The following is a 72,089-nucleotide window of genomic DNA, read 5'->3' on the forward strand; positions in this document are numbered from 1 at the left end:
ATGTTTTCAGGATATCCTATGGTAAGAACACCTGTGGAATGTCTGAGGCACCAACAATAATTACATCACCTGTGCAACACTGAGGAAATCCTGAAAACCTGACCTGTTAGCGGTCCCTGAGGACTAGAGTTGGGGAACTCTGTTCTAGATGACAGGCGCTGCGGGTCATTTTAGGGAGCGGCACACATCCAATACATAAACCAGCTTCTGTGATATGTTACAGGCATCCAACACTTATTATATGTGCCAGCTATTCAGTCGCTGCTTATGTTTATTGACTCCAGTGTTGGGTCATTTATAGGGCCGTTGATAAATGTACCAAGTCTTAGTAAGGGTTTGGTATGTACTCATGTATTTGTCAAACACAGACACATTTTTAATATGCTATTTTTTATTTCCATACAATAAAAAACATAAAACATTACAGGGTTGTACTAAGATAGTTACCCGCTATTTACAGGATAGGGGATAACTTTCTGATTGGTGGAGGTCCTACTTCTGAGATTCCTAACCAATCCCGAGCACAGAAGTCTTGAAGATTGACACATGAATGGAGCAGAGGTTGTGCATGTGCATTCATTTCAATGGGAGTTGTGGAAATTGAGAAGCCCTGACACTTCCATTAAAGTTAGGCTGCATCATACATGCAGGACCTCAACTTCATTCATATGGGGACCATCGGGACTCCAGCTCTTCCGATCGGCAGTGGTCACAATGGTCAGACCTTCACCAATCATAAAGTTATACCCTGTCCTGGGGGTAAGGGGGATAACTTTATATCTTGGCACAACCCCTTTAAAACTAGTGGCATATTTTACTAGTAAAACGAATATAAGTAGTTATTTACAGACATAAAAGGCAGATGAAAAGGAGGCTTCTTTCACACGGCGTTGTGTCACTCACCCTCCAATGTTCCTTTCTGTCTCGGGCTATCATCTGAAATCATCAAAAAGGTTATTTGGACCGAATCATTGACTTAGACAGAATCCATATGTTAATCGGTCCTCCAAAAATAACAATCCATGTCAAACGGAGCCCGAAGTTTGCAACCTTGATCTCCAACTTACTAAGATCAGAGCTTCTTCCTGCATATGGTTTTCAGTGAATCAGCTGGAAGTCCAAGACTGAAAGGTGCAACAGAGGAGGAAGAACAAGATGTGAAATCGGCCTGGGGCAGAAACTGACCAGAAACTGAACAAAAACTAAGAACCTTCCACTGAAATGTCTTCATGGAAAGTGTAACAGTTTCTCCTGACTTCCATATGAGAGGAGCAACTGAGAACAAGTGAAAACAAGCAATTCTTCCAGTTCGGCCACAATCCCCTTTTTATACATCTTCAGTTTTGCATTTTTTAGACTTGACTTTATTTTGCTTCCGTTTTTGTTTAGGCTTTTCCTTTGCAGGGGGCGAATACAGGAATTCAGAGTTTGTATGACTGTCTCCACGTCTCAGTTTTCTGCAAATACATTCATGGATTTAGTCATCGACCTACTTTGCATGGAGTTTTCTTTTAAGAACAGCAATTTTTTCCATAAGTCAATAATAAGATAAGAGGCTTCCTAACAGATGACATGGAAATGCTTCTTATACCACTTATCGGACTCCTCGCCTCCTTTTGCAATAATTCGGGTGCCGTTCTACAGAATGATTCATCGTTGGCATGAGCAAACAATGACAGCCCGTTTATACAGGCAGATAACGGTTCGCTCACAAATCATTCACATGAGAACGACTGAACGATTGGTATTTAACCCGAACGATTAGCTAATGAGCCAACAATGGTTTTCCTGCTTGCATGAAATGGAGACGCGAACAAAGTATCGTTGACCGTTTCTCCAATGAAGGATTATTGTTCAAAATTCGAAGGATCGAGTGATTTTTCGAACAATAATCGTTCCATGTAAACCTTTACACGGAATTAACTGATAAAATCAACACACAGATTAGGTTAAAGCTGCTGTCCATAGAAGTCTATGAAATGGAGGGGAAGAGGAGCAAAGTGTTGCTGGAGGCAGAAATACCAGACGCTGCGGGCGTATACGGCCAGCTGCACACAAATTAGTCGGATTCTGGATGTGTGATCCTGCGCCGGGATCCGACCTTGTGCCCAGCCGGTGACCCCGCATACCGGGCATTTCCCCTTCCTTCTGTACTGCGGATGGTCTGGGCGGCTCTCCGGACATGCGCAGTACAGATTTACCCATGCTGTCGCTAGGCGATGATGCGGGTCCCACGACCTTTCCGCAATGAGTGGAATCTGCTCAAAAATGGAGTACGCTGTGATTTTTTTCCTCCGTCGAAAAATTGCAATTGACTTCCACTCGTGTGCAGGAAAAAAATGCTTTCCCATTGTATGCTGAGGCGAAACCCAGGGGCGGACACCCGCTTCGGATTCCGCAATGCAAATATACCCATATGCAGGCGGCCTTACTGTTTTATCCCACTCCAGTGCTAGATTCACATCTACACTGCTCTGTTCCGCTGCTGCTTCTGTGTATGGCTGCCTGCAGACAACCGGGTCGGATCCCGCTGTGAGAATTCTCACAGCGGGATCCAACCTGCGCCCCTGCAGTGACCAGTGCGGCTCACCTGCTTCCACGTCTGCTCTGCGATGTGCAAGCTGCCGCCCAGCCAGAGCATGCGCAGAGCGGAGCCGCCGCGTCGGTAGTGACATTTATGTGCGGGCCTCTGCCAGACCTGCACAGAAATAGAACATGCCGTGATTTGTTTTCTGCCCGTTTTCACGCAGACAAGTCACAGCTGTGTGCCTAGGATTGCGTTTTGTAATGCAATCCTATGCAGGCGGGCAGGGGCAGAAATTCTGCGGAATTTCCACCCGTGTGCAGGGGGCAATATGTGAACTAGCTCAGGGAAAACTAATTAGAGATGGAGCATGCAGAAGACAGGTCATAAAGATCAGATACTGTTATTTCTCATGTACATGTGACAGCTTATTCTGAAAAGTCATCTAAAAGTCTGGTTACAACCTAAAACTTACTTTCCCAGACTAGGCTCCTTGTAGCTAACAGCATTACGTCTTCTCTTAGTGTAACGGCTAGATCCTTCTTCAGAGTCAGACTTTGGAGACCGATTAGCGGAGCCAAAACTTCTGTTTGTCAGATCCTGTAAAGGTTTAATAGCTGTAGAAAACAGATCATCAGCTTTGTACATGTTCGCAGACTCAGGCCTAAGAGTCCATACAAATGCAGTTATAACCTTATAGTTTGGGTTTTTCAATATTTCACGCAGCATCTAGAACTCAACACTTTCTTCATAGTGAAAACGAGATTCCACTAAGACAGCAGGCCATTCGAACACATTCCATCATCTACTGTAGTTTACCCCACAAAACCCTTCACCCATGCACAGGATAGGCAAGACGATCTGAGCAGGGATATCATGGTGGCCCGGTGTGGTGTCTCTGCCTGTGGTACTCTCTGTACCCGTGCTGGAGGGCGGATTCTCCGCGCGTGCAATCCGCGCCCATAGGGAATCATTGGGCACCCGCAGGTAATTAAATACCTGTAGATGTCATTTCCCCCCGGCGCGGATCGCACGCGCGGAAAACCAGTCTTTAAACTACAAGGAACTTTTGGCAGTCTGGAAGGCTCTGCAATGGTCAGGAGGTACTACCCAGAACCAACACTTGAAAATTCTGTCAGACAATGTCACAGCAGTAGCCCATATTTGCCATCAGGGGGTAACGAGATACTCGTCCTTACAGAACATCTTTTAAAGGATCTTTCACTGGGCAAAACGACATGTCTTATCAATTGCAGTGACCCACTTGAGGGGAGCTCTAAATCAGAAGCTGGACTTTCTCAGGAGACAATACTTAGATCCAGAGGAATGGTCACTATCTCAAGATGCCTTCAGAGCTTTGATAGTCATGTGGGGAACCCCGCAGACGGACCGTTTCGCATTAAAGAAAAACCGCAAGGTGGAAAGGTTCTTCTCCCTCAACCCAGGGGATCACCCGACGGCGATAGACTCTCTAAAGCAAAACGGGAGCAGAGGGTTAGTCTATGCATTCCCTTCGATTCCACAAATTCCAGAGGACCTTCAAAAATTCCACCTTCTAGCCAAGGAGAAATTGGTTCAGCCTACTGAAAAACCTAAGTGTGCAGGATCCAGTCCTACTACCAGCGGGGCCAGACCTTCTAACACAGGGGCCTCCTAAACCATCCAGACATAGCGAGCCTCAATCTATTAGCATAGATATTGAGAAATCCATGCTAAGAAAGAGGCTTCTCTGAGGATACTCTTATCCAGCAGAAAAGTATCAACCAATAAGATATATCACAAGGTCTGGAAACCCTAGAAAGCGCGTGCGCCCAATGTGTTAAACAAGACCGCCTTAATGCTCCAAGATGTACATTTACGTCATGGAGGCTTAGGGTTTGTATGGAGTGGGTTCAGGGGCTTGACCCCTCTCCATACAATGTGGGTGCCGACTGTTTCTTACAGCAGACACCCACCCACAACAGGTCTAATTAGTACCGCCACTGATCGCAGCCGTTAACCCTTTAAATGCCGTCATCAATTCTGACAGTGGTATTTAAGTGTTTGGGGGTCGCCCGAACAGCCCCACCGCGAGGAGATCGCAGGGTGCCATTTGGTTGCCAATGGCAGCCAGGGGCCTTCTGTAAGGCTTTATAGATTGCATGTCAGATTGCGGTGTAATTTAATGTAATTTTAGGATTTTTTACAAGTGGCGAGGAAAAAGCGAAAATGGAGGAAAAATAAAACCCCTTTTAAGGGGTTAATAATACAGATCCTCAGCAGAGTCCTATAAAAAATTGGAGCCAAATTCCAGTAAATTGTGTGTGCATAATAGGCAATATATAGGTCTAAGCTGTGCGATGGCTGTCCGTAATCTGGGGACAAAGTAGGGAATTTCTCTCAACGTTTAACCCTTTCCAATCTAATTTGTATCCAGATTTTCCCAGGGGGCTTACTCTTTTTCTGCCATTACACAACGGCGCTATATGCTGGCTAAAGCCAGTACTGCATGAGGTGACACGTTGGATAGGCTCCGACAGCAGAGAGGCTGGCAATATATAGTAAGAGAACCCCCGACGGATGTCTTCCAAAACCGGAGCTGTACAGCCTTAAATCATAAATATTTTTATGTCAGACAGTGGATGGGAAAGGGTTAAATGCTGTTATCGAAGGAGTTATGATATTGAAAATGTAGACTGTCAAACAGTCTGTTAAAATTAGGGCAGGTTCCCTTTAAGACAGAAGCCTCCCAGATTTTTTTTAGAAGGCTTTCTGCCTTCCGTTCCATGGGATGTTTTAGATGGGTGGCATCCTCAAAGGGCAAGGTCGCACTTAGCCATCTTGGCTACTGGGACGTTCCCCCTAGGCCCTTCTGCCCAATCTTCCTCATAGAAAGGACAGAGTCTTGATTCCTTTGGAAGTAAACGACCCCTTATCTGGTTTGTTCCTTTCTGATCAGCTTTTGCACATTACCGGGGACTGGGAAGGTATGCTTACGCCTTTCCCCTAAGCTCCCAAAGACTTCAGCCTGGATGGTGCATGCTTTTCTGGGTTCCGCCATATTGAGGGTGGCCTTGACTGCTTTCATAATCTCAGAAATATCCAATCCAACATATACAGACAGGAGCGGCACTCAGGAACCGAATTCCACTTTTTTTTTTTTTTCAAATCAGTTTTATTGGAGGTTTTTACAGAATTCCACTTTTTTAAAGTTTAAAAAGGAGAATCCATCAGGTTTATCGTAACTCCGTAAAAATGCGACGTTTCGACATAAGTGGTCTTTGTCAAGCATGCTTCTGTCTGTGTATGTTAGATCAGATCTTGGAGACCGGGGAGTTGGCAGTCGCTCCTGGTTGCTGGCACCAGCTGCTATATTACGTCCTCCAGTAGGTTGGGATACACACTGAGCCGCTGAATTCTTTACTGTGTACGAGAATCTCAGAAATATCATTCAGATTAAAGAGATATTTTTTATAGCTGTTTTCGTCAGAGAAATCCGCCCGCTCCTTGATGTTCGAAAATAAAACACCTTTTCACAGTTGGATGAGCTACTTGGTCTCTTCTGCTGTTTAAAAAAAAAAAAAAGCCCGTAGCTGGTGGTGCGTCCTGAAATGCTAGAACCGAGCAGACTTGTTCCCCAACTAGCAGCCCTGTTTCTGCCTAATTTGCACAAGGATTTAGTGAATGTGGATGGCAAAATTTCTTTTGTTTTTAGCTTTGGTTTTCCTGATCCATCTACCTTCTTGTCCCCCTGGCAACAACAAGGAAAGGACGTATAAATGCATAAACTTTACAGAAACGCATGCTTTTTGGAAATGGCACCCAACGGGCTACTTACGACTACTTAAGAGGTCGTGTTTGAATTGCACTGTAGACTTAATGGACGCTGATCCTGTGCATAGCAGGATCTTGCTTTAGTTTCCACCATCTGTCTTCTCTCGGATTCCTTTACATTTTTTTTTAATCTGCCGCTCTTTGCCGCTTAGCCACGTCCCTCTGACGCTGATGTGATTGCCTCATTGGGCCGGTCACCTGGTCCCACAGGCTCTGGCCCCCCCAGCACTGTCGCCTAGGGAAGCGTCGGAGTGCCGCACCCGCTTCTATGCGGGCCTACATGCACCATGGATCGGCATAGTCTATAGGAGGAGAAGAGGAAAAAACTGCTGCCCTCACGTAAAAAAGTCCCCCTGGACCGTGGTAAGGAGGAACACGGCCTGGGTAAACCATCCCTACGGTATCCCAAGAAACGATCCTCAGTAAGGGAGAGCAGCTCCTGCAGACTCCGATCCCTGGTAAGTAATTTCTTAATGCCAGGAGTTCCCAGCACCTCTCTGGCTACCTGCCTCCTGGCAGGACAGGAAGAGCACTGAGGAATGTGGGAGAGGACGGGGGACGGGGTGCTTTAAACCTCGGTGTTTCCTGTCCTTTCAGGAGGCGGCGATCTCAGGTGGTGCCGTCATGGAGACGATAGGGAAAAAGTAATTATACTCAGATAACACTCACGAGTTAAAGATGCAACAACTGAACAAAAATTGATGTATAACGCACAGTTGCAGTTAAATCGCTCAACTACACTCACCCGTGTGAATAATGCCTTAGATAGCCTAGGGTCCAACAATGGCTTCCAGGACTCCTGCCATGTAAAGCAGCCTATTAAGCCTTGCCAGAGGTGGGGCTTAAAGCAAACCTCTAGTTTCAGGACAAAAATCCATCCCACAACCACAGGGCAGAGGAGGTTGCTTAGTGTAATATTCATCCTGAAGGGGAGAGAATCGGCAGTGACAGGGACTAGATCGACTACATCCCAAAGTTTTACTACTATTTACACTGCCATTAGTTTTAGTGATAAACTGAAACGCTACCAAAACAAAAAGGCAGCAACATGTCAACCAGACAAAAATAGGACAAATTAATCAAAACCCTGCAAGTTCATACAAAAGAAAATGGGTTTAGAAGATTTAGTACCTGCCTCGTGGATTTCCATACTTTGGTCTTCAACCTTACACTGCCAATTACTGCCAGTCCCCGTGTCAAGTGTGTCTTGTTGAAGGCCACCGTCATTTTCATCTAGAACATTATTATGTGAAGCGCAGTCCTCAGATACCGGCAGCTCAGGAGCAGGAACGTCGATTGTTGGTTGACGAGCATCTTCAGGGTTGGTTGCTGATGGGAACTCTGCAAAACTGGAGAACTCCATTGTATTGTCCAGTACGGACTCACTGACCATATCGAGCATAAAGGACTCGTTCTTCTGTCCCGTGAAGTCAGGGAACTTGAGGGCCTTATGCCTCTGATTTGATGTTAGATTCATACAGCTCTCCCGGACCAGTGTAGCCCTTTCATCTCTGAGGTCCCCTTGCTTAATAGACAAAATCTGGGTCTTTCTTTTATCCAACTGAGAAAACAGGTTGGATGCCGCCTTCTTCACTGAACGTCTGGAGGCATGCTTCTTGTAGGCGTTTGCATCGTCCAGGCTGAAGATGGCATTACAATGCTCCTTTTCAGCATCTGATCTATTATCAGTCTTGGGAGAGTCATCTGTCCGAACTAGAGAGTTTACATCTTTTTGTGGCTCTTCAAAGGCGTCATTTCTTACTTCAAACGCCGAGGTCTTCAAGTTAATAGAGACCAAGGGATCTGGGTCAGGTATCACAAAGGTCTCTCTCCTGTAATTAATCCCATCAAGCTTGGATATTAGACTACTTGGCGCTCGATTTGTTACACCTATAACATAGGTCTCCCTTCGTATTTTGGGCTGTTTATTTGGAGTATGAACATTGAGCATAGCAGTTATTTTTTTGCTACCATCCATTTGTTCAGAAGAGTCATTTTGGTCGCTTCTCTCTTCTGTCACTTGTCCCTGATTGATTGAGTTTTTATGTCTTTTAGGTTTCTTTTCTCTGGAACTTTCCATGCGTGACATTTCTCGAATGCCTTTTGATCTTCTCTTAGGTGCTGTACCAGCAATGTTGCCCGCTTCTGTGCAATGGTCTTTCTGTAGATTAAATGCCATTTTGTTTTTTCCACCATTTAATTCTATTGTGTCAATTAGAACGGTTTCCCCTGCACCACAGGACTCTCTCAATGCAGACACTACAAAGTTTGACTGTGCTCCGCTCTCCAAACCATCAAGCCTTTCTTGTACTACAGACCGCGGCAAAATAGATGTTCCACCATCATAAGGTCTGTCACTTATCAGTTTCTCAGTGGACTTCTCTGCAGGATCTCCTTTATCATTGGGGTTGGATGAATCATTCATTTGTTGGTCAACTGATGTTTCAGTTCTCTTTGCGCTTTCACGACCCATCCTCTTCACTTTTCGCAATGTGCCGGTCTCTTTCACAGGTATGCCAGACTTCTTTTTGGAAGCTTGTCTCTTGTTTTTAGGCAATACTGCAATTATTGAAGTAGACTCACTTGAAGTCATCTCCATATCGGCTTCATAGACTGTCCTGTTTTGCGCCACACATCCATCAATGGTATGTTGATCACTTCCTTCATTGAGTTGCAGTAGACTTGTACTTGGTATAGCTTCTTTACATGAAATGTCGCTGATGTTTCTGCTCACATCACTGCTTAGATAAGTGTCCAAATTTTGAGATCGTTTTGGGCAATGTGAGATTGACAACTGCCCATCCTTTTGCAGGACAGAATCAATATAAGATTTTTCCTCGGTGTGTCCCAGCTCAGCAAGCGTGAGATCCGTAGTCATCTCCCACCGCGTACAAGAGCTCTCCCTTCTCACGCCTGTAGAGCTCCTGGACTGGCTAGCTGCAGAGCTCTTAGGCACTGCGTTGGAGTGAGAGCCAGTAGACTTTTTCCTCCTTCTGGTGACAAACCCACCACTTTGTGGAAGTCTGTTTGTAGGGGAGAATACCTCATCTAATGGTAATATGAGGTCACAGGCTTTCACGCTGGAGAAGGAATCCCGGCTTCTGTACTCCCCGCATACTGAAGGATGCTCTGCAAATAAACAGTTTGCTGTTAGAGCCATTGAGCACGTCTAAAGGGCAAGAGGGTTCAACAGTACAGGAAGGTATGTTTTTCTCATTTATTTGCACACTCAAAAGGATTCCCTCATGGGGGAAACTAGTAACCCCCTTATATGGGTTGTTTCGCCCTCTTCTGACTTAACACTGAAAAACATGTCTCAAGTTGACAAAAATACCACTGCATGCCTTCATCCTGTCCCACCTGGACTACTGCAACAGCCATCTGTCATCCACCGATTGCTCTTGAACCCTTCCAATCCACCCTCTGCTTCCTGCTTAATCAACCTCTCGCCTTGTTCTAACTCTGTATCTCCCCTCCATCAATCCAGTCACCAGACACCCACTGCCCCTCAGTTCAAAATCTTATCAATGACATAAAGACCACCTTCAACCTGTCCCCTCCATACATCTCTGACCTAATATCCTGGTACCTCGCACATGTAATCTATATACAACCTGTCCCTCCATACATCTCTGACCCAATATCCTGATATCCTCTCACATGTAATCTATATACAACCTGTCTCCTCTATACATCTCTGACCTAATATCCTGATACACCCCCCCCCACACACACACACACATGTAATCCATGTACATAGAATCATAGCATGGTAGAGTTGGAAGGGACCTCCAGGGTCATCGGGTCCAACCCCCTGCTCAGTGCAGGATCCACTAAATCATCCCAAACAAATATTTGTCCAGCCTTTGTTTGAATACTTCCATTGAAGGAGAACTCACCACCTCCTGTAGCAACTTGTTCCACTCCTTGATCACCCTCACTGTCTAGTATCCAATTTGTGTCCTCTTCCTTTCAGTTTCATCCTATTGCTTCTAGTCTTTCCTTGTGCAGATGAGCATAGGGCTGATCCCTCTGCAGTGCGACAGCCCTTCAGATATTTGTAGAGCGCTCTCAGCCTTTTGTTTCCCCAAGCTACGCAACCTGTCCCTCCGTACATCTCTGACCTAATATCCCGATACCCCCCACATGTAATCTATATACAACCTGTCCCCCCATACACCTCTGACCAAATATCCTGATACCCCCACATGTAATCTATATACAACCTGTCCCCCCATACATCTGACCTAATATCCTGATACCCGGCACATGTTATCTATATACAACCTGTCCCCCCCATACATCTCTGACCTAATATCCTGATACCCCCACATGTAATCTATATACAACCTGTCCCCCCATACATCTGACCTAATATCCTGATACCCCCCACATGTAATCTATATACAACCTGTCCCCCCATACATCTGACCTAATATCCTGATACCCCCCACATGTAATCTATATACAACCTGTCCCTCCATTCATATCTGACTCAATATCCTGATACCCCCACATATAATCTATATACAACCTGTCCCCCCCATACATCTCTGACCGAATATCCTGATACCCCCCACATGTAATCTATATACAACCTGGCCCCCCCCCCCCATACATCTCTGACCCAATATCCTGATACCCCCTACATGTAATCTATATACAACCTGTCCCCCCATACACCTCTGACCAAATATCCTGATACCCCCTACATGTAATCTATATACAACCTGTCCTCCCCCATACATCTCTGACCCAATATCCTGATACCCCCTACATGTAATCTATATACAACCTGTCCCCCCATACACCTCTGACCAAATATCCTGATACCCCCTACATGTAATCTATATACAACCTGTCCTCCCCCATACATCTCTGACCTAATATCCTGATACCCCCCACATGTAATCTATATACAACCTGTCCCCCCATACACCTCTGACCAAATATCCTGATACCCCCACATGTAATCTATATACAACCTGTCCCCCCATACATCTGACCTAATATCCTGATACCCGGCACATGTTATCTATATACAACCTGTCCCCCCATACATCTCTGACCTAATATCCTGATACCCCCACATGTAATCTATATACAACCTGTCCCCCCATACATCTGACCTAATATCCTGATACCCTCCACATGTAATCTATATACAACCTGTCCCCCCATACATCTGACCTAATATCCTGATACCCCCCACATGTAATCTATATACAACCTGTCCCTCCATTCATATCTGACTCAATATCCTGATACCCCCACATATAATCTATATACAACCTGTCCCCCCCATACATCTCTGACCGAATATCCTGATACCCCCCACATGTAATCTATATACAACCTGGCCCCCCCCCATACATCTCTGACCCAATATCCTGATACCCCCTACATGTAATCTATATACAACCTGTCCCCCCCCCCATACACCTCTGACCTAATATCCTGATACCCCCTACATGTAATCTATATACAACCTGTCCTCCCCCATACATCTCTGACCCAATATCCTGATACCCCCCACATGTAATCTATATACAACCTGCCCCCCCCCATACATCTGACCCAATATCCTGATACCCCCCACATGTAATCTATATACAACCTGTCCCCCCCCCCCCATACACCTCTGACCTAATATCCTGATACCCCCAACATGTAATCTATATACAACCTGTCCTCTCCATACATCTCTGACCCAATATCCTGATACCCCCCACATGTAATCTATATACAACCTGTCCCTCCATACATCTCTGACCTAATATCCTGATACTCCCACATGTAATCTATATACAACCTGTCCCCCCATAGATCTGTGATCTAATATGCTGACACCCACCACATGTAATCTATATACAAGCGCCCATCTCCTTGCAGAGTTTCTGGCTAGTTGTTGAAAGACAACGATAATCAGCCAGCGACTATTTTTAGGTGAGCTGAAACAAAGACGAGTGCAGCAATTCTCACTCGTCTCCTAGTTGATGACCGCGATTACACGATACAACCGACATGTTCATTCTATTCAGACAATAGCTGCCCTGTGTATGAGGCTTTAGTCCATGACCGCCAGCTCATACTAAGAGCCTTACAGACACACTTTACATCTGCACACAGATAACAGTTATGGCTGATAGGCGGTACGATTCATGAATAAAGCCATCTCTGTTTGGGCGGTGTGCCAGTCTTTACAAGTATGACAATAACAAGGCTCATTCTTACCTTTGGAAGATAAACTCAAGCGATGGCTTTTCCGTTCCTCCGGCTTGTCACAGAGAACATTGGTAACGGAGGAAGGCGGAACAATAAGCGGAGTCGTTTCTTCATTCACCAGAATGGGTTGTTGACAGTTAGGTTTCTGTTGCCACACAGCGCTGGAAGGAACCCTCAACGCCTGTCCGGTCAGTCTAATGCTTAAAGTAAATAGAAATATTCATACACACAGAATATTTTTACATTTCCAAGCTTCACTATTCAATAATGAAGACCACAAAATAAGTCATGAAGGGTCTGTATCCGAGGAGCTCTTCAGTAACATAGGAGGTCCACAGAACGAAGGATAGACATGTGATGACCATGGAGGACACCATCTTCAGTCCATTACCCGTACTGCCAGAAAAGTGGCCAAGTGTGGCAGCACAACTTTTTCTTTATTTGACACTAACCTGAATGAGAGGTGGAGGATAAGAAGTTTGGATTCTCACAGCAGAAGCCGTTATATAGGCTGCATTATTTATTTTATTTTTTTTTTTAATTCTCACAGATCAGGTAACAAGAAGAAACTCAAGTAGTGTGGAGCGATACGGAACTGAAAAAACTACTGGGAGATAAAGATGGCTTCCCTCATTTTTTGCTATTTTAGCAGCTGTGGAAGGCTTTGAGATTTGTTTGGTGATAGAGATGATGTGGAGCTTGAACTTACATCGAGAAACATGGTCAAAATTTTGAAACTCACCTCAGCTTCTTATAAATGACACCCAAGTGACTAAGATCACCCACTGTATTGCTCTCCATTATTAGTTGGATGGTCGTAGTTTATAAGAGCACAGAGAGATAATTCTGTAATGGAGATCAGCATGATGCTCTGCTCTACTTAATTAGAGAAAAAAAGTCTGAGTCGGACAGCACTCTGGTGGAATACGCAAACCTTCGAGTGCGGCACTCGGAGCACATGACCCGGGCATATTAAAACTCTGAACAGAGAGTGTAATGCTCTGGAGTGCTCAGACGCAAAAAAAGAAACTCAGCCATAGCAAACGCAATATAACAGGACACTGGGACGAGATCCTCAAAAATAAAAGGGAGAAATGTAAAAGCATCCTAAATACTTACTGTGCGTGGTTCATACCTTAAAGGAATGGGGGGAAACTAACAGGGCTCAATAAAGATGTAAAAGGGGCAATAAGTGGCAAAAATAAAGCGTTTAAACTACTAAAACAAGAAGGCAGCAAAGAAGCACTAAACCATACAGGGAAAAACTTATGTAAAATGCAAATAAAAGCAAAAATAGGTTGAGACGGAGAGACTTGTTTCTAAGGAGAGTAAAACTAACTCAAACTATTCTTCAACTATGTAAATAGTAAAAAGTTTAAAACTAAATAGTTGCACTTTTTGAAGGGAAAACTGTTGAGGGCAATTAAAGCAAATCTATTAAAATACTCTTTTCTCCAACGAATTGGATAATGAAATGTCAGATGAAATGCCGAGTGATAAAGTAAACTCTCCATTTAACATCCCCAGTTTTAGGGCACTTTTACACTTAACGATAAGTTTTTTAAAGGTAGTGACTTGTCTGACCGACAGCCAGGCTTCTGCTATAAACACCAGGAATGGAGTTTTTCTATTTCCCCATCCCCCAAGAAAAATGTAATAATGTTAATACTATAAATAAAGAATTTAAACAAACAAAAACAAAACAAAAAAAGACCAATATCTAAAACAACATACCAATTTGTCATGGATACCCGCAACAGTTTAGACACACAGATGATCACTCAAAAGATGGCTTTTGAGCGATCATTTTGCCAAGGCAAATAGTATCATGTGGTGCATCAAAAGAGGTCTAGGGGCGCATGATGAGAACATTGTTCTTACTATTTACAAGTTACTGGTCAGACCACTCATGGAATATTCTGGACAGGTTTTGCAATCAGTACTCAGGAAGGACATAGAGCATGAGCGGGTACAAAGAGGGCAACTAAAGTAATAAACTGAATGGGAGGATTACAATATCCAGAGAGGGGATTAAATATGGGATTATTTAGTTCAGAAAAGGGAAAAAAAAAAAAAAAAAAAAAAAAAAGATTGAGGGGCAACCTAATAACTATGTATAGATATATCCGTGGTCAGTACAGAGATCTCCCCATCATGTGTTATACCCAGGACGAAACAAGAGGGCACTCTAATAACTCTGTATAGATATATCAGGAGTCACTACAGAGATCTCTCCCATCATCTACTGTACCCAGGACTGTAACAAGGGAGCACCCTATTACCCATGTATAGATATACCTAGGACTGTAACAAGGGGTGCTCTAATAACTATGCATAGATATATCAGGGGATAACACAGAGATCTCACCCATCATCTAATATACCCAGGACTGTAACCATGGGGGGCACTCTATTACCTATGTATAGATATATCAGTCGTCAGTACAGAGATCTCTCCCATCATCTATTATACTCAGGACTGTAACAAGGGGGTGCTTTCTACATCTATAGGAAAGAAGGTTTCCACACAACACAGAAGGGGGTTCTTTACTGTAAGAGCAGCGAGTATGGAGCTCTCTGCCTGAGGACGTGGTGATGAAGAACTCGATAGAAGTGTTCAACAGGGGCCTAGAGTGTAATAATATTACATATTACATCACCGATTACTCAGAAGGGTCGGTGATCCAGGGATTATTCAGATTGGAATGGGGAAGGAATTTTTTCCCTACAATGAGGGCAATTTGCTTCTACCTCACTGGGGAGGAGGGGTTCCTTTCCTCTGGATCATAGGCTGAACTGGATGGGCAGGAGGTCTCCAGTCTTACACACTATGTTACAAAGTACTCCAGTTAGTTTGGAAAGTGATCAGTAAATACCGCAGGGGAGGTTTGCTCAAGTGTTGTGTAGATTTCTTGCTATGCGTCAAACTGCTTTATGCAAGTGTCTAGTCTGGATCCCGTTACAGGCGAGCGCTGCAGATGTTTTACAGAATCTGCAGCATCCGGTTGATTTAAAAAAAAAAAATCATCATTCATCTCAATTTGCTATTAAAGCGTCCTTGCGGTCTTGGGGAAAGACAGACGGCTGCATTGCTTCTGTCTACGTGACGTACATTGGGCATTAGTATGCATCATGTCTAAGACAATTCACCGACATTGACTGGCCAGTACTGAACACATGAGCAGCATGTAGGGTCTTCTATTACCAATGCATAACGCCACACAGCGTACATCAGGTAGTCAGAGAAGTGCTGAGGACAGCTTGGCTTCTCCAGGTCTGGAGGGTCGCCTCAAGCAAAAGAAATAGATTAAAATTGCCTTGTGGAAGCCAAGTGTAGATGAGGGTAGTATATAGCTTATTCATTACCTGAAGCCTTGATCCTCATCCAGAGACAGCGCACTCTGCTGGCTGAAGCGGTCACTCGTTCTTTCAATCACCGATAGACGATCTGAGGACTGGAGAGCAAATATGTACAAAATACCATCAAACGAGCAACATTCCCTTTAGGAGTAACCGGTGAAGAGGAACCAGCACTCCCTTCCCCGGCCTCCGTTCATCTTCATGTCAAGTAAAATCCTTCTTGCAGTCTGAATGACAAGAGAAGCCAATTCCAGAGTCATCCTGGGGACACATGGGAGCTGTCAACAGGATGGTTCCAATATACAACTGGTAATCATGTCACCAGATGACATACGTACCAAAAGGTAAAGGCCGCATGTGGTCAGTCTATGGCAGTTAAATAGTTACCGGCATGGAATAAATAAGCACTAGAGAGAATACCTCCATGGGGTTGCTGATGTCGATGGCTGCAGGCAGGTTATTCTTCATGCACACATCAATCGCTTTAAGCATTTCATTCTGAAAACATAAGGCAGCAGGTGTGACTCCCCAGGGTACACTCACATCCCAGGCCGGGCACAGACTACACGCAGCTCAGGATAGATTAAAGGAGAAAGGAGCTACTGGTGGGCGACAATGATTAAGGCTCACGCAGACGCTGTTGCTGCAAATAGTGCTGTCTCATAGCTACTGCCATTACATCTACACTGCTCAGTTTTGAGAGATAGGAAGCAGGATCTTGTCTTCTGTATAGGAGACAATAACAGCTGGTCTCCATCCACCAGCTCAGGGAGAACTGAGAATCTGAGAGAGCATGCAATGGGGAAAATGCTGAAACATGCAGGAAACAAATCATATAATGGTCAGAAATAGTGTTATTCCTCAGGTACCCACAAGCTTAATTTAAAAAGTTATCAGCAAGTTTAGTTACACTTTAAGCCTTTCTGCTTCGAGGCATAAATGAGCACCCTGGGTAAGAAGGTTTCCACAAATGAGCATACATTTATGTACTATGGATGGCACAAGCTCGAAAGCGGAGCCTGTGCCACCTAAAGTGGGTGCCAGTCACTGTTAACACCTTACATGCCACAATCAATGTTGATCACCGTATGTAAAAGGTACAGAGTGAAAAGGGCTCCCTCTATTTAGTCGGCCATCTGACATGTAACTGTGGATGTTTTACGGTTTGTCATAGCAACCAGATGCCAGTCAGTGCTGTCCGGGTCTGTCATTGCCTATGATCATTACCATTCATAGAATCTCAGGTTTAAAGGGGTTGTCTCATGAAAGCATGTGGGGTTATACACTTCTGTATGGCCATATTAATGCACTTTGTAATGTACATCGTGCATTAATTATGAGCCATACAGAAGTTATTCACTTACCTGCTCCGTCGCTTCTTCTGGCGATTTTAGACGCGCTTGCGCTGTGCGGTCTTCTGTCTTCTGAATGGGGCCGCTCGTGCCGGAGAGCGGCTCCTTGTAGCTCCGCCCCGTCACGTGTGCCGATTCCAGCCAATCAGGAGGCTGGAATCGGCAATGGACTGCACAGTGAAGATCCCGGCGGCCATCTTACTAAGGTAGGTAAGAAGAAGGAAGAAGTCGCCGCAGCGCGGGGATTCGGGTAAGTACTACCCGTTTTTTTGCATCGGGTTTGTCTCGCGCCGAACGGGGGGCCTATTGAATAAAAAAAAACAACCCGTTTCGGCGTGAGACAACCCCTTTAAGCTTCCTACAGGGACATTTAAAAAAAAAAAAAAAAAAAAAGACACAGATCTGGCTGAAAATACCGGAAGAAAAAACATTGCATGCAGTGCTTTTTCTTCCATACGAAACCGGGCGAACCCCATTACAGTCAATGGGGTTCGCCCACCTCTGTTTGGTTACATCTCTAGTCGGCCGCAGGGATTCCCCTTTCTGCTCCATGAATTGAGCAGGAGAGTGGAATCCTCAGCACAGATGTGAAAGCATTTCCCTCCTTTGTTAAGAGTGGAGAAAAAAAAAAAAAAGTTAAAATAAACTACATTTGGTATCGTCACATCTGTAACTACTCATAGAACAAATTCAACACATTTGTTTGAGGATGAAAAGTTTTTTTCTTTCTTCTTAAAAAGCAAAACGGCCAAAATGCTTTCATTGCTCACTTCGTTTCGCTTCCCCCTACACAAAATTGCAATAAAAGCGATCAAAAAGCCCATGTGTGCCCCAGGATGGTAGCAATAAAACCTACAGCCGTCACACAAAAACAAGCCCAAACAGAGATTGATACAAAAAAAAAAAAAAAATAGAAAAATACAAAAAAAAGGTATGGCTTTCGAAAGGCATCCTTAGGTCCAAAATAGACTGTTACTAGGGGGCTAAAGAGTACCTAACTTTTCAAGATAAGCTGCCATGTGTACATGGGAAATAAAACTATTCCTGATCATTATGACTTGCATCCTCATTTTCCCCCTCTGCACGGTGTATTTGTGGTCCTCCGTTTGCTCAGGACTGCCGTGTTGCGTTTTATGCGCGGAGAGCTGCAGATTCTACTCTAACACAGAGCCATAACATGGAGTGTGCAACATTACCGAGCAGTGTACATGTGAATAAACAGCAGCCAATAAAGCTGCAGCACCACATCTGTGCGTCTCCCCCTACCCCTCCCTCTCTATACGGTTCAAAAGAGCACAAATCACTCATCAACCCTCCTACACTTCCTGTTTCGGTGTTGTCCCATCTACTGTCACTCATGACAGCAAGGCAATTAACTGCAAAATAGTAGGAAGAGCCCCCTAGTGGCCAGCACGTTTGGGTGAATTTTTCAGCAGAGCAACAATTTTAGGAAAATAACGTAAATAGCAGTTTTGCTGGTTATCACACTGGCTGTCATATAAGCACAAGTTGTTCAAAAGGTTAGTGACCCTTCAAGCACTGGAGGGATCATCAAAAGAATGAAAGAAACAGTAATAGAAAAATGAAAGAAAATGCCTCGCCTCCGCTCCCCTATCATTCCTGTTCCACTAGAGGAGCAAGCAGATGCTGGCAAGTAATGTCACCCCATTCACTTACACTGTGCTGATGGCCAGTTAAAGGCAGTGAAACAGTTTCTCCCACAACTTCTAATTTCCCAGGTGGTGTGTGGGAATCCACCACCACCCAGTGTCCTGGTCTGCATATCTTGTTTTTCCTCATCCGATATCCAGATCTTCTGGAAAGGCGTCTCGGAGATTATAATCCCACTGAAGTCCAGGGGGTTTGAATGAAAGCCAAAATGGGGAAAAGAAAAAGAAAAAGAAAACTCTGCGCTCCGGGAATTGAGGATAATTAAAAAAGACCCGCTGGCCTATTGGTTAAATTAACCGTAATCTATTATGCCATAAATTAGCATGCCGAAACGCGTCACATGCTAACTTATGACAAAATAAATTACGGTTAAATTAACCAATAGGCCAGCGGGTTTTTTTTAATTACCCTCGATTCCTGGAGCGCGGAGTTCTCTTTTTTCCCCCATTCGTCTTTCCACAACTTGCCACTGCAGGGAAGCAGTAGTCTGAAGCCACTGGATACCAGGACTACCGTCAGGAGAACGATGGCTGCTACACAGCACTGCGCGCTTCTGCTCAAGTTCACTTGAATTAAAGGGTTTGTACCAGAATTACAAGTATCTCCTTTCCACAGGGGAGGAGATAAGTTTGGTCTCAGCAATGAGTTAAGTATAGGCGAACTGAGTCCCCCATGCTCCTCACTACAGAGTTACTGCACCCACTGCAGTGCGGACGAGACTGAATAGAGCACCGGCAGCGCTCCATTCACTTTAAATGGGAATGTGGAGATACCCGAGTGGGTGCCTCTCAGCTGTGTCAACCCCATTGAAATGAATGGAATGATGACTGCGCATGCTCGGCCAGCGCTCCATTCACAGTGACAGGACAGCGGCACATGGAAGTCCTGTTCACCAGATCCCCAAGTTATCCCCCATGCTGTGGATAGGGGATAACTTGTAATTGTGGTACAACCACGTTTCTCAGCTCAAATATATAGCAAAAAGCAGCAGTATATGGGCATGGATATAGCAGTTACATTGCACCCTCTTAGTGGGCACAGCAGACTACTCACACATGGCAGACTTGTTGCAAATATTTGACGGTCCCATTTTCTGAATTGGGCTTGTATAAGCCCATGGCCACAACAAACAGCCCCTTTAGAAGTACGGAGAAGAGGTGCCCAACTCCTGCAAATAACCTGCCGTCTGTGAGAACACACTGAATATACATGGCAATATAGGACAACACCGGAGGAAAGTGCTCAGGGGGATAAGATATATACCGGCTTATTACAAGTCGTCCCCAGGTGACCCTCTCAATGACACTCAGGGATACATTTACTATCAATGGAAACCAACGCAGAGAGTTTCATTTAGCCAAACTTTCTGCAAGTAAGAAGGGAGTTCTGAGAGTCTCACATGGGGAAGACCATTTGTAGCGAGCGTGTACTCCGTGCACAAGTCCCAGGTCCCATGGACTACCAGCAATGTACTCCAAGTATCCTAAGCCTTACCACAGTCTTCAGGTTTTGCCGGAGCAGAGCGTTCTTGAACTGCAGCACCCCCACCTCCTTCTGTAGGACCATCTTATCGTTTCCCAATCTCCTCGATTTCTCCTTTTCCACAGTTAAGGCACAAGCCAGCGCTTTATTATTGTACTTCAGAGAAACCTTCAGAATAGACGAGTTATCTGAAAGATAGAAAACACTAATAAAGGAGAGACTTAACCCCTGAAGAACCGCCCCTTTTATTAATATTTGATTTTATCTTCCCGCTTTAAAAAAATAAAAAAAAAACAAAACACAAGTCTTATTTATCCGCTGACGTCTGTCTGGGGGGCGAGTTGTTGTTGTTTGCAGGGCGAGTTATATTTTTCAATAGTGCCATTTACTGTACTGAAAAGGATTTTTTCTAATTTCTAAGTGGAGTGAAATGGGGGAGAAAAAAATGCAGTTCTGCCATCTTTGGGAGGGGGGGGGGGGGAGGAATTGTTTTTACGGTGCATACACGGCAGCATATTATTCTATGGATTAGTACGATAATAACGCTCTAGAAAGTAAAGAACCCTTTTCTGCGTTGGTGATGAAATCTGCTTTTCTCTAGACGTAGCGGATGCCCTCTTGTTACCGTCGCAGTCCTGGGTATAAACAGATCCTGGGAGAGATCCTTGTATTGTCTCCTAATGTATTTATACATAGTTATTTGATCACCCCTTAGCCTTCTTTTTTCTAGAGTAAATAATCCCAATTTGGACAGCCTCTCTGGGTATTCCAGTCCCGTCATTCCATGTATTAGTTTAGTCGCTCTTCTTTGAACCCCCTCCAGTACTGTAACATCTTTCCTGAGCACCGGTGACCAGAATTGTACGCAGTATTCCATGTGAGGCCTGACAAGTGCCTTATATAGTGGGAGGATAATGTTCTTGTCTTTCGCCACTATGCCTCTTTTAAATGCACCCCAAGACTATTCGCTTTTGCAGCAGCTGACTGGCATTGGTTACTCCAGTTTAGTCTACAGTCCACTAATACCCCCAGATCCTTTTCCATATCACTTTTCCCTAGCAGTACCCCATTTAGTGCATATTGGTGACATCCGTTTCTCCTGCCCATGTGCATAACCTTACATTTATCCACATTGAACTTCATTTGCCATTTTTCTGCCCAAGCCCCCGGCTTGTCCAGGTCCGTTTGTAGCCGTACATTGTCCTCCATTGCATTGATTATTTGTATAATTTTGTGTCATCTGCAAATATTGATATTTTGCTGTGCAGCCCCTCTATCAGGTCGTTAATAAATATATTGAACAGAATGGGGCCTAATACTAAACCCTGTGGCACCCCGCTAGCGACTGTGGTCCAATCAGAGTACAAACCATTTATTACCACCCTCTGCTTTCTTTCTCGGAGTCAATTCTTTACCCACTTACACACGTTTTCACCCAATCCAAGCTGTCTCATTTTGTATATTAGCCTATTATGTGGCACGGTGTCAAATGCTTTAGAGAAGTCCTGATATACAAGATCAATAGACTCTCCCAGGTCCAGCCTAAAACTTACTTCATCGTAGAAGCTGATCAGATTGGTCTGACATGATCGACCCCTCGTGAACCCATGCTAATGGAGTTTTACTGTGGTTTTCCTTGGGGTATTCCAGGATGCCGTTCTCAAAAACTACTTTAATATTTTTCCAATTATTGAAGTGAGACTTGCCGGCCTGTAGTTACCAGGCTCTCTTCTTGATTCTCTTCTGTATATTGGAACCGCATTGGCAACATGCAAATCCAGTGGTACAGCCCCGATCTACATAGTGTCGCTAAATATAAGAAATAGCAGTCTATCACGTCACTTCATTCCTTAGAACCCTTGGGTGTATTCCAACTGGGCACGACCATTTGTCGATTTTAATCTGGGCCCTGCACTTCCTCCTGACTTAGGCAGGTGATATTTTGCAGGGGATTCGTTTTATTCGCCTACATCTCACATGACATTTCTTTTTCCTTCACGAGTACACTTGAGAAAAAAAAAAAACGTCGCTGTCGCCGCCGGTTCTATCTTCGTCAACCGCAGTCTCAAGTTGCCCCTTACACATATGTGAAGTTTGTTTGCTCACTTTTGTCAGGAGCTGCTGAACCGCGCTGAAGCTCCTCTCCACTAAGTACGTAGATGGAAAAGCTAACGCATACAACTTAACTTCCTGCCACAGGATAGGATAGGAATTCTTCACTTTCACTCAAAAACATTCATAGCCACAATGTTGGAAAACTGCTTGAGCTTTGCTATCATGTTTCAAGTCGATCAACTGCTTTTGTAATCTGGGATGAAATTCTCCTACGTCTGCTGAAAATGGATTGAGTACCCACATTGGTATTTCCAGGGTACATAGATCATGAAACCTGCTTTGCATGTCTTCTTTGGCTTGTTTGAGGTGTGAGCAAAAAAACATCCAAGTCTGCATCTTGAAGTTTGTCTTTGCATGCAATTTCTTGGAGACTTGGAAACTGAGAACTCTCGTCGGCTCAGGTCATTGGTATGAAGGAAGAGATTATACCTTTAGCCTTAATGAAATTCATTTTATCTCCTTGTAGCTTTGTGTTGACCTTGTTGAGTTTGTCAAATACGTCTGTGCGAGATAGGCAACGTCAAGACGTTGTAGTTCAATTGCATCACAAAGGCTTGGGTCAATCGCCCAAAGAAACTCGACTACTGTGTCAAAACGTTTGTAGAAGCGTTGTAAGCACGTTCCTCTTGACAGCCACCTCACTTCGGTTGTAGGAGAAGACTTTTGAATTCTTCATCATGGTCTTGACAGAGCTTTTGGAAAAGACGTTCGTTCAAAAAGTGCACTTTTATCTTGTTAACCGCATTAGTTACATAGCACAGAGAATCATGCAATCTCTCACATAAAGGTTTAGCAACAAGGTGCTGCCAATGGATCACACAGTGGACTGCCATTATGCCAGGTATAGATTTTAAATGGGCTATTAACCCTTTCCAATCCACTGACATCTAAAGACATTCTAATTGAAGGCTGCGCAGCTCCGATGTTGGAAGACGTCCGGCAGGGTATTCTTACTGTAGATTACTGGGCGCTGTGTTGTCGGGGGGCGTCTCCAGCATGTCCAATACCGCAGTACTGGCTCTAGCCAGCAGATGGCGCCATTGTATAATGGCAAAAAGAGAAAGCCGCCTAGGAAATCCTGAATCCAAAATTGGATTGCAAAGGGTAAATCTGCGATATCAACCAATCACGGATGTACTTCCGTCAGTCGCACAAGCAAGTACATTTGTTAAAGGGTTGTTTTTTTTCTTGGAAAAATTCTTCCACTCTCTTGTATATAGAGGAGCCTTTCATGTCGGTGGTTAAATTTCTGGTAAACAACAGTTCCTCCACTACCTCTTCATTCCAGTTAATAAAATGAACATAAGCTAGCAGCAATGCTTCATTGTCTCTAACCATTGACTTTCATTCCAAATTCTGTGTTCTTTAATACGTCCAAAAGCATTTCTTCCACATTAGCACCCACCTCATCAATTCTTCTTGAAACAGTGTCATTACTCAAAAGCATCAATTTCACCATGGCACACATGGGTAACACAAGTGTGTCCCCAATAGTATGTGATTTGCCACATTGCGCCATTAATAAAGATAGAAAACAAGGAGGCCTTTGTCAGCATTGAGAGCAAATTTTCCAAATAGCTTGCCTACAGTGCTACGGTTCTCAAAATTTGACTTTAAAGCTTGGAAAAATGAAATAGGCTTACCCACTTTGTCTGAATGCATTTTTGCAAAGTGATCACTCAGTTTTGAAGGCTTTATAGCCTCCAAAAATGCCTTTTCATAAACAAGGCACAAGGGAAGCTGTCGGTTTGTAGAAGGGATGAATCCGTATTCAAGTATTCATTTGAATATTGATGGCATTTCTTCTCAGCCTTTTCTATAAAGTATGCTTCAAGAATGCACTGCTTATGTCGCTCTATCATATAATGATGTATGACTTTTATAACTCCCTGACTCCGCTACAGATCAATCATACTGGATAACCCAAAGAACAATCTAACCTGCTGTATTCCATAATGCCACTGATTGGCTGCAAATGTCAATTGTGTGGGTCTCAGAGTTGTAGTTTATATCAATGTTCTGAAAAGACACTTGGCATCCACTAAGACTACAAATCCACACAAGACCCACACAAGTAAAAGTTTGAAGCGGTTCCAGCCAATCAGCAGCATTATGGTATACAGTGGGGTAGGTTGTGTTGTAGGTTATCCAGTGTTATGAAGGGCGATTGATCTGTAGCGGAGACATGGAGCTATACAAGTCATACAATAAATGATATAGGCCGCCTGCACACGGGCAGAAATCCCGCGGTGGGATTTCCGCCGCTCAAAGCCTGCATAGGAGTGCATTACAATACGCACTCCTATGCAGACGGCCGCGGTTTGGCCGCGCGAAATTTCGCGCGGCAAACAAACCGCGGCAGGTCTTATTTTTGTGCGGGGCTCGCAGAGGGCACATGAAAGAGCCGGGGCCGCTGGGCACGGGTGAGTACGCGCTCGTCTCTGCAGGCGCTTGGGTTGGGTCTCGCCGGATCCGACCCGCTCGTCTGCAGGCGGCCATAGGCACGCAGGCTGCAATAAACTTACATGAAAGTGATTCATATGGAAATAATTGTCTCGGTTGCCACCTATTGTTTTTGGACGGATCATCAACGAAAACCGAGGTATCATTACTAATTTTAGAAAAATGTAGTTACTAGATGGGGAAAAGAAAGAAAAAAAAAAAAAAAACAAACCAAAAAACGTTTTCCTACCGCCCCCTTTATGTTCCAATGCCCCCTGCCAACCCCATTTGTTCCACCGTCCCCTTGCGAAGTAAAAACGCGCACGTTGAGAACCACTGCTCTAACCCATCTGTTACCCAGCTAGTTGCCTGCTCCCCCTGCTCCCCCAAGCTACCATATACCCACACATCTACCCCAGCGAGTGCTCAGTGAGCAACAAACTCCTTTCTATGGTGCCAATGAATCTCAGTGTTGTCAGTCGCTCATTTAGATCCAGGATCTGGGCTTCCAGATGTGCAACATGTTCACATCTCACACAACAGTATGCATCCTTGACCGGCCGGTCTGTATGCATACATGGCACAAGATGTACACTGGATGGCACTGTCAGTCATGGAGCACATTCTAGTGGAGGGAGATCTACACATTTACTAACAGAAATAACAAAATCAACTAGATCACACTCGGACCATTCGTACCCCTTACGTGCCAGTATTCTCACTGATCCCAGCTGTTGGAGCCAGAGGTCGGCGGTCAGTCACAGCCAGCTCCCGCTGCTGATGGCATGGGCCAAGCTTCTGAGCCCACAGTATCCATAGAATGTAAACATATATCCATTTGTGGGAACTGCTTCCCGGCCAAGATTTACGCCCGGGGCGGGAAAGAGTTTAACCCCTTAATGACATGGCCTATTTTGGGCTTTAGGACGCAATGATTTTTGGCGGATTTTCTTCTCCATTTATCAAAAGTCATAATTTTTTTTATTTTCCCGTCGATGCGGCCGTATAAGAGCTTGTTTTCTGCGTGGCGAACTGTAGTTTTTAATGGTGCCACTTTTGGGTATATTGACTATATTGCAAAACTTTTTTTTTTTTTTATGATAGCAGGGAGAGAAAACGCATCAATTCTGCCATAGATTTTTTTTTTTTTTTTTTTTACAGCGTTAATCATGCAGCATAAATAAGACAACCAATTTTTTTCCTGCGGGTCGGTACGGTTACAACTATACCAAAATTTTAACTTTTTTTAGGTTTTTCCACTTTTCTGCAATAAAAACCTTTTTTTGGAATTTTTTTTTTCTAAATCGCTGCATTCAAAGTCCTGTAACTTTTTTATTTTTTGATGTACGGAGCTCTGTGAGGGCTTATTATTTGCGAGACAAGCTGTAGATTTTCTTGGTACCATTTTGGGGTACATACGGCTTTTTTGATCACTTTTAGGCCGCCTGCACACGAGCGTTCCGGATTCCACTCGCGGATTTTCACGCGCGTATGGTACCTAAATGTGCTTGCGGATAGGCGCGGATGCGTGAAAAATCACGCGCGGATATACGCGGATGTGTTGCGGAAAAAAACGCGCAGAAAAATCCGGAAGACACCCTTATTGTAAACCCAACCCCTAGAGAACTGCCCATTCACTGGAAAACAGCTTAAAAACCAACACCCAGACTCCGTTTTGTCCCTCTTGCTTGTGCGAGCACCGTTAAATTATTCTGGCAACATGCTTTCACCCGGTGAGCAGATGTCTTTGTGGGCATGGTTGATCCATGTAACTTTTTTCGGACGTACTGCGGTAACGGAGGAGGAAGAGCCCCCCAGGAAAAAAAGGAGGTACTGGGTGCACCCTGGCTGGTGTCTGCTGGCTGCTCTCTGGTAGATGAGGGGACTGAAAGGACAGATCTGCAGTTGAAATTTGCCTGTGAAGCTCTGTGCTGTGTGCTGGGACGCCTCCTACCATGCCTACTTCCTGTAGTCATAGCAACCAGTGACTCCATCCGCAGCTGCACTGCGGATGTACTGCGTGAAAAAACGCACCCATTCACTTGTATTGGAGGCTTCACGCGCAGAATCCGACCCAAATTAGAACAGGTGGCAGATTTTTTCACGCGCGTGAAAAAACGCAATACACATCCGTCCGTCTGGGGACAACTGCGGATCCTCATAGGAGTATATTGGCTGCGGTCTGGGGCGGATTATGTGCCTAAAATCACGCGCTTGAAATTCTGCTCGTGTGCAGGCACCCTTATTGCGTTTTTAGGGAGGCAAAATGCTAAAAATTAGCATTGTGCCTCAGTTTAAGCGTTTTTTTAACGCTTTTTTCCGTGCACACTCAAAAGCATGTGCAACTTATTATACGTGTCGTTATAGACGCGACAATACCAAATATGTGGGGTTTAAATTTTTTTAAACTTTTTTTATGCTAATATGAGTTATACTTTACATTTTTTTTAATTCCTTTTTTTGATTTTTTTTTTTTTTTTTTTTTATTACACAACCTGTGTCCCCCAGGGGGACTTTGACCACAGTACTGCCCATCGCTGTGATAAGGCTTGGCAGGGCTACTGCCCTGCCATATCGCTTATACAGCGATAATAGGCATTGGCAATACAGGACGCCAGAGTTGCCATGGCGACAGGCCGGGCTCTCACGATAACATCGCGGGAGCCGGACGAACACACAGAGGGAGCGCGCTCCCTCTGAACTCTTTCACTGACGCGATCTACATAAATCGCGGCAGGGAAGGGGTTAACAGCGGGAGGGGGGGGGGGCACATCTCCGATACCCCCCCGCTGTTGCAGCAGGACGCCGGCTGTGACTGACAGCCGGCTCCCGCTGCGGGATCATATGTGATCCCGCGCTATCCCCAGGACGTAAGTTTACGCCCTGGAGCGGGAAGCGGTTAAACACTTTCACACACTTATCACCATGTCTGAAAAGAGGCGTGACTTCACAGGAGGAAAGGCCCAAGTGTGACATCGGGGTGTCAAAAACTACACCAGAGAAAAGGAACTAAAGATGCTCCCCAATTCTCATTGAGCCGCTGTGATAGAGCTGTGTCTACGTTCAAACTGCTTGTAGAGCCCAAAGCCTTCCAACTGAGGAACAAGACCACCCCGGACCCCCGAACCCGGCGGCGGGGGAGGGGCTACATCCTATAGAAAATCATTACAAAACACCACATAAATGTGACTCATAAAACAACATTCATGCATCTGCATCGCACTGGGGCTACGGACCACCAGAAACGCCGGCAGCTTGTACCCCCCTCTACATGTGTAGCAACCGCCACAGGATTACCAAGCCTGGATTACCAAGCCTGGATTACCAAGCCTGGATTACCAAGCCTGGATTACCAAACCTGGATTACCAAACCTGGATTACCAAGCCTGGATTACCAAGCCTGGATTACCAAGCCTGGATTACCAAGCCTGGATTACCAAGCCTGGATTACCAAGTCTGCGGTTAATAGAGTGAATAATGGTGCGTTAGCGAACATATGGCGCTGGTGACGGTTCTGGAGCATGTTTGGCATTATTACACATTTGTGCGCCTCAGAGTCCTTCTCTAACATCTACACATATAATAACCACCACCTTTATTTATATAGCGCCAACATATTCCGCAGCACTTATAAGACAAGAGAAACAGATACAAAACCCCGGTTACATAGTAATCAGTTGACTGAGACAGTAGGGGTGCGGGTCCTGCTCCAACAAGCTTACATACTACAGATAGTGGGGTGATACAGGAGGTAGAGGGGCTGCAGATGTGTGCGGTATGGTGAGGTGGAGATGTGCACGGTATGGCGGGGTGGAGATGTGCGCGGTATGGAGAGGTGGAGAGTGAGGGATGCTATACACAGACAATGGTCAGACTTAAGCTACTTGGTGGCTGAATTGGTCTGACGGCAGGAGGTGGATGATTACAGCCAGCAGAGACTGCAGTCAGGGAGCAGGTTATCAGGTGGCATACAGAGGGGTTTGGTTTAGGGGATATGGTATGCCTCCCTGGAGAGGTACATTTTTAGAGCACGCCTGAAGTTGTGTGTGTTAGTGATTGCCCGAGTAGTTTAGGGTAGTGCGATCCAGAGGACTGGTGCTGCTCTGGAGAAGTCTTGGACGCGGGAGTCAGAGGTTCGTGTTAAAGGGGCGCTTAATCTGATTTTGTTAGCGGAGTGGAGAGCCCAGGCTGGGTGGTGCATTGAGATGAGGGAGGCAATATAGGGGGGCGCAGTGCTATGGAGGGCTTTATGGATGAAGGGAGTGAGTTTAAATTGAATTCTGTATTTAACGGGCAGCCAGTGCAGTGACCGGCACAGGGCAGAGGCGTCCGAGTAGCGGCTGGACAGGAAGATGAGCCTGACTGCCGCATTCAGGATGGATTGGAGAGGGTAGAGTCTGGTGCAGGGGAGGCCGATCAGCAACGAGTTGCAATAATAGAGCCGGGAGTGGATGAGGGCAACAGTGAGTGTTTTTAGCGTGTCCACAGTGAGAAAAAGGTGGATTCTTGTGATGTTCTTGAGGTGCAGCTGACATGTTTGGGCCAGAGACGCGACGCAGGGGGTAAAGGGCGAGAGCCCAGAGACGCGACGCAGGGGGTAAAGGGCGAGAGCCCAGAGACGCGACGCAGGGGGTAAAGGGCGAGAGCCCAGAGACGCGACGCAGGGGGTAAAGGGCGAGAGCCCAGAGACGCGACGCAGGGGGTAAAGGGCGAGAGCCCAGAGACGCGACGCAGGGGGTAAAGGGCGAGAGCCCAGAGACGCGACGCAGGGGGTAAAGGGCGAGAGCCCAGAGACGCGACGCAGGGGGTAAAGGGCGAGAGCCCAGAGACGCGACGCAGGGGGTAAAGGGCGAGAGCCCAGAGACGCGACGCAGGGGGTAAAGGGCGAGAGCCCAGAGACGCGACGCAGGGGGTAAAGGGCGAGAGCCCAGAGACGCGACGCAGGGGGTAAAGGGCGAGAGCCCAGAGACGCGACGCAGGGGGTAAAGGGCGAGAGCCCAGAGACGCGACGCAGAGGGTAAAGGGCGAGAGCCCAGAGACGCGACGCAGGGGGTAAAGGGCGAGAGCCCAGAGACGCGACGCAGGGGGTAAAGGGCGAGAGCCCAGAGACGCGACGCAGGGGGTAAAGGGCGAGAGCCCAGAGACGCGACGCAGAGGGTAAAGGGCGAGAGCCCAGAGACGCGACGCAGAGGGTAAAGGGCGAGAGCCCAGAGACGCGACGCAGAGGGTAAAGGGCGAGAGCCCAGAGACGCGACGCAGAGGGTAAAGGGCGAGAGCCCAGAGACGCGACGCAGAGGGTAAAGGGCGAGAGCCCAGAGACGCGACGCAGAGGGTAAAGGGCGAGAGCCCAGAGACGCGACGCAGAGGGTAAAGGGCGAGAGCCCAGAGACGCGACGCAGAGGGTAAAGGGCGAGAGCCCAGAGACGCGACGCAGAGGGTAAAGGGCGAGAGCCCAGAGACGCGACGCAGAGGGTAAAGGGCGAGAGCCCAGAGACGCGACGCAGAGGGTAAAGGGCGAGAGCCCAGAGACGCGACGCAGAGGGTAAAGGGCGAGAGCCCAGAGACGCGACGCAGAGGGTAAAGGGCGAGAGCCCAGAGACGCGACGCAGAGGGTAAAGGGCGAGAGCCCAGAGACGCGACGCAGAGGGTAAAGGGCGAGAGCCCAGAGACGCGACGCAGAGGGTAAAGGGCGAGAGCCCAGAGACGCGACGCAGAGGGTAAAGGGCGAGAGCCCAGAGACGGGACGCAGAGGGTAAAGGGCGAGAGCCCAGAGACGGGACGCAGAGGGTAAAGGGCGAGAGCCCAGAGACGGGACGCAGAGGGTAAAGGGCGAGAGCCCAGAGACGGGACGCAGAGGGTAAAGGGCGAGAGCCCAGAGACGCGACGCAGAGGGTAAAGGGCGAGAGCCCAGAGACGCGACGCAGAGGGTAAAGGGCGAGAGCCCAGAGACGCGACGCAGAGGGTAAAGGGCGAGAGCCCAGAGACGCGACGCAGAGGGTAAAGGGCGAGAGCCCAGAGACGCGACGCAGAGGGTAAAGGGCGAGAGCCCAGAGACGCGACGCAGAGGGTAAAGGGCGAGAGCCCAGAGACGCGACGCAGAGGGTAAAGGGCGAGAGCCCAGAGACGCGACGCAGAGGGTAAAGGGCGAGAGCCCAGAGACGGGACGCAGAGGGTAAAGGGCGAGAGCCCAGAGACGGGACGCAGAGGGTAAAGGGCGAGAGCCCAGAGACGGGACGCAGAGGGTAAAGGGCGAGAGCCCAGAGACGCGACGCAGAGGGTAAAGGGCGAGAGCCCAGAGACGCGACGCAGAGGGTAAAGGGCGAGAGCCCAGAGACGGGACGCAGAGGGTAAAGGGAGAGAGCCAGAGACGGGACGCAGAGGGTAGAGAGCCAGAGACGGGACGCAGAGGGTAAAGGGAGAGAGCCAGAGACGGGACGCAGAGGGTAAAGGGAGAGAGCCAGAGACGGGACGCAGAGGGTAAAGGGCGAGAGCCCAGAGACGGGACGCAGAGGGTAAAGGGCGAGAGCCCAGAGACGGGACGCAGAGGGTAAAGGGCGAGAGCCCAGAGACGGGACGCAGAGGGTAAAGGGCGAGAGCCCAGAGACGCGACGCAGAGGGTAAAGGGCGAGAGCCCAGAGACGCGACGCAGAGGGTAAAGGGCGAGAGCCCAGAGACGCGACGCAGAGGGTAAAGGGCGAGAGCCCAGAGACGCGACGCAGAGGGTAAAGGGCGAGAGCCCAGAGACGCGACGCAGAGGGTAAAGGGCGAGAGCCCAGAGACGCGACGCAGAGGGTAAAGGGCGAGAGCCCAGAGACGCGACGCAGAGGGTAAAGGGCGAGAGCCCAGAGACGCGACGCAGAGGGTAAAGGGCGAGAGCCCAGAGACGCGACGCAGAGGGTAAAGGGCGAGAGCCCAGAGACGCGACGCAGAGGGTAAAGGGCGAGAGCCCAGAGACGGGACGCAGAGGGTAAAGGGAGAGAGCCAGAGACGGGACGCAGAGGGTAGAGAGCCAGAGACGGGACGCAGAGGGTAAAGGGAGAGAGCCAGAGACGGGACGCAGAGGGTAAAGGGAGAGAGCCAGAGACGGGACGCAGAGGGTAAAGGGAGAGAGCCAGAGACGGGACGCAGAGGGTAAAGGGAGAGAGCCAGAGACGGGACGCAGAGGGTAAAGGGAGAGAGCCAGAGACGGGACGCAGAGGGTAAAGGGAGAGAGCCAGAGACGGGACGCAGAGGGTAAAGGGAGAGAGCCAGAGACGGGACGCAGAGGGTAAAGGGAGAGAGCCAGAGACGGGACGCAGAGGGTAAAGGGAGAGAGCCAGAGACGGGACGCAGAGGGTAAAGGGAGAGAGCCAGAGACGGGACGCAGAGGGTAAAGGGAGAGAGCCAGAGACGGGACGCAGAGGGTAAAGGGAGAGAGCCAGAGACGGGACGCAGAGGGTAAAGGGAGAGAGCCAGAGACGGGACGCAGAGGGTAAAGGGAGAGAGCCAGAGACGGGACGCAGAGGGTAAAGGGAGAGAGCCAGAGACGGGACGCAGAGGGTAAAGGGAGAGAGCCAGAGACGGGACGCAGAGGGTAAAGGGAGAGAGCCAGAGACGGGACGCAGAGGGTAAAGGGAGAGAGCCAGAGACGGGACGCAGAGGGTAAAGGGAGAGAGCCAGAGACGGGACGCAGAGGGTAAAGGGAGAGAGCCAGAGACGGGACGCAGAGGGTAAAGGGAGAGAGCCAGAGACGGGACGCAGAGGGTAAAGGGAGAGAGCCAGAGACGGGACGCAGAGGGTAAAGGGAGAGAGCCAGAGACGGGACGCAGAGGGTAAAGGGAGAGAGCCAGAGACGGGACGCAGAGGGTAAAGGGAGAGAGCCAGAGACGGGACGCAGAGGGTAAAGGGAGAGAGCCAGAGACGGGACGCAGAGGGTAAAGGGAGAGAGCCAGAGACGGGACGCAGAGGGTAAAGGGAGAGAGCCAGAGACGGGACGCAGAGGGTAAAGGGAGAGAGCCAGAGACGGGACGCAGAGGGTAAAGGGAGAGAGCCAGAGACGGGACGCAGAGGGTAAAGGGAGAGAGCCAGAGACGGGACGCAGAGGGTAAAGGGAGAGAGCCAGAGACGGGACGCAGAGGGTAAAGGGAGAGAGCCAGAGACGGGACGCAGAGGGTAAAGGGAGAGAGCCAGAGACGGGACGCAGAGGGTAAAGGGAGAGAGCCAGAGACGGGACGCAGAGGGTAAAGGGAGAGAGCCAGAGACGGGACGCAGAGGGTAAAGGGAGAGAGCCAGAGACGGGACGCAGAGGGTAAAGGGAGAGAGCCAGAGACGGGACGCAGAGGGTAAAGGGAGAGAGCCAGAGACGGGACGCAGAGGGTAAAGGGAGAGAGCCAGAGACGGGACGCAGAGGGTAAAGGGAGAGAGCCAGAGACGGGACGCAGAGGGTAAAGGGAGAGAGCCAGAGACGGGACGCAGAGGGTAAAGGGAGAGAGCCAGAGACGGGACGCAGAGGGTAAAGGGAGAGAGCCAGAGACGGGACGCAGAGGGTAAAGGGAGAGAGCCAGAGACGGGACGCAGAGGGTAAAGGGAGAGAGCCAGAGACGGGACGCAGAGGGTAAAGGGAGAGAGCCAGAGACGGGACGCAGAGGGTAAAGGGAGAGAGCCAGAGACGGGACGCAGAGGGTAAAGGGAGAGAGCCAGAGACGGGATGCAGAGGGTAAAGGGAGAGAGCCAGAGACGGGATGTAGACGGTAAAGGGAGAGAGCCAGAGACGGGATGTAGACGGTAAAGGGAGAGAGCCAGAGACGGGATGTAGACGGTAAAGGGAGAGAGCCAGAGACGGGATGTAGACGGTAAAGGGAGAGAGCCCAGAGACGGGATGTAGACGGTAAAGGGAGAGAGCCCAGAGACGGGACGTAGACGGTAAAGGGAGAGAGCCCAGAGACGGGACGCAGAGGGTAAAGGGAGAGAGCCAGAGACGGGATGTAGACGGTAAAGGGAGAGAGCCAGAGACGGGATGTAGACGGTAAAGGGAGAGAGCCAGAGACGGGATGTAGACGGTAAAGGGAGAGAGCCAGAGACGGGATGTAGACGGTAAAGGGAGAGAGCCAGAGACGGGATGTAGACGGTAAAGGGAGAGAGCCAGAGATGGGATGTAGACGGTAAAGGGAGAGAGCCATACTTAAGGTTTTGGTCTTGATCTTCGCAGCCAGAGAGGTTTGCAGCTTTACAGCTTTGAGGGATCCATTGAGTTTCTCTCGCATTCGTTCCTTTACGGACTGCAGAGCGGAACTAGATGAGAAATCCATCATGCAAAGTAATTCTGGAGAATGAAGGAAAAATAGTCAATGGACGTTTCCTGCAAGTTTATCTAGAGAGGACCCCTGACCCGCTAACATAAATCACCGAGTTGACATTTTCTAGTAGCCAATACTTCATTGCATCTGTCCAGTAATTGGGGTGTTGCCCCAGTTATTACAACTCATGATCTATCCTCTGGTTAGGTCATCAGTAGCTGATTGACAGGGATCCACCGCTCAGGAGCCCCCTCGATGAGCTGATCATCCAGCCCGCTGTCAACGTGTCTGGATATAGTCATCAGTGGTCACGGCAGGAAGTGAACTGTCCATCTAACAACTCGCAACCAGGAGCAACAGCTGAGCGCTGGCTCTATGAAAAGGAGAAATAGTAGGCTATAGAGCCAAAGCCTAGAGGCAAAGCCTCGGGAGCTAGAGGAGCACAAAACCCCCCCAAACCCTTACTCCTCCTCCAGACCGGTATTAGTGTATCTTGACGCCACCAGCAAGTGCTGATGAAGTCAAGATTGCCAGGGGGGTGACACCCCCTGTGCGTGATTGGCTGCAGAGGTGGTAGGAGAGCAGGTCCTGGCAGCCCACTATGGATGTTGCCTACAGCGTCCGCCAGCCAGGCACGGTGCCACAGCGGAATGTGTGTTAAGTGCCAGTAGCGGCACCCTCCTCGGTGGAGAAGGGCACAGTGTGCTCGGAAGCAGGGAGCCAGCAGCGGCATAAACAAGAAGCTTTATCGGCGCGTCCACAGAAGGCCGCATGAGGAGCATGAATGGTATACCAGGTCTCCTCACTCACCGTCTAGGTGCTCTCCCTAAGGAGAAAGGATAGCGTTCCTGACCCACAAAAGAAAAAAAAGAAAAAGGCAGAATTGCACTTTTCTGGTTACCCCACCAAAATGTATAAAAAAAGTTATGGCGGTCAGAAGATGGTGGCAGAAAATAATTTTAAAAAATTAACACTGTGCCACATAAAAGGCTGGTATATAGAATGAGAATGTTTGGTCTGGGGGAGAATGTGGGTAAGGGGGTAAGTAACTGGTCAGTGATAGGAAGCAGGGGGGGGTCATAAATGGTACATACTCTGATTGGGTCACGGATACCAGCGGGGTACGGCAGGGGGCGGTGTTGGAGGGGGTCACCGTTACCAGCGGGGTACGGCAGGGGGCGGTGTTGGAGGGGGTCACTGTTACCAGCGGGGTACTGTAGGGGGCGGTGTTGGAGGGGGTCACCGCTACCAGCGGGGTACGGCAGGGGCGGTGTTGGAGGGGGTCACTGTTACCAGCGGGGTACGGCAGGGGGGCGGTGTTGGAGGGGTTACCGTTACCAGCGGGGTACCGCAGGGAGCGGTGTTGGAGGGGTCACCGCTACCAGCGGGGTACCGCGGGGGGGAGGGGGGGGGGGCGGTGTTGGAGGGGTCACCGCTCCCAGCGGGGTACCGCAGGGGGGGCGGTGTTGGAGGGGTCACCGCTCCCAGCGGGGTACCGCCGGGGGGGGGGCGGTGTTGGAGGGGTCACCGCTCCCAGCGGGGTACCGCCGGGGGGGGGGGGCGGTGTTGGAGGGGTCACCGCTCCCAGCGGGGTACCGCAGGGGGGCGGTGTTGGAGGGGGTCACCGCTACCAGCGGGGTACCGCAGGGGGGCGGTGTTGGAGGGGGTCACCGCTACCAGCGGGGTACCGCAGGGGGGCGGTGTTGGAGGGGGTCACCGCTCCCAGCGGGGTACCGCCGGGGGGGAGGTGTTGGAGGGGTCACCGCTACCAGCAGGGTACGGTGTTGGAAAGGTTACTAGTGGGCCACCATAGGGATCACTTCGGGGCCTAATTCTTAATATATTTATTATCTCCCTGGTAGGATTGTGCCCACGGGCAGAGGAGATGCATGCCAGGCCTACATAAGTATCTGCGAGATGTGTGCGCAGCATGTAGCCATTACACACTGACACAGTATACTGGCTGCGTATCGCCAAGCTCTATCTTGGCGTATAATAGGCGTCAGGATGGCACATACTACCGTTTATATTGTGTGCGCAATTCGTATGAGCGGCAACAAGGCCGAGGTCAGGGGGCGCATGGCGAGAACATTCTGCTTCCTGCTACTAGTCAGCGGTCAGACCTCACAGGGGATATTGGGGACAGCTTTGGGCAGCGGTACTCAAGGAGGACATATCAGAGCCTGAGCGGGTACAAAGGGGGCAACTAAAGTAATAACCGGACTGGGCGGAGCTACAGAAACGGAACGCCAGAATTACAGGTTTGTTGTCATCTCGCCTCCCAAAAACTACAATAAGAGCAATGAAGCATTTCCCAAAATGGTGTAAGAAAATCAACGAGCCCAAAGCCTTCCAACTGAGGAACAAGACCACCCCGGACCCCCGAACCCGGCGGCGGGGGAGGGGCTACATCCTATAGAAAATCATTACAAAACACCACATAAATGTGACTCAAAGAACATTCATGCATCTGCATCGCACTGGGGCTACGGACCACCAGAAACGCCAGCAGCTTGTACCCCCATCTGCATGTGTAGCAACCGCCACACTGTACCACCCCCCCCTCTACACGTGTAGCAACCGCCACACTGTACCACCCCCCCTCTACACGTGTAGCAACCGCCACACTGTACCCCCCCATCTACACGTGTAGCAACCGCCACACTGTACCCCCCCCATCTACACGTGTAGCAACCGTCACACTGTACCAACCCCCCCCTCTACATGTGTAGCAACCGTCACACTGTACCAACCCCCCCCCTCTACATGTGTAGCAACCGTCACACTGTACCAACCCCCCCCTCTACATGTGTAGCAACCGTCACACTGTACCAACCCCCCCCTCTACATGTGTAGCAACCGTCACACTGTACCAACCCCCCCTCTACATGTGTAGCAACCGTCACACTGTACCAACCCCCCCCCTCTACATGTGTAGCAACCGTCACACTGTACCAACCCCCCCCTCTACATGTGTAGCAACCGTCACACTGTACCAACCCCCCCCCCTCTACATGTGTAGCAACCGTCACACTGTACCAACCCCCCCCCCTCTACATGTGTAGCAACCGTCACACTGTACCAACCCCCCCCCCTCTACATGTGTAGCAACCGTCACACTGTACCAACCCCCCCCCCCTCTACATGTGTAGCAACCGTCACACTGTACCAACCCCCCCTCTACATGTGCAGCAACCGTCACACTGTACCAACCCCCCCCTCTACATGTGCAGCAACCGTCACACTGTACCAACCCCCCCTCTACATGTGTAGCAACCGTCACACTGTACCAACCCCCCCCTCTACATGTGTAGCAACCGCCACACTGTACCAACCCCCCCCTCTACATGTGTAGCAACCGCCACACTGTACCAACCCCCCCCTCTACATGTGTAGCAACCGCCACACTGTACCAACCCCCCCCTCTACATGTGTAGCAACCGCCACACTGTACCAACCCCCCCTCTACATGTGTAGCAACCGCCACACTGTACCCCCCCCCCTACACCTGTAGTAACGGCTACACTGTCCCCCCCCTACGCCTGTAGTAACGGCTACACTGTCCCCCCCCCTACACCTGTAGTAACGGCTACACTGTCCCCCCCCTACGCCTGTAGTAACGGCTACACTGTCCCCCCCCCTACGCCTGTAGTAACGGCTACACTGTCCCCCCCCTTACGCCTGTAGTAACGGCTACACTGTCCCCCCCCTACACCTGTAGTAACGGCTACACTGTCCCCTACACCTGTAGTAACGGCTACACTGTCCCCTACACCTGTAGTAACGGCTACACTGTCCCCTACACCTGTAGTAACGGCTACACTGTCCCCTACACCTGTAGTAACGGCTACACTGTCCCCTACACCTGTAGTAACGGCTACACTGTCCCCTACACCTGTAGTAACGGCTACACTGTGCCCCCCCCCTACGCCTGTAGTAACGGCTACACTGTCCCCCCCCCTACGCCTGTAGTAACGGCTACACTGTCCCCCCCCCCCCCTACGCCTGTAGTAACCGCTACACCGTCCCCCCCCCTACGCCTGTAGTAACCGCTACACCATCCCCCCCCCTACGCCTGTAGTAACCGCTACACCATCCCCCCCCCTACGCCTGTAGTAACCGCTACACCATCCCCCCCCTACGCCTGTAGTAACCGCTACACTATCCCCCCTCCTACGCCTGTAGTAACCGCTACACCATCCCCCCCCCTACGCCTGTAGTAACCGCTACACCATCCCCCCCTACGCCTGTAGTAACCGCTACACCATCCCCCCCCTACGCCTGTAGTAACCGCTACACCATCCCCCCCCTACGCCTGTAGTAACCGCTACACCATCCCCCCCCTACGCCTGTAGTAACCGCTACACCATCCCCCCCTACGCCTGTAGTAACCGCTACACTATCCCCCCCTCCTACGCCTGTAGTAACCGCTACACCATCCCCCCCCTACGCCTGTAGTAACCGCTACACCATCCCCCCCCCCTACGCCTGTAGTAACCGCTACACCATCCCCCCCCCTACGCCTGTAGTAACCGCTACACCATCCCCCCCCTACGCCTGTAGTAACCGCTACACTATCCCCCCTCCTACGCCTGTAGTAACCGCTACACCATCCCCCCCCCTACGCCTGTAGTAACCGCTACACCATCCCCCCCCTACGCCTGCAGTAACCGCCACACTATCCCCCCTACGCCTGTAGTAACCGCCACACTACCCCCCCCTACGCCTGTAGTAACCGCTACACTATCCCCCTCCCCCTGCGCCTGTAGTAACCGCTACACTATCCCCCCCCCACGCCTGTAGTAACCGCTACACTATCCCCCCCCCACGCCTGTAGTAACCGCTACACTATCCCCCCCCCACGCCTGTAGTAACCGATACACTATCCCCCCCCCACGCCTGTAGTAACCGATACACTATCCCCCCCCCTACACCTGTAGTAACCGATACACTGCCGCCGCCCCCCCCCCACACGCACGAACGCGCGCACGCAGTAACTGCTACACTGTCCCCCCCCTACACCTGTAGTAACCGATACATTGCAGCCGCCCCCCCCCACACACGCACGCACGCAGTAACTGCTACACTGTCCCCCTCCTACACCTGTAGTAACCGCTACACTGTCGTCCCCCCCTACACCTGTAGTAACCGATACATTGCCGCCGCCCCCCCCCCCCACACACACGCGCACGCAGTAACTGCTACACTGTCCGTCCCCCCTACACCTGTAGTAACCGCTACACTGTCCCCTTCTATACCTGTAGTAACCGCTACACTATCCCCCCCCCCTACACCTGTAGTAACCGCTACACTGCCACTGCCCCCCCCCCACACACACATGCAGTAACTGCTACACTGTCCATCCCCCCTACACCTGTAGTAACCGCTACACTATCCCCCCCCCCCTACACCTGTAGTAACCGCTACACTATCCCCCCCCTACACCTGTAGTAACCGATACACTGCCGCCGCGCCCCCCCCCTCCCACGCAGTAACTGCTACACTGTCCGTCCCCCCTACACCTGTAGTAACCGCTACACTATCCCCCCCTACACCTGTAGTAACCGCTACACTGTAACCCACCCGCCTCACACCTCCGGGGAAATCGCAGTTACGGCTCTGGGAACGGAAACCTCCGGCCCTGAGGGGGTTAATAGTGTCGGTGCCGCTAACTGAACTGCCCGGAGTACCGGGGACCTCCAACTAATAACCCCGCAGAGGATGCGGAGACCGCGCCGGAAAGACAACACAAGCCGCCAGCATCCCACTCTCACCTCCGGCGCCACAGCCGTTAGCTCTCCTCTCCACACGCCTACATTCAAATCCCGGTCAGAGCCCGCCTCTGAGAGTCATGTGACCAGGGGATGTCAGCTGACCATCTGACGTCAGCCCTTCTCGTACCCGCCCACTGCTGTACAATGTGGCCCAGTAGTGTCGTCATGAGTAGTCTTCAGATGTGACCATTAGGGGAGGGGGAGGGGTGTCATCGCTCCTTGTAGAGACACCTAGGAGGTGAGAGAGGAGGCTGGGTTGACACGGGGCGGATTCCCGACGGAATTCCCGCGGTTTGGCCGCACTTAAAAAAAACTGTGATAATTCCACGGGAGAGCCACAGCTTCAAACCCCGCGGGTTTTGGGCCGTTCCGCCGCTGGCATTCCGCTGCAGCTTTCTCTCCCCATAGAGAGGAGTGAGGCCGCAGCGGAGAAAAAAAGTTGACATGCTGCGACTGTTAATTCCGCTGTGCCGGATCCGCACGGCTTTTCTGCGACGGATTGGCCGCCCCATGTGGATGAGATGTTTGGCAAATCTCGTCCACATGGCTGGCAAACCCCGGGATTAGTGGCCGCAGGCGGATTTGCCGCAGCGAAATCCTGCACGGAAATTCTGCGGTAAATCTGCCCTATGTGAACCCAGCCTTATAAGGCCGTGCATTCCTTCAAATCAAGGCGAGACCCGTTAAACAAGTGTTTAACCCTTTAAGAACACGGCCCTTTTTTCCAATTTTTGGTTTTTCCTCCCCTCTTTTAACCCCTTCCCGCTCCAGGACGTACCGGTACGTCCTGGGAGCCTGGTACTTCCCGCAACAGGACGTACCGGTACGTCCTGGGGATAGCACGGGATCACATATGATCCCACGCTATCCCGCAGCGGGAGCCGGCTGTCAGTCACAGCCGGCGTCCCGCTGCAACGGGGGGGGGGGGGCATCAGAGATGCTCCCCCCCCGCCCCCCGCTGTTAACCCCTTCCCTGCCGCGATCTAAGTAGATCGCGGCAGGGAAAGAGTTCACAGAGGGATCGCGCTCCCTCTGTGTCTCCGGCCGGCTATCGCGATGTCATCGCGAGAGCCCGGCCTGTCACCATGGCAACAGGACGCCAGACACTGGCGTCCTGTATTGCCTGTGCCTATAATCGCTGTACAAGCGATAAGGCATGGCAGAGCAGTAGCTCTGCCATGCCTTATGACAGCAATCATAGGCATAGTGCTGCAAGTCCCTCAGAGGGACTTGAATAGTGTAAAAAAAAGAAAAGAAAAACGTAAAAAAAAGAAAAATGTAAAAAAAAATATAAAAACAACCCTTTTTTATGCTTTTTCTAATAGCATAAAAAAAGGGGAAAAAATGAAAACCCCACATATTGGGTATTGACGCGTCCGTAACGACGTGTACAAAAAGTTGAACACGCTTTTTATTGTGTACGACAAAAAGCGTAAAAAAACCCGCTAAAAAACAGGCAAAATGCTAATTTTTAGCATTTTGCCTCACAAAAAATGCAATAAAAGTAATCAAAAAAGCCATACATTCCCCAAAATAGTACCAATAAAAACTACAGCTCGTCTCGCAAAAACTAAGCCCTTATAGAGCTCCGTACATAGAAAAATAAAAGAGTTACAGGACTTTGAATGCAGCTATAGAGAAAAAAAAAGATTTCCAAGAAAAGGGGGGTTTTATTGCAAAAAAGTGTAAAAACCTTAAAAAATATAACAATTTTGGTATCGTTGTTACCGTACCGACCCGCAGAAAAAATTTAGTGTGTCATTTATGCTGCATGAATAACGCTGTAAAAAAAAGAAAAAAAAATCTATGGCAGAATTGATGCGTTTTCTCTCCGTTATCATAAAAAAAAATTAAAAAATTTTACGATATTGTCTATATACCCAAATGTGGCACCGATAAAAACTACAGCTCGCCACGCAAAAAACAAGCCCTTATATGGCCACGTCCACGGAAAAATAAAAAAGTTATGGCTTTTGAAAAATGGAGATGGAAAAATACCAAAAAATCGCTTGGTCCTCAACGCCAAAATAGGCCATGTCATTAAGGGGTTAAAAAATCGTAACTCCTTTATTTATCCATCAATGTCGCTGTATGAAGGCTTGTTGTTTTTTGTGGGACAAGTTGTATTTTTCAATGGTGTTATTTAAAGTACCGTATAATGTGTCTAAATCAGCCTTAACACAGAACCAGACCTTTGAACTCACATACATACATACATACTGTATGCACACTGCATTGTGATGTCATCAGTCTATTCTGACACAAGCAGTTTGGACCTATAAATGCCAGAGCTTGGCAGCCCTCTTAAAGGGGTTGTCTCGCGGCAGCAAGTGGGGGTATACACTTCTGTATGGCCATATTAATGCACTTTGTAATATACATCGTGCATTAATTATGAGCCATACAGAAGTTATTCACTTACCTGCTCCGTTGCTGGCGTCCTCGTCTCCATGGATCCATCTAATTCTGATGTCTTCTTGCTTTTTTAGACGCGCTTGCGCTGTGTGGTCTTCTTCCTGGTGAATAGGGCCGCTCGTGCCGGAGAGCTGGTCCTCGTAGCTCCGCCCCGTCACGTGTGCCGATTCCAGCCAATCAGGAGGCTGGCATCGGCAATGGACCGCACAGAGCCCACGGTGCACCATGGGAGAAGACCCGCGGTGCATCGTGGGTGAAGATCCCGGCGGCCATCTTGGTGAAGGAAGAAGAAGGAAGAAGGAAGACGTCGCAGAGCGGGGATTCGGGTAAGTAATACATTTTTTTTTTAACACATCCTTTGGGGTTGTCCTGCGCCGAACGGGGGGCCTATGGAAAAAAAAACCCCCGTTTCGGCGCGAGACAACCCCTTTAAGTCAGTCTCCACTGTAGCTGGAAGTGGGCAGATGTATCCTCCTATATTTCCCTTGAGAATCCAATGGAACTGGATAATTTGTATTTTTAATGTAGCCCATTTTTAATTCAGCCCACAACGGGGAGACAGCAGCCTACAATAATCTAATTTAGTCCAAAAATATCATAAAAGAGCAGCACCACCGATGGTCCAGAAATGTTGACTTTATTCAATCCATAAAATTGGGGCAGCAACGTTTCAACTCCACATGGAGTCTCTTTCAAGCTGATGTGGAGTTGAAACGTTGCTGCCCCATTTTCATGGATTAAATAAAGTCAACATTTCTGGACCATCGGTGATGCTGCTCTTTTATGCTATTTTTGGACTATATTGGATGGTTCTTGGAGTTGGGAGCAGCTGAGCCTGCACACCTGATCCAAACCTCGCACCTTAAGGGCTTATTCAGACGACCGTATATCAGCTGAGTATTCACGCCGGCCGATATACGGCGTCCCTCTCTGCAGGGGGAGGAGTCTGGAAGAGCCGGGAGCAGTGCTCTGAGCTCCCGCCCCCTCTCTGCCAACTCTCCTCCCCTCTGCACTATTTGCAATAAGGGGAGGCGGGATGGGGCGGAGCTAATTCCTGGAACTTAGCCCTGCCCCCACTCATTGCAAATAGTGCAGAGGAGCAGAGAGGGGGTGGAGAGGAGGCAGAGAGCGGGCGGGAGCTCAAAGCACTGCTCTTGCCTCTTCCAGCCTCCTCCCCCTGCAGAGAGACGCCGTATATCGGCTGGCGTGAATACCCATGTGATATACGGTCGTCTGAATAAGCCCTAAGGTTGATTTGGCTGAGTGCTGCTGCTGTTATATCTCTACAAAAATCTAATTGGCCGCTGCTGTGGCATTTTTTGTTTAAAAAGGTAGGTTAAATTCTTCCATGGAGAGGAATAGGCAGGTAGGTAGGCAGGCAGGCTCAGTTCTTGTCAGTTGGGGAATGCTTATAAGCATGGCCTTATGTCTGGTGGTGCATGAAACGTCAGGAAGACTCGGCCAACTTTTAGAGATGCAGCAGCATTCAGCCGGGTGCAAAAGAGTCCAATGCATGTTTCCTTTAAACGGACATATTTCTTTATTCAATCCATTGACACAACAACGTTTCAATCGCTATCTGCGGTCTTTATGGTTGAAACGTTGCTGTGTCCATGCATAGAATACACAAATATGTCCTTTTAAAAGAAACGTCCATTGGAGTTTTTTGCTCTCCGAATGCTGCTCCATCTCTAAAGGTTGGCCTGAATCTTTATGGATGAATACTCCACGTCCAATTTGGAGTGTGCATCTCAGCCCACGTGCTGTGCTTCCCCTCTATTTCAGGGGCATTGTGGAGTGCTGCGCTCAGATAAGGTATTTTGTGCTGCATAGGAAGTCAGGGGCCTGTGTAATTAGGGGTCAGCTGCTGTTTACTCTGAAGCACGCATCAGGGAACGGCTTGCCTGCCACTTTTCAACTAGCAGTGACTGCGGGTCACTCACAGAGGTTGATTGGAATGAAGAAGTGAAACGTACAGCAGGCCATTTTTTCGCCATAGTTACATAACTATAGATTGTATATATAAATAAATCTTGCTATTTGTATAGCGCCAACTTATTCCGCAGTGCTTGCGAATCATTTATTTATTACCCCCCCCCCCCCCCCTCCTTCCCCAAAAGGCTGGGTGCTCATTTTACCGTCCTCAGAAGGATGGAAGGCTGCTGACTCAGCTAACTGACCCAAGCGGGGATTGAACGCACAACATTCAGGTGGTCAGCAAGAGTTTAGGACTGCGATTCAGCTGCCTTAGCACTCTCTGTCACACACGGATAATGCATTTTATTGATTATCTATCTATCTATCTATCTATCTATCTCATATCTATCTATCTATCTATCTATCTATCTATCTATCTATCTCATATCTATCTATCTATCTATGTATCTATTTCATATCTATCTATCTATCTATCTATCTCATATCTATCTATCTATCTATCTATCTATCTATCTATCTATCTATCTATCTATCTATCTCATCTATCTATCTATCTATCTATCTCATATCTATCTATCAATTATGTAGATTATAGATATACATTATATCTAGATGATATATTTTATGGATAAAGATTATAGATAGATTTTAGATGATATATATATATATTATATGTAGATTCTATAATCTATATTGATTGATAATCAATAGATATATTAGATAGTCAAAATACATTAAAGAATCTACATAGAACAATTTCCCATCCTTGATTACATCATTCATTAATACTACTACTAATTCTCTTTATCTATATTCTGCAGCATATCATTCAGTGATACTTGGCATTTCATAAGACTCTGTCCCTCTACTGTCAGTGTATCGGCCATCACTACTACCAGACTGCAGCTTTCTAGTGCCTGTTATAAAGTAAGGCCTTCCTCACACAGACTTTTTGTACAGTGTTTTCAACGCAGCGCTAAACGCTGTACAACGCTCCCATTAATTTCAATGGGGCTGTACACACAAGCGTCAAAACCCAGCGTCTCCAATGAGCGCTTTGACAGCGATGCATGTTCTATCATTGGCCATTTTCAGCCCTGCGTTGCCCATTGAAATGAGTGGGCAGCTGTTTCAGCACTGCTGAAAATGTGGCACAACTTGGTACTACGTTTTTGGCAACGCTAAATGCAAGCAGGCTTCCAGGCACTTGTCCTCGCTGACGGAGCATCTTTTGCTAGTGACGGTGTTTGAAGACCCCACCTCCAACAAGTGATTGCTCTGATTGGTTCCTCGAGCGCTGGCTGAACCAATCAGAGCCAGAACTTGATGATCCAATCACAGCTATTCAATTGCAACACCCCAGAGGGGTGACCCTGGGCACCTGGCTAATGTGAAAAGCTGGGAGGGATAAATGCTGCCTTGTCATGGTGGCACTTACCAGGCTCTGGTCCAAGAGGAATGACACGTAGCCAAGGCCAGAGTAGGATCACAGACAAGCTTCGACACTCCAATAATAGGGAATGCCAATAAATGGGATGGAAGGAGTAGTAGTACTAATCACTCTTGACGCCACCGATCCCACACACCGGTATACTACGCTGCTGAGGAAAGAACACAGAGACTTGTGTGTAGTACCTCGGGTCCCCAGGAACGGTTAGGACACGGTATAACTTTTACTGGAATAATAAACTTTTACAACAGGTGATGCAGGTACAATGCACTTTAAGTACAGCAGACTGTAGCTCAGAGGTAGGGAGGATACACGGGATGAATACAGTCCTACAGTCCACGTTATCTGTATGTCACTGGTCCTGGATTAGGAGCACTTCAGAGGAGGAAGGGGGGGGGGGGGAGGGGTCACTCCACAGACTCTCTGGCAGACAATTATTGACAAGCAAGGCTTAAACAATAAACACCCCGTGCGGCAGAAGCATTGGTATGACTCAGTAAAGTACCTCTGTGCGGTGATCCTAATTATGGATGGCCGCAGAGGAAAAGCCTGTAGTGTGGGCTGCAGAGGAAAAGCCTGTAGTGTGAACTGGTACCTGTTTAGAACTTTTGGTAAGGCTCTTTCGCTCTAGAATCTTGGGACTCACTCCATTCACATCCACATGCCAAATGCCAGGGGATGTCGTTCCTCTTCCTCCATCTTCACCTACATGAAAGCTGAAGGTGCTTCCATACGGCTCTGTGTTAGCACTCTGTTGGAACTCCTGAAGATGGACGCCTTTTCCGCTCTCAAGCTCTCCCATTTATAACTTCACTCATACCACATGACATGACAGACTGATACATTTACATGCATGCTATGATTTTATTACTGTTAACCTCTCAAGATCCGCAGCTGTGCAACACACTGGATATGACAAGACGGGCTTTGCACAGTGCACCTACATAGGACAAAACATGTATGACATTTATGGAGGGGACCAGGATGGTGTTCTGGGCCACTACACAATGACTGGCTCTGATTGGCTGAGCGCTGTGAGCACAGCCAATCAGAGCAATCTCTTGCTGGAGGCGGGGTCTTCAAACCCCGTCACTAGCAAAAGATGCTCCGTCGGCACTGACAAGTGCCTGGAGCTCCAGAGAGCAGCGGCAGGAATCCAGATGGCGCCTGCTAGGTGAGTATAAATATATTTTTTTTTTCAGCTTCCTTGGCTGCGTTTTCAGTTGTGCTGAAAGTGCAGCCAAAACGCTGCTAAAAACCGCAGTAAATGTAGCATTAAAAAATGCAAACGTCTGTGTCAGGGAGGCCTTAGTAGAGATTTGTTTGCACTTCTGCTGAACAGTCATTCTTTTCATCTGTTTTCTTGACTGAAGCCGTATGTAGCGATGTCCCCTAATGCCCGTTGACTTTTCTTTCGTGGTGTGCAAGCTATTGCTCTGATTTGTTGTGGTTTTGTCTATTGTTCACAATTTATAATAAACTAGCTTACCCGTCGCGTGTTGCTGCGAAGACAGACATACATACATTCGTTTTTATATATCTAGATAACAACCAATCACAGCGCAGCTTTTTTAGGTTACCTAAGTGGTATAATATATAACAACCAATCAAAGCGCAGCTTTCATGTTACCTCAGTATAATATATAACACCCAATCACAGCGCAGCTTATATGTTACCTCAGCAGTATAAAATATAACAACCAATCACAGTGCAGCTTTCATGTTACGTCAGCAGTAAGAGAAATAACAACCAATCACAGCGCAACATTTATTCTGCCTCAGCAATATAAAAAATAGCAACCAATCACAGCGCAGCTTTCATGTTACGTCAGCAGTAAGAGAAATAACAACCAATCACAGCCCAACTTTTATTCTGCCTCAGCAATATAAAAAATAGCAACGAATCACAGCGCAGCATTCATTTTACCTCAGCGGTATAATATATAGCAACCAATCACAGCACAGCTTTTATTTTACCTCAGCATTCTCAATATCCAGGAATTGGCTTGTGATACGGTCGGCGGATGCATCATTTTGTAGTTGAACACGCATCCCGTTGCTCGTAATGCCTTTTGCTTTTGTGCTTGAGATGGAAATCAAACGATCTTTGTCTGGGGGGGCATATCTGTCGACGACGCTCGCACGCGCGCCACCTATCGTAGGATAGTTGTACTATGCCAGTAACCTTCCCAGGAGTGTACTCAACAACTTCCCATTAACTTTTCCTATTTATGACATAATCAATGCTCGTGCCAAAGTTCGAGTTTCTATTACATTGAGAAGCAAGAAAATTCGATTCCGTACGTAAAATTTGGACGCTAATTCTTTTGCGCATAGAAATAAATAATCGAGTTGGGACCGATTAGCTTTTCCTATTTATGACATATTCAATGCTCGTGTCAAATTTCGAGTTTCTATGACATTGGGAAGCGAGAAAATTAGATTCCGTACGTAAAATTTGGACGCTAATTCTTTTGCGCATAGAATTGAATAATCGAGTTGGGACCCATTAGCGGTTCCTATTTGTGACACATTCAATGCCCGTGCCAAATTTCAAGATTCTATGTGAGAAAATTACATTCCGTACGCAAAATTTCGACGCTAACTCTTTTGCGCATAGAATTGAATAATCGAGTTGGGACCCATTAACTTTTCCTATTTATGACATAATCAATGCTCCTGCCAAATTTCACGTTTCTATGACACCGGAAAATGAGAAAATTACATTCTGTACGTAAAATTTGGACGCTAATTCTTTTGCGCATAGAATTGAATAATCGAGTTGGGACCTATTAGCTTTTCCTATTTATGACATAATCAATGCTCGTGCCAAATTTTAAGTTTCTATGACACTGGGAAGCGAGAAAATTAGATTCCGTACGTAAAATTTGGACGCTAATTCTTTGGCGCATAGAATTGAATAATGGAGTTGGGACCCATTAGCTTTTCCTATTTATGACATAATCAATGCTCCTGCCAAATTTCACGTTTCTATTACATTGGGAAGCGAGAGAATTCGATTCCGTATGTAAAATTTGGACGCTAATTCTTTGGCGCATAGAATTGAATAATCGAGTTGGGACCGATTAGCGTTTCCTATTTATGACATATTCAATGCCCGTGCCAAATTTCAAGTTTCTATGACATTGGGAAGCAAGAAAATTAGATTCCGTATGTAAAATTTGGACGCTAATTCTTTGGCGCTTAGAATTGAATAATTGAGTTGGGACCCGATAGCTTTTCCTATTTATGACATAATCAATGCTCGTGCAAAATTTCATGTTTCTACGACATTGGGAAGTGAGAGAATTAGTGGCAGTGATGGAAATCGAACGATCTACGTGGGGGGGCGTAACTGTCGACGACGCTCGCAAGCGCGCCATTTATCGTAGGATAGTTGTACTATGCCTATAATCTTCCCAGGAGTGTACTCAACAACTTCCCAAAGTTTCATGGCGATCGGATGAATGGTGTAGTAGCGCATAAAGGACAAACAGACAGACAGACACGCATACAGACAGACACACACGCATACATTCAATTTTATATATATAGATATCAACTGCTTCATTGCTTGGAAGCCCCATCATACAGGACTGTGTAAGTTTTAGGCAGGTGAGGAAAAAATGCTGCAAAGTAACAATTTTTTTTTCCAAAAATAGAAGAAGTCTGGCTCCAAATGTATTTTGCCGCAGGACAACAACCCCCAACATCCAGCTAATGTCATTAGGGTACTATTGTATATTGTCAACCCCCAGAAGTAGGGGTGGAGACAAGATTTAGGCTGCTTGACAGCCCCATTGTGGAAGTGATTGATTGCCTCCCATCTACAGACCTTGAGGCAGGAGATCCCCCGCTGTTCTGCTTGCTCCCGACTGCGGTGTCAGTGTGGCCGCTACCCCTGCCCTCAGCGCTGTCAGCGCTCTCTGTGCTGTCGTCCCCACTGTCAGTGTGGCCCCCGCTGCTGCCGCAGTATTCCCTGCTTCACTGTCGGCGGTGGCTGTACCATGGAGGAACAGACCGCGGAGGACTTGAGGATGACAGTGCTGAGCAGAGGTGCGAGCGTGGCAATGGAGCGGGGAGGAGAGTGACAGGGCTGTCAGCCTTCAGTGGCGGGAATGCGGTTGCTGACGGCTACTCTGCTCCCCTGCCTCCTCTTCCTACAGCAGCTGGCACCGGCGCCACTGCTCAGGCAGATGGGGAGCGGAGTAGCCCCCCAGAGGCCGCATCTCAGCACTACAGGACGGGGGAGGACAGTGTGGCCGACGGCAGCGCCGGGGTCATTTCAGCGCTACAGCATTGTGGGAGGACAGTGTTGGCAGTGGTGGCGAGGTGTAGCTTCCCTGCCCAGGCAAGTATCATCCTGGCCAGCCGACAATGCAGCCAATCGGGAGCTTGGTGGTGTTCCTCAATGTAAGGGCTGTCAAACTCCTAGCTTCCGGTGGTGACAAGATACCTGTCATTAGAACCATCTTCAGCGTAAAGAAGAACAGGGAGTCCTGGAAGTGATGATTTGGCCCCCACTGATCTGACATCATCCAGTTGGATTACATGGTGAGACAGAAGGATTAGAGCGAACCGACATTCACAGAAGATCTGTGCTTAGTTCTCCAAGATGTCTGACGAGCTCCTTCAAAAACTGTGTGCAAGTGTACCTAGAAAAATTGATGCTGAAGGCAAAGGTCAATAACACCAAATATTGATGTAGTTGCATTTCTCTTCTGTTCACTCACTTTGCATTTTGTTAATTGACAGAAATAAACTATTAATCCTTCTACTTCTGAAAACATTCTTATTCTGCAACATTTTTTCCACCATAATGTATAATCATCACTTTTTTTGCGCATATCTATAAAACAGTGAACCCCAAAAAAGTCAGACAAAATACATTTTGTTCAGTAACGAGCAGTTTATTTAAGCCTTTGAACTCTAATTATCTAGTTCAATAGTTTTCCCTCACCCGTCTGAAGGATCCAACCCGGGCATTGACAGAGCCCCAGTCAGTGTATCTCCTGTACTCTCCGGGTCTCAGGTAATACTGGCGGCCCCTGAAGTTGGGCTGCTCATAAAAGATCCAGTGGCCATCAAAGACATTACAGGAGTAGATATCATGATAATTAAAGCGCTCGTGGACTGAGGGGCAGTCCTCTAAAAACTCCATGCTTTCTCCTCTGAAGTCTTCCCTTTCATAGATCCTTATTCTGTAGGAACCGCGTTGCTAAAACAAGAAGAAAGATGATGTGTCGGAAATATCTCCATCAATTAGAAAACAGCTTGTAATTAGTAGTTTGGGATCTTAATAAAGGGAATGGGTTTCAAATGTGGTGTGAGGATACAATATGAAGCTGCACCATTGATGTGATGTAACTCATTCATCGTGATTCGAGCAGCTAAAGAACTGGGTCCCATAATGTCAACAGTAACAAAGGTCACATTGGCATAATATATGTTTATTGGAATGCACTTAGGTACGGTGAATACTTTTTGAATCATGTTCTTTTTTAATTGATGACCTATGCCCTGGATAGGTCATTAGTAGATAATGGATGGGAGTCTGTAGCTTGGGCCCTCCATCCATCAGCTGATCATCCAGCCCGCAGCACTGGTCACTCCCAATAATGTCAGCTGGAGCACCTCGCTGTTCTTACACTTCCTGCATGAAGCCTAAGAGCAGAGCGGCGCTCCAATTGATTTCCGCCAGTGCCCCAACTTCCTCCTCTGAGTAGTGATGGCGATGTACGGCCCACTGCACTGATGGCCTATCCCACTGGTGTAACTATAAGGCATGCAGGGGATGCGGTTGCACCCGGGCCCAGGAGCATTGAGGGACCCATAAGGCCTCTCTTCTTCATATAGCGAGCCCAGTACTATGAATAAAGTATTATAGTTGGGGGCCCTATTACAGGTTTTGCATTGGGGCCCAGGAGCTTCAAGTTACGCCTCTGCGTTAAAGGGTTAAGAGAAGTTGGAGGGCCCCAAGATAAACTTTTGCACCCAGGCCCATGAGGCTTTAGCTACACCCCTGGCCTATCCAGAGGAAAGGTGATCAGTTACATAAGATAGACAACCCCTTTAAATGCTAAGCAATGATCTGAGAATTCGTATTCCCAAAGAGATGGAAGAGGAGGAACACGAACTGGCATGGGAATACATCATGTGTCCACCTCTTTCACATGGACTTAGCCAGAACAGGCTGACTTACCTGAGGAATAATACGGCAAGACCTGATGGAGTCATTGAAGCCTAGCCACTGCTGGAAGTCCGGGTACTCTCCCCTCCTCAGAAAGTACTGGTGCCCGGTATAGTTGGGGTGCTCATACAGCATCCAGTTTCCATTCTCGACACGAATGGAGTTGCAGCGGTTGAAGAAAGAATGAAGGTCAGAACAGTCTGAGCTGCACTCATAGGAGCGGCCCTGGAAGTTCCTGTCCTCGTAAAAGATGATCTGAAATTAGATAATGATCGTCACACTAAGTGACTAATTACAAGTCCTGTGGATATAGTGGTGCAGGATTCTGACTTTCGCATGTAATATTCCGGTAGCGTAGTCCACAGAACACCATCCACATTCACTTTCTAGCATCATGTTGGTTTGCCGTTAGACCCCACAAATCGGAGATCCGGCAGAGCCATAATAGCATTGCCGGGTCACATACTTTTAGTGAATGGTTCTTCTACATGAGAAGGCTCTTTGAGAACGTTGGCATTGGCTCTGGGGCTTCCCATCTGCTCTCTGTCCTGTACGTCCCTTTTTACCATCCCCTAGGTAAAGCATGGTGGGAATATACCTTACCTTTCCCATGTTTAGCTGTCAGTGGACGCTTCGAGTAAACGCTGTTGTGACAGGGCTTGTGGCATCCCTTATATACTGATGTGTATGACCAGAGGATGGACTCAGCAGGCGAGTGGTGTAAATCATAAATTAGTGCACTCAGCAAAAGAGGCCTACACAATTCATTCGCACGGGCTGTCACGCTTTATTGGAGAATTTTCTTTCTTTAGTTAACGCTTAGGCAAAATCCGCTTTGTAGAGTTCCGAAAACAAAGGGGAGATGTCAAGCGTCATATATGGGGTCAGCAGATTTCATAGGTTATTTTGTGAACCGCCAATGGGAACAGCTCAAGGCAGTTCTAGAATGCTGAGGCGATGGTGGAAGCCTAGGTGTCCCTCGCACAGTGACTAGAGCGAACAAGTAAAGGCCTACACTAACATGATATCACATTTACTTGGATGTATAGAATGTACTTTTATCATAAGCGCTGCCTTTAACTCGCATCCTCTTATTTTCATTTGGATACAGAGAAATTGAATAAAAGTAACCATACACTAAATAAATCACTTTACAATGGACCTTTTATGAGACAAATCCACTTAAAGAATTATTATCATCTATCAAGTGCCCATAAAGAGTTAAAGCAACCCTCCATTTTTAGACCAGAATTCTATGCCTAAACAGGAAGGGGGAGGGAGGAGCATAATACCTGTACTTTTCCTTCTCTGTCGCTCTCGGATTTGCTGGTTGTGGGTCCCATTTTCAGCTGTCCAATATGACCATAACAGTTTTCCAGCTACATAATGCACACTGTGCACTGCTCTCTTATTGGCTTGTGCCGATCACATGAGCAGCTTTGGCCAATCAGAGAGTAGGTATAGTGCATTGTGTGTGATTAGGTGGTCTGAAGATTGTGTCTGACATTTTGAACAGCCAAAAACAGGACCTGAAACTGGCGGATCAGAGGGACAGGAGAGAAGAACAATAATATCCAGTAATAAAGCCCCTTCCCCTGTGTCCTGCGAGGGAATTTTGTTCCGAAACTGCAAGGTCATTTTAAAGGGGTTTACCAAGGGTTAAATATTGCATTTTCCAGACTAAACATGACATTTTTTTAATTGGAATCATATTAAAGTCAGGTTCAGTGGGGAGATATTGCTGTTACGGCACCTCCTGGTGTTCCTTTGATTCCCTGCTCAGGACTAATGTGACTGGTGCTGGAGGTCATATATACCCAGGTGATCAGTCCCAGCGGCCGCAGAATGATTTCTGCTATTTGTAGACTAGCAAATGAAAATCAAAGCATTAGGGCGCGCTCACATGGGCATCTGTTGCTTACATATTACGCATGTATATTTCACATATCTAATACATGGTGCTAAAAGCCCATTGATTTCTATTGAGCCGCTCACACATGCGTTTTTTTTTTCACGGGTGTATTATGCAACAATACATGCTATGGGGATTTAACATAAGCAGAAAAAACACACGTTCTTACATATTTCATGTGTACTGCATATATCATGCTCATGAAAAATACATGTGTAATACACAGGACACATACACCCTTGTAAATGTCCCCTTAGAAGTGACTTCTTACAGATACAGGACGCAGTAAATGGATATTCTCTGAAGGGAACCAACCACCATGGGGTGCCGTAGCAAGTATGTACAGCAATATGTATACATAGAAGGACTGTAAAAAATGTGATTGAACAGAGAAACGTAATATTTAATCCTAGGCCAACCTGTTCTACCCAATGGGTTTAGTGTATAGACATTGTATGGCCCTTCTGAACCGTACAATGTGCGTGTCGGTATGCAGTTTTTAATTCTACAGGCCAAAGGTTTTGAGACTGAGGGCTACTGCAGACGAGCGCAAGCGCAAATACGCTCGCCCCTGCACAATGTATTTGTGCAGTGAACGAGTCTTTTTTTCTGTCCACTCTAGCGGCGCATTTGCGCACGCATAAAAACACGCTAGCACTACGTCATGCTGTCATCATTGACCCACCCCGCTGTAATCACCCATAAATATTGAACATGTGCGGCGTGATGCCATCCTGCGGGACTTCTGGTACTTTTCGGGTTTGGGAGAGAGTAGCTGAGGTTGTAGACGTCTTTCGATGCCTTTGTTGCTGGAACGCAGATTTGGGCAGTCACGTGAGGTGGCGGACAATGTTCCTAGAAGAATGATTTTTATGGAGGATTTTTATGGACTCACAGGAAAATAGAACATGGTGCGATTTTGCATCTCAGATCTCAATCCCATCTGGAACATGTGGTCAATCCAAAAAAAGCGGGTGAACAAACAAGAGACATGAATAAACCTCCTTCAAGAGCAACTTCTCCCAAGCACCCAGGAGCAACTTCACCCAACCATCCAGGAGCAACTTCTCCCAACCATCCAGGAGCAGCGTTTCCCAACCATCCAGGATCAACGTCCCCCAACCATTCAGGAGCAATGTCTCCAAACCACTCAGGATCAACTTCTCCAAACCACCCAGCAACATCTCTTAACCATCCAGGAGCAACGTCTCCCAACCACCCAGGAGCAACGTCTCCCAACCACCCAGGAGCAACGTCTCCCAAACACCCAGGAGCAACGTCTCCAAAACACGCAGGAGCAACTTCTCCCAACCATCCAGAAACATCTCTCAACCATCCAGGAGCAATGTCTCTCAACCATCCAGGAGCAATGTCTCCCAACAATCCAGGAGGAACGTCTCCCAACCATCCAGGAGCAATGGCTCCCAACCATCCAGGAGCAACGGCTCCCAACCATCCAGGAGCAACGTCTCTCAACCATCCAGGAGCAACGTCTCCCAACCATCCAGGAGCAACGTCTCCCAACCATCCAGGAGCAACGTCTCCCAACCATTCAGGAGCAATGTCTCCCAACCACCTAGGATCAACTTCTCCCAACCACCCAGCAACATCTCTTAACCATCCAGGAGCAACGTCTCAAAACCACCTAGGATCAACTTCTCCCAACCATCCAGCAACGTCTCCCAACCACCCAGGAGACACGTCTCCCAAACACCCAGGAGCAACGTCTCCCAACCACCCAGGAGCAACGTCTCCCAACCACCCAGGAGCAACGTCTCCCAACCACCCAGGAGCAACTTCTCCCAACCATCCAGCAACATCTCGCAAACATGCAGGAGCAACATCTCCCACTCACCCAGCAACATCTCTCAACCATCTATGAACAACTTCTCCCAACCATCCAGGAGCAACTTCTTCCAACCATACAGGAGAAACTACTCCCAACCATCTGGCAACATCTTTCAACCCTCAAGGAGCAACTTCTCCCAACCATCCAGCAACATCTCTCAATCATCCAGGAGCAACATATCCCAACCACCCAGGAGCAACTTCTTCCAACCATCTGGCAACATCTCTCAACCATCCAGGAACAATTTCTCCCAACCATCTAGCAACATCTCTTAATCATCCGGGAGCAACGTCCCCCAACCAACGATGAGCAACTTTACACAACCATCCAGGAGCAACTTCTTCCAACCATCCAGGAGCAACGTCTCCCAACCATCCAAGAGCAACGTCTCCCAACCATCCAGGAGCAACGTCTCCCAACCATCCAGGAGCAACGTCTCCCAACCATCCAGGAGCAACGTCTCCCAACCACCCAGGAGCAACGTCTCCCAACCACCCAGCGACATCTATCAACCATCCAGGAGCAACGTCTCCCACCCACCCAGCAACATCTCTCAACCATCCAGGAGCAACCTCTCCCAACCACCCAGGAGCAACTTCTCCAAACCACCCAGGAGCAACGTCTCCCAACCACCCAGGAACAACTTCTCTCAACCACCCAGGAGCAACTTCTCCCAACCATTCTCACTTGCAGGAACAACATGTCCCAACCTTTCAGGAACAACATCTCCCAACCTTCCATTAAAACATCTTCCAACCTTCCAGGAACAACTTCTCCCAACCATCCAGGAACAACTTCTCCTAACTATCCAGGAGCAACTTCTCCCAAACACCCAGCAACATTTCCCAACCATCCAGGAGCAAACATCTCCCAACCATCCAGGAACAATGTCTCCCAACCACCCAGGAGCAACATCTCCCAACCACCCAGGAGCAACATCTTCCAACCACCCAAAAGCAACTTTTCCCAACCATCCAGGAGCAACTTCTCCCAGCAATCCAGCAGCAACTTCTTCCAAATATTCAGCAACATCTCTCAACCATCCAGGAGCAACGTCTCCCAACCATTCAAGAGCAACGTCTCCCTATCACCAAGGAGCAATGTCTCCCAACCACCGAGAAGCAATGTCTCCCAACCACCCAGAAGCAACGTCTCCCAACCACCAAGGAGCAACGTCTCCCAATCAACCAGGAGCAACGTCTCCCAACTACCCAGGAACAACGTCTCCCAACCATCTAGCAACATCTCTAAACCATCCAGGAGCAACGTCTCCCAACCATCCAGGAGCAACATCTCTCACCCACCCAGCAACATCTCTCAACCATCCAGGAGCAACTTCTCCAAACCACCCCAGAGCAACTTCTCCCAACCACCCAGGAGCAACTTTTCCCAACCATTCTCACTTGCAGGAACAACATGTCCCAACCTTTCAGGAACAACATCTCCCAACCTTCCATCAACAACATCTCCCAACCTTCCAGGAACAACTTCTCCCTACCATCCAGGAACAACTTCTCCTAAGCATCCAGGCACAACTTCTCCAACCATCCAGGAGCAACTTCTCCTAACTATCCAGGAGCAACTTCTCCCAAACATCCAGCAACATCTCCCAACCATCCAGGAGCAAACATCTCCCAACCATCCAGGAGCAATGTCTCCCAACCACCCAGGAGCAACATCTCCCAACCACTCAGGAGCAACATCTTCCAACCACCCAAAAGCAACTTTTCCCAACCATCCAGGAGCAACTTCTCCCAACAATCCAGCAGCAACTTCTTCCAAACATTCAGCAACATCTCTCAACCATCCAGGAGCAACGTCTCCCAACCATTCAAGAGCAACGTCTCCCTATCACCAAGGAGCAATGTCTCCCAACCATCCAGGAGCAACGTCTCCAAACCATCCAGGAGCAACATCTCCCAACCACCCAGAAGCAACGTCTCCCAACCACCCAGGAGTAACGTCTCCCAGCCAACCAGGAGAAACGTCTCCCAACCAACTAGGAGCAACATCTCCCAACTACCCAGGAACAACGTCTCCCAACCATCTAGAAACATCTCTCAACCATCCAGGAGCCACGTCTCCCAACCATCCAGGAGCAACATCTCCCACCCACCCAGCAACATCTCTCAACCATCCAGGAGCAACTTCTCCAAACCACCCCGGAGCAACTTCTCCCAACCACCCAGGAGCAACTTTTCCCAACCATTCTCACTTGCAGGAACAACATGTCCCAACCTTTCAGGAACAACATCTCCCAACCTTCCATCAACAACATCTTCCAACCTTCCAGGAACAACTTCTCCTAAGCATCCAGGCACAACTTCTCCAATCATCCAGGAGCAACTTCTCCTAACTATCCAGGAGCAACTTCTCCCAAACATCCAGCAACATCTCCCAACCATCCAGGAGCAAACATCTCCCAACCAATCAGGTGACGGAAGTGACGTCAGACGCCAGGAACAGCGCGCCGAGACAGAGGCACGAGCGGGGGGCTGAAGGGGACATCGGAGCAGCTCAGCAGTGCAGAGTGAGCGGCCGCCGGGAGAGCGGGTGACGACACCAGGAGGAGTGGAGGAGCCGATAAGTATCTTCTGTGTGTGTTTGTGAGCTAAGTGTGTGTCTTCTGTGTATCTGGTGTGCCCTAGTTGTGTCTTCTGTTTGTGTGTGTGTCTGGGGGTCTAAGTGTTTGTGAGGGGGAGGAAATTTTTGTGGCCGGTTGCGCATAAGTGTCAGCGGGTGAGCGGTTGCGCGAGAGCGGCAGCGTGTGAGTGGTTGTACAGAGGCAGCAGCGTGTGAGCGGTTGCAGCAGCATGTGAGCGGTTGAGCGGTTACAGCAGCGTGTGAGCGGTTGCAGCAGCGGGTGAGCGGTTGCAGCAGCGGGTGAGGGGTTGCAGCAGCGGGTGAGCGGTTGCAGCAGCGGGTGAGCGTTTGCAGCAGCGGGTGGACGGGTGAGGGGTTGCAGCAGCAGTTGAGCGGAGGCGGCAGTGTGTTAGCGGAGTGTGAACAAGTCTATCTTCACTACTTCCACAAGTAAATTGTAGATCCCCATTAGGATAAGCTTCATGTCTGGCAATGCCATCCAGTGTGCTACTTGTGCAATGTATGCGGTCCTTGATCAGCCGATCGAGGGTGCATACTGTAGCGCAAGATGCGTGCACGTCGCACATTTAGAAGCCCAAATTCTGGATCTAAATGAGCAACTGGCAACACTGAGAGCCATTGACAACATGGAAAGGAGTTTGCTGCTCACTGAGCAGACACTCGTTGGGGTAGAGGCGGGGGCGGTTGGTAGTACAGAAGTGCAGGGGGAGCAGGCAGTCAGCTGGGTGTCAGATAGAAGGAGGCGTAGAGGGAATAGATCCAGGGAGGCTGGTCCTGAACTGGCACAACCCAACATGTCTGCAACGTTGGCAGATGAGGCGATGCCATTACAGAGCCAGCACCGCTGCAGCACGACATGCCCTCTGAACGCCAGGGGGATGACTGCTCCAGTGAGACGGGGACAGGGAGTGCAGGGCAGGCTAGACAGGTTCTAGTGGTGGGGGACTCAATTATTAGGGGGACAGAGAGGGCAATCTGCCATAAAGACCAGGATCGTCGAACGGTGTGTTGTCTTCCTGGCGCTCGAGTTCGACACATCGCGGATCGGATTGACAGATTACTGGGAGGGGCTGGTGAGGATCCAGCGGTCATGGTGCACGTTGGCACCAATGAACAAATTAGAGGTCAATGGAGGGCCCTCAAAAATGATTTCAGGGACCTAGGGTCCAAGCTCAGGGCGAGCACCTCCAGGGTAGTTTTCTTGGAAATACTACCTGTACCTAAAGCCACACTAGAAAGGCAGCAGGATCTTAGGGAGGTAAACAAGTGGCTCCGGAGTTGGTGTAAGAAGGAGGGATTTGGGTTCCTGGAGAACGGGGCTGACTTTGCTGTCGGCTACAGGCTCTACCGTAGGGACGGGCTGCATCTTAATGGGGAGGGTGCAGCTGTGCTGGGGGATAAGATGGCTAGAAGGCTGGAGGAGTGTTTAAACTAGGGACTGGGGGGGAGGGTAAAATGAGAAATAGTGGGGTAGCCAGTGTAACTAGCGATCCGGGTCCAAGCAAAGGGAATGGGGGTCAAGCAGGGGGTGGGGTTAGTACAGTTAGAACTGATAGATCAGCCATAAGTACGAATAGCAACAAAACAATTTTAAAAAACAAAAAAAATGATATAAATTGTATGACCACGAATGCAAGAAGTCTGATTGGTAAAGTGGGTGAGCTTGAAGCGAGAATGACTGATGAAAACTATGATATGGTCGGAATTACGGAAACATGGCTTGATGATAAGTACGATTGGGCGGTGAATTTGCAGGGGTACAATCTCTTCAGAAGGGACCGAAAGAACCAGAAAGGGGGAGGGGTATGTCTGTACATCAAATCGTACTTGAAGCCGAGGCTACGGGAGGATATAGGGGTAGGAGACGAACAGGTGGAATCTCTGTGGGTAGAAATACAGGGAGGAAAAAATAACAAAATCCTGATAGGGGGTCTTCTATAGACCACCAAAAGCAACAGAAGAAACTGAAAACTTACTACTAAGGCAGATAGAAGAGGTGTCAAAGCGCAACGAAGTAATTATCATGGGGGACTTTAATTATCCAGATATAACATGGGAGAAGGAAACCTGCAAATCTCACAGGGGTGATAAGTTCTTGAGAGTAATTAAAGACAATTACCTGAACCAACTTGTGCAGGAACCAACAAGAGGGAGGGCCATTCTGGACCTAGTACTAACCAACAAACCAGAACATTTAAAGGGGGTGCAGGTTGAGGGGCACTTGGGGAACAGTGACCACAATATAATCAACTTCCAGCTGTCATTCTATAAGAAGCCTTATCAGGGAGCGACAAAGAAACTAAACTTTAGTAAAGCAAAATTTGATGAGCTTAGAACTACTATCGGTAACATTAATTGGGACAACATCCTCAAAAATATCAGTACGGAGGACAAATGGGAAAAGTTTAAAAGGATCATAATCACCTCATGTGAGCAGTTCATTCCCTTTAAAAATAAAAGAAACTCAACTAAAAGGAAACCAATGTGGCTTGACAAGACGGTAAGAGGGGCAATAAACGAAAAAAAGAAAGCGTTCAAACTACTAAAGCAAGAAGGCAGCGAAGAAGCGCTAAAATCATACAGGAAAAAAAACAAAATATGCAAAGATAAGATCAAAACTGCCAAGGAGGAAGCAGAAAGACGGATCGCCAAAGAGAGCAAAAACAACCTGAAGCTATTTTTCAACTATATTAATAGCAAAAGGATTTGCAGGGAGAGCGCTGGCCCTTTAAAAATAATGCAGGAGAAATCATTGATGATGACGAAGGGAAAGCAAATCTACTAAACAGTTTCTTCTCAAGTGTATTCACAAACTAAAAGGAAATGCCACACGAGATGCAGGGGAATAAAATGAACCCCTCACAAAATATCTCATACCTAACGCAGGAGGAGGTGCAGAAGCGACTAAAGAAAACTAAAATTGATAAATCGCCGGGCCCAGATGGATTACACCCAAGGATACTAAGGGAACTAAGTGACAAGATAGCTAGGCCGCTATACCTAATATTTCTAGACACTATCAAGACCGGTGTAGTACCTTTGGATTGGCGCATTGCCAACGGGGTTCCAATTTACAAGAAAGGGAGCAAAAGTGAGCCTGGTAACTACAGGCCAGTAAGTCTCACTTCAGTAACGGGAAAAATTTTCGAGGGGATTCTGAGAGACGCCATCGATGAGTACCTCAAGGAGAATAAGGGAATAACTCCTCACCAGCATGGATTCATGAAGGGTCGCTCATGTCAGACAAATCTGATCAGTTTCTACGATGAAGTAAGCTCTAAGCTGGACCAGGGAGAATCTATTGATCTCGTATATCTGGATTTCTCTAAAGCCTTTGACACCGTGCCACATAATAGGATAATATACAAAATGAGGCAGCTCGGACTTGGCGAAAACGTGTGTAAGTGGGTAAAAAATTGGCTTAATGATAGAAAGCAGAGGGTGGTAATAAATGGTTCGTACTCTGATTGGACCACAGTCGCTAGCGGGGTGCCACAGGGTTCAGTATTAGGCCCCACTCTGTTTAACATATTTATCAATGACCTGATAGAGGGGCTGCACAGCAAAATATCAATATTTGCAGATGACACAAAATTATACAATATAATTAATGCAACGGAGGACAATGTGCGGCTGCAAACGGACCTGGATAAGCTGGGGGCTTGGACAGGAAAATGGCAAATGAAGTTCAATGTTGAAAAATGTAAGACTATGCACATGGGCAGGAGAAACGAATGTCACCAATATTCACTTAATGGGGTACCACTGGGGAAAAGTAATATGGAAAAGGATCTGGGGGTATTAGTGGATAATAGACTAAACTGGAGTAACCAATGCCAGTCAGCTGCTGCAAAGGCAAATAAAGTCTTGGGGTGCATTAAAAGAGGTATAGGGGCGAAGGATGAGAACATTATCCTTCCATTATATAAGGCACTTGTCAGGCCTCACATGGAATACTGCGTACAATTCTGGTCACCGATGCTCAGGAAGGATGTCACAGTGCTTGAGGGGATTCAAAAAGGGCAACTAAACTAATACATGGAATGACGGGACTGGAATACCCAGAGAGGCTATCCAAATTGGGACTATTTACTCTAGAATAAAGAAGGTTAAGAGGCGCCCAAATAACCATGTATAAGTACATGAGGGGACAATACAAGGATCTCTCCCAAGATCTGTTTACACCCAGGACCACGACGGTAACAAGAGGACATCCGCTACGATTAGAGGAAAGTAGGTTTCATCACCAACATAGAAGGGGATTCTTTACTGTAAGAGCAGTTAGACTGTGGAACTCTCTGCCTGAGGAAGTGGTGATGGTAAAATCCATAGAGGAGTTTAAAAGGGGACTTGATGTCTTTCTGGAGAAGAAGGACATTATAGGATATAAATCTTAGGTTAATTGTCAATCTGGGTATACAGGCAGGTAGGAACTATTAGGGGTTGATCCAGGGAACAGTCTGATTGCCATTAGGGAGTCAAGAAGGAATTTTTTCCCCAAAAGGGATAATTGGCTTCTGGCCTTGGGGTTTTTTGCCTTCCTCTGGATCAACAAAGGAGGATAGACAGGCTGGACTAGATGGACATTGTCTTCATTCAGCCTTACATACTATGTTACTATGTTACTATGTAACCATCCAGGAGCAATGTCTCCCAACCACCCAGGAGCAACGTCTCCCAACCACCCAGGAGCAACATCTTCCAACCACCCAAAAGCAACTTTTCCCAACCATCCAGGAGCAACGTCTCCCAACCATTCAAGAGCAACGTCTCCCTATCACCAAGGAGCAAGATCTTCCAACTAGCCAGGAGCAACGTCTTCCAACCATCCAGGAGCAACATCTTCCAACCACCCAGGATCAACTTCTCCCAACCATCCAGGAGCAACTTCTCCCAACCATCCAGGAGCAACTTCTCCCAAACATCCAGGAGCAACTTCTCTCAACCATCCAGGAGCAACTTCTTCCAACCATCCAGGAGCAACTTCTTCCAACCATCTAGAAGCAACTTCCCCCAACCATCTAGGAGCAACTACTCCCAACCATCTGGCAACATCTCCCAACCATCCAGGAACAACTTCTCCCAACCATCCAGGAACAACTTCTCCCAACCATCCAGGAACAACGTCTCCCAACCACCCAGGAACAACTTCTCCCAACCAGCCAGGAGCAACTTCTCCCAATCGTCCAGGAGCAACGTCTCCCAACCAGCCAGGAGCAACGTCTCCAAACCACCCAAGAGCAGCTTCTCCAAACCACCCAGGAGCAACGTCTCCCAACCACCCAGGAGCAATGTCTCCCAACCACCCAGGAGCAACGTCTCCCAACCACCCAGGAGCAACGTCTCCCAACCACCCAGGAGCAATGTCTCCCAACCACCCAGGAAAAACTTCTCCCAATCATCCAGGAGCAACATCTCCCAATCGTCCAGGAGCAACGTTTCCCAACTATCCAGGAGCAACTTCTCCCAACCCCCCAGGAGCAACTTCTCCCAACCCTCCAGGAGCAACTTTCCCCAACCACCCAGAAACAACTTCTCCCAACCAGCCAGGAGCAACTTCTCCCAATCGTCCAGGAGCAACTTCTCCCAACCACCCAGGAGCAACGTCTCCAAACCACCCAGGAGCAACTTCTCCAAACCACCCAGGAGCATTGTCTCCCAACCACCCAGGAGCATTGTCTCCCAACCACCCAGGAGCAACGTCTCCCAACCACCCAGGAGCAACGTCTCCCAACCACCCAGGAGCAACGTCTCCCAACCACCCAGGAGCAATGTCTCCCAACCAATCAGGAGCAACGTCTCCCAACCACCCAGGAAAAACTACTCCCAACCATCCAGGAGCAACGTTTCCCAACTATCCAGAAGCAACTTCTCACAACCCCCCTGGAGCAACTTCTCCCAACCCTCCAGGAGCAACTTTCCCCAACCATCCAGGAGCAACTTCTTCCAACCATCCAGGAGCAACTTCTTCCAACCATCCAGGAGCAGCTACTCCCAACCATTTGGCAACATCATTCAACCATCAAGGAGCAACTTCTCCCAACCATCCACCAACATCTCTCAATCATCCAGCAGCAACGTCTCCCAACCATCCAAGAACAACTTCTCCCAACCATCTGGCAACATCTACCAACCTTCCATCAACAACAACTCCCAACCTTCCAGGAACAACTTCCCCCAACCATTTAGGAACAACTTCTCCCAACAATCCAGGAACAACTTCTCCCAACCATCCAGGAGCAACTTTTCCTAACTATCCAAAAGCAACTTCTCCTAAATATCCAGCAACATCTCTCAACCATCCAGAAGCAAGCGTCTCCCAACCACCCAGGAGCAACGTCTCTCAACCACCTAGGAGCAACATCTTGCAACCACCCAGAAGCAACTTCTCCCAACAATCCAGCAGCAACTTCTTCCAAACATTCAAAAACCTCTCTCAACCATCCAGGAGCAACGTCTCCCAACCATTCAAGAGCAACGTTTCCCTATCACCAAGGAGCAATGTCTCCAAACCATCCAGGAGCGACATCTCCCAACCACCCAGAAGCAACGTCTCCCAACCACCCAGGAGCAACGTCTCCCAACCACCCAGGAGCAACGTCTCCCAACCATCTACAACATTTCTCAACCGTCCAGGAGCAACATCTCCCAAACATCCAGGAGCAACATCTCCCACCCACCCAGCAACATCTCTCAACCATCCAGGAGCAACGTCTCCCAACCACCCAGGAGCAACTTCTCCAAACCACCCCGGAGCAACTTCTCCCAACCACTCAGGAGCAACTTCTCCCAACCACTCAGGAGCAACTTCTCCCAACCATTCTCACTTGCAGGAACAACATGTCCCAACCTTCCAGGAACAACTTCTCCCAACCATCCAGGAACAACTTCTCCTAAGCATCCAGGCACAACTTCTCCAACCATCCAGGAGCAAACATCTCCCAACCATCCAAGAGCAATGTCTCCCAACCATCCAGGAGCAACGTCTCCCAACCACCCAGAAGCAACTTCTCCCAACCATCCAGGAGCAACTTCTGCCAACCTTCCAGCAGCAACTTATTCTAAACATTCAGCAACATCTCTCAACCATCCAGGAGCAACGTCTCCCAACCATCCAGGAGCAACGTCTCCCAACCACCCAGGAGCAACGTCTCCCAACCACCCAGGAGCAACGTCTCCCAACCGCCCAGGAGAACGTCTCCCAACCACCCAGGAGCAACGTCTCCCAACCATCTAGCAGCATCTCTCAACCATCCAGGAGCAACATCTCCCACCCACCCAGCAACATCTCTCAACCATCCAGGAGCAACGTCTCGCAACCACCCAGGAGCAAATTCTCCAAACCACCCAGGAGCAACTTCTCCAAACCACCCAGGAGCAACTTCTCTCAACCACCCAGGAGCAACTTCTCCCAACCATTCTCACTTGCAGGAACAACATGTCCCAACCTTTCAGGAACAACATCTCCCAACCTTCCATTGACAACATCTTCCAACCTTCCAGGAACAACTTCTCCCAATCATCCAGGAACAACTTCTCCTAACTATCCAGGAGCAACTTCTCCCAAACATCCAGCAACATATCCCAACCATCCAGGAGCAAACATCTCCCAACCATCCAGGAACAATGTCTCCCAACCACCCAGGAGCAACATCTCCCAACCAACCAGAGGCAACATCTTCCAACCACCCAAAAGCAACTTTTCCCAACCACCCAGAAGCAACTTCTCCCAACAATCCAGCAGCAACTTCTTCCAAACATTCAAAAACCTCTCTCAACCATCCAGGAGCAACGTCTCCCAACCATTCAAGAGCAACGTTTCCCTATCACCAAGGAGCAATGTCTCCAAACCATCCAGGAGCGACATCTCCCAACCACCCAGAAGCAACGTCTCCCAACCACCCAGGAGCAACGTCTCCCAACCACCCAGGAGCAACGTCTCCCAACCATCTACAACATTTCTCAACCGTCCAGGAGCAACATCTCCCAAACATCCAGGAGCAACATCTCCCACCGACCCAGCAACATCTCTCAACCATCCAGGAGCAACGTCTCCCAACCACCCAGGAGCAACTTCTCCAAACCACCCCGGAGCAACTTCTCCCAACCACTCAGGAGCAACTTCTCCCAACCTCTCAGGAGCAACTTCTCCCAACCATTCTCACTTGCAGGAACAACATGTCCCAACCTTCCAGGAACAACTTCTCCCAACCATCCAGGAACAACTTCTCCTAAGCATCCAGGCACAACTTCTCCAACCATCCAGGAGCAAACATCTCCCAACCATCCAAGAGCAATGTCTCCCAACCATCCAGGAGCAACGTCTCCCAACCACCCAGAAGCAACTTCTCCCAACCATTCTCACTTGCAGGAACAACATGTCCCAACCTTCCAGGAACAACTTCTCCCAACCATCCAGGAACAACTTCTCCTAAGCATCCAGGCACAACTTCTCCAACCATCCAGGAGCAAACATCTCCCAACCATCCAGGAACAATGTCTCCCAACCACCCAGGAGCAACATCTCCCAACCAACCAGAGGCAACATCTTCCAACCACCCAAAAGCAACTTTTCCCAACCATCCAGGAGCAACTTCTTCCAACAATCCAGCAGCAACGTCTTCCAAACATTCAGCAACATCTCTCAACCATCCAGGAGCAACGTCTCCCAACCATTCAAGAGCAACGTCTCCCTATTACCAAGGAGCAATGTCTCCCAACCATCCAGGAGCAACGTCTCCCAACCATCCAGAAGCAACATCTCCAAACCACCCCGGAGCAACTTCTCCCAACCACCCAGGAGCAACTTTTCCCAACCATTCTCACTTGCAGGAACAACATGTCCCAACCTTTCAGGAACAACATCTCCCAACCTTCCATCAACAACATCTCCCAATCACCCAGGAGCAATGTCTCCCAACCACCCAGGAAAAACTTCTCCCAATCATCCAGGAGCAACATCTCCCAATCGTCCAGGAGCAACGTTTCTCAACTATCCAGGAGCAACTTCTCCCAACCCCCCAGGAGCAATTTCTCCCAACCCTCCAGGAGCAACTTTCCCCAACCACCCAGAAACAACTTCTCCCAACCAGCCAGGAGCAACTTCTCCCAATCGTCCAGGAGCAACTTCTCCCAACCACCCAGGAGCAACGTCTCCAAACCACCCAGGAGCAACTTCTCCAAACCACCCAGGAGCAACGTCTCCCAACCACCCAGGAAAAACTTCTCCCAACCATCCAGGAGCAACGTTTCCCAACTATCCAGAAGCAACTTCTCCCAACCCCCCTGGAGCAACTTCTCCCAACCCTCCAGGAGCAACTTTCCCCAACCATCCAGAAGCAACTTCTTCCAACCATCCAGGAGCAACTTCTTCCAACCATCCAGGAGCAGCTACTCCCAACCATTCTCACTTGCAGGAACAACATGTCCCAACCTTTCAGGAACAACATCTCCCAACCTTCCATTGACAACATCTTCCAACCTTCCAGGAACAACTTCTCCCAATCATCCAGGAACAACTTCTCATAACTATCCAGGAGCAACTTCTCCCAAACATCCAGCAACATCTCCCAACCATCCAGGAGCAAACATCTCCCAACCATCCAGGAACAATGTCTCCCAACCACCCAGGAGCAACATCTCCCAACCAACCAGGAGCAACATCTTCCAACCACCCAAAAGCAACTTTTCCCAACCATCCAGGAGCAACTTCTTCCAACAATCCAGCAGCAACTTCTTCCAAACATTCAAAAACCTCTCTCAACAATCCAGGAGCAACGTCTCCCAACCATTCAAGAGCAACGTCTCCCTATCACCAAGGAGCAATGTCTCCAAACCATCCAGGAGCGACATCTCCCAACCACCCAGAAGCAACGTCTCCCAACCACCCAGGAGCAACGTCTCCCAACCACCCAGGAGCAACGTCTCCCAACCACCCAGGAGCAACGTCTCCCAACCATCTACAACATTTCTCAACCGTCCAGGAGCAATATCTCCCAAACATCCAGGAGCAACATCTCCCACCCACCCAGCAACATCTCTCAACCATCCAGGAGCAACGTCTCCCAACCACCCAGGAGCAACTTCTCCAAACCACCCCGGAGCAACTTCTCCCAACCACTCAGGAGCAACTTCTCCCAACCACTCAGGAGCAACTTCTCCCAACCATTCTCACTTGCAGGAACAACTTCTCCCAACCATCCAGGAACAACTTCTCCTAAGCATCCAGGCACAACTTCTCCAACCATCCAGGAGCAAACATCTCCCAACCATCCAAGAGCAATGTCTCCCAACCATCCAGGAGCAATGTCTCCCAACCACCCAGAAGCAACTTCTCCCAACCATCCAGGAGCAACTTCTGCCAACCTTCCAGCAGCAACTTATTCTAAACATTCAGCAACATCTCTCAACCATCCAGGAGCAACGTCTCCCAACCATCCAGGAGCAACGTCTCCCAACCATCCAGGAGCAATGTCTCCCAACCACCCAGGAGCAACGTCTCCCAACCACCCAGGAGTAACGTCTCCCAACCGCCCAGGAGAACGTCTCCCAACCACCCAGGAGCAACGTCTCCCAACCATCTAGCAGCATCTCTCAACCATCCAGGAGCAACGTCTCCCACCCACCCAGCAACATCTCTCAACCATCCAGGAGCAACGTCTCGCAACCACCCAGGAGCAAATTCTCCAAACCACCCAGGAGCAACTTCTCCAAACCACCCAGGAGCAACTTCTCTCAACCACCCAGGAGCAACTTCTCCCAACCATTCTCACTTGCAGGAACAACATGTCCCAACCTTTCAGGAACAACATCTCCCAACCTTCCATTGACAACATCTTCCAACCTTCCAGGAACAACTTCTCCCAATCATCCAGGAACAACTTCTCCTAACTATCCAGGAGCAACTTCTCCCAAACATCCAGCAACATCTCCCAACCATCCAGGAGCAAACATCTCCCAACCATCCAGGAACAATGTCTCCCAACCACCCAGGAGCAACATCTCCCAACCAACCAGGAGCAACATCTTCCAACCACCCAAAAGCAACTTTTCCCAACCATCCAGGAGCAACTTCTTCCAACAATCCAGCAGCAACTTCTTCCAAACATTCAAAAACCTCTCTCAACAATCCAGGAGCAACGTCTCCCAACCATTCAAGAGCAACGTCTCCCTATCACCAAGGAGCAATGTCTCCAAACCATCCAGGAGCGACATCTCCCAACCACCCAGAAGCAACGTCTCCCAACCACCCAGGAGCAACGTCTCCCAACCACCCAGGAGCAACGTCTCCCAACCACCCAGGAGCAACGTCTCCCAACCATCTACAACATTTCTCAACCGTCCAGGAGCAATATCTCCCAAACATCCAGGAGCAACATCTCCCACCCACCCAGCAACATCTCTCAACCATCCAGGAGCAACGTCTCCCAACCACCCAGGAGCAACTTCTCCAAACCACCCCGGAGCAACTTCTCCCAACCACTCAGGAGCAACTTCTCCCAACCACTCAGGAGCAACTTCTCCCAACCATTCTCACTTGCAGGAACAACTTCTCCCAACCATCCAGGAACAACTTCTCCTAAGCATCCAGGCACAACTTCTCCAACCATCCAGGAGCAAACATCTCCCAACCATCCAAGAGCAATGTCTCCCAACCATCCAGGAGCAATGTCTCCCAACCACCCAGAAGCAACTTCTCCCAACCATCCAGGAGCAACTTCTGCCAACCTTCCAGCAGCAACTTATTCTAAACATTCAGCAACATCTCTCAACCATCCAGGAGCAACGTCTCCCAACCATCCAGGAGCAACGTCTCCCAACCATCCAGGAGCAATGTCTCCCAACCACCCAGGAGCAACGTCTCCCAACCACCCAGGAGTAACGTCTCCCAACCGCCCAGGAGAACGTCTCCCAACCACCCAGGAGCAACGTCTCCCAACCATCTAGCAGCATCTCTCAACCATCCAGGAGCAACGTCTCCCACCCACCCAGCAACATCTCTCAACCATCCAGGAGCAACGTCTCGCAACCACCCAGGAGCAAATTCTCCAAACCACCCAGGAGCAACTTCTCCAAACCACCCAGGAGCAACTTCTCTCAACCACCCAGGAGCAACTTCTCCCAACCATTCTCACTTGCAGGAACAACATGTCCCAACCTTTCAGGAACAACATCTCCCAACCTTCCATTGACAACATCTTCCAACCTTCCAGGAACAACTTCTCCCAATCATCCAGGAACAACTTCTCCTAACTATCCAGGAGCAACTTCTCCCAAACATCCAGCAACATCTCCCAACCATCCAGGAGCAAACATCTCCCAACCATCCAGGAACAATGTCTCCCAACCACCCAGGAGCAACATCTCCCAACCAACCAGGAGCAACATCTTCCAACCACCCAAAAGCAACTTTTCCCAACCACCCAGGAGCAACTTCTTCCAACAATCCAGCAGCAACGTCTTCCAAACATTCAGCAACATCTCTCAACCATCCAGGAGCAACGTCTCCCAACCATTCAAGAGCAACGTCTCCCTATTACCAAGGAGCAATGTCTCCCAACCATCCAGGAGCAAAGTCTCCCAACCATCCAGGAGCAACTTCTCCAAACCACCCCGGAGCAACTTCTCCCAACCACCCAGGAGCAACTTTTCCCAACCATTCTCACTTGCAGGAACAACATGTCCCAACCTTTCAGGAACAACATCTCCCAACCTTCCATCAACAACATCTCCCAACCTTCCAGGAACAACTTCTCCCAACCATCCAGGAACAACTTCTCCTAAGCATCCAGGTACAACTTCTCCAACCATCCAGGAGCAACTTCTCCTAACTATCCAGGAGCAACTTCTCCCAAACATCCAGCAACATGTCCCAGCCATCCAGGAGCAAACATCTCCCAACCATCCAGGAGCAATGTCTGCCAACCACCCAGGAGCAACATCTCCTAACCATCCAGGAGCAATGTCTCCCAACCACCCAGGAGCAACGTCTCCCAACCACCCAGGAGTAACGTCTCCCAACCGCCCAGGAGAACGTCTCCCAACCACCCAGGAGCAACGTCTCCCAACCATCTAGCAGCATCTCTCAACCATCCAGGAGCAACGTCTCCCACCCACCCAGCAACATCTCTCAACCATCCAGGAGCAACGTCTCGCAACCACCCAGGAGCAAATTCTCCAAACCACCCAGGAGCAACTTCTCCAAACCACCCAGGAGCAACTTCTCTCAACCACCCAGGAGCAACTTCTCCCAACCATTCTCACTTGCAGGAACAACATGTCCCAACCTTTCAGGAACAACATCTCCCAACCTTTCATTGACAACATCTTCCAACCTTCCAGGAACAACTTCTCCCAATCATCCAGGAACAACTTCTCCTAACTATCCAGGAGCAACTTCTCCCAAACATCCAGCAACATCTCCCAACCATCCAGGAGCAAACATCTCCCAACCATCCAGGAACAATGTCTCCCAACCACCCAGGAGCAACATCTCCCAACCAACCAGGAGCAACATCTTCCAACCACCCAAAAGCAACTTTTCCCAACCATCCAGGAGCAACTTCTTCCAACAATCCAGCAGCAACGTCTTCCAAACATTCAGCAACATCTCTCAACCATCCAGGAGCAACGTCTCCCAACCATTCAAGAGCAACGTCTCCCTATTACCAAGGAGCAATGTCTCCCAACCATCCAGGA

At 48.6% G+C, this 72,089-nt stretch overlaps 3 protein-coding genes across 4 annotated transcripts in view; 1 reads left to right on the forward strand and 2 right to left on the reverse strand.

Moving 5' to 3' along the window:
• Positions 1 to 379: 379 nt before the first annotated feature.
• On the reverse strand, positions 380 to 40,088 carry SGO2 (shugoshin 2). Its single transcript, XM_066577225.1, has 9 exons — positions 40,034 to 40,088; positions 34,145 to 34,285; positions 20,440 to 20,615; positions 16,343 to 16,420; positions 15,929 to 16,017; positions 12,572 to 12,756; positions 7,469 to 9,466; positions 3,000 to 3,141; positions 380 to 1,457 (listed from the first exon to the last, which is right to left on the reverse strand). Exons 2-9 carry the CDS (start codon positions 34,272 to 34,274, stop codon positions 1,328 to 1,330), a joined length of 2,928 nt encoding a protein of 975 aa, XP_066433322.1. The 5' UTR covers positions 34,275 to 34,285; positions 40,034 to 40,088; the 3' UTR covers positions 380 to 1,327.
• Positions 40,089 to 50,750: 10,662 nt separating this feature from the next.
• LOC136577728 (gamma-crystallin-1-like) lies at positions 50,751 to 52,638 on the reverse strand. 2 transcript variants are annotated; one of them, XM_066577652.1, is made up of 3 exons: positions 52,630 to 52,638; positions 52,039 to 52,281; positions 50,751 to 51,054 (listed from the first exon to the last, which is right to left on the reverse strand). In XM_066577652.1, the coding sequence occupies exons 1-3, from the start codon at positions 52,636 to 52,638 to the stop codon at positions 50,779 to 50,781; spliced, it is 528 nt and encodes a 175-aa protein (XP_066433749.1). In that variant the 3' UTR covers positions 50,751 to 50,778. The 2 variants fall into 2 exon arrangements, with proteins under 2 accessions (XP_066433749.1, XP_066433750.1); XM_066577653.1 differs by having other exon boundaries at positions 52,027 to 52,281.
• A 14,249-nt stretch (positions 52,639 to 66,887) lies between these two features.
• The window catches only part of LOC136578077 (mucin-2-like), a 9,738-nt gene continuing 4,536 nt past the window's right edge, over positions 66,888 to 72,089 (forward strand). Inside the window, exons 1-5 of the mRNA XM_066577986.1 lie at positions 66,888 to 67,537; positions 67,704 to 68,906; positions 68,997 to 70,268; positions 70,359 to 71,378; positions 71,488 to 72,089. The exon at positions 71,488 to 72,089 is cut by the window's right edge and continues 655 nt beyond it. Coding sequence (XP_066434083.1) covers positions 66,888 to 67,537; positions 67,704 to 68,906; positions 68,997 to 70,268; positions 70,359 to 71,378; positions 71,488 to 72,089 — 4,747 coding nt within the window. The remainder of the gene's footprint in view (positions 67,538 to 67,703; positions 68,907 to 68,996; positions 70,269 to 70,358; positions 71,379 to 71,487) is intronic.

Source organism: Eleutherodactylus coqui, chromosome 8 (genome assembly GCF_035609145.1).
Source record: "Eleutherodactylus coqui strain aEleCoq1 chromosome 8, aEleCoq1.hap1, whole genome shotgun sequence".
NCBI lineage: Eukaryota > Metazoa > Chordata > Amphibia > Anura > Eleutherodactylidae > Eleutherodactylus > Eleutherodactylus coqui.

Excerpts from the sequence above, each read along its gene's own strand:
- SGO2 (XM_066577225.1), bottom strand. The coding sequence starts at position 34,274 with ATGATGGATTTCTCATCTAGTTCCGCTCTGCAGTCCGTAAAGGAACGA. Across the intron at positions 16,421-20,439 it reads GGCAAAACCTGAAGACTGTG|AATGAAATGCTTAAAGCGAT; the intron begins GTAAGGCTTAGG and ends TTATGTTTTCAG. Across the intron at positions 1,458-2,999 it reads AAGGAGCCTAGTCTGGGAAA|AAAACTGAGACGTGGAGACA; the intron begins GTAAGTTTTAGG and ends ATGTATTTGCAG.
- LOC136577728 (XM_066577653.1), bottom strand. Across the intron at positions 51,055-52,026 it reads TTCCTCAGGTAAGTCAGCCT|CAACGCGGTTCCTACAGAAT; the intron begins GTTCTGGCTAAG and ends TTCTTGTTTTAG.